The sequence below is a fragment of the Chenopodium quinoa genome, unplaced genomic scaffold (genome assembly GCF_001683475.1).
Source record: "Chenopodium quinoa cultivar QQ74 unplaced genomic scaffold, ASM168347v1, whole genome shotgun sequence".
Lineage (NCBI taxonomy): Eukaryota > Viridiplantae > Streptophyta > Magnoliopsida > Caryophyllales > Amaranthaceae > Chenopodium > Chenopodium quinoa.
In genome coordinates, this window is record NW_018743252.1 from 10,365,804 (window position 1) to 10,437,892 (window position 72,089).

At 38.2% G+C, this 72,089-nt stretch overlaps 2 protein-coding genes across 2 annotated transcripts; one reads left to right on the forward strand and one right to left on the reverse strand.

Moving 5' to 3' along the window:
• Positions 1-9,058: 9,058 nt before the first annotated feature.
• Positions 9,059-13,821, forward strand: LOC110735223 (beta-glucuronosyltransferase GlcAT14A-like). Its single transcript, XM_021915406.1, has 4 exons — positions 9,059-10,093; positions 10,442-10,517; positions 10,609-10,724; positions 12,756-13,821. The coding sequence occupies exons 1-4, from the start codon at positions 9,457-9,459 to the stop codon at positions 13,268-13,270; spliced, it is 1,344 nt and encodes a 447-aa protein (XP_021771098.1). The 5' UTR covers positions 9,059-9,456; the 3' UTR covers positions 13,271-13,821.
• An 11,861-nt stretch (positions 13,822-25,682) lies between these two features.
• On the reverse strand, positions 25,683-27,499 carry LOC110735224 (AAA-ATPase ASD, mitochondrial-like). The gene has a single exon (XM_021915407.1). The coding sequence runs from the start codon at positions 27,274-27,276 to the stop codon at positions 25,873-25,875; it is 1,404 nt and encodes a 467-aa protein (XP_021771099.1). The 5' UTR covers positions 27,277-27,499; the 3' UTR covers positions 25,683-25,872.
• Between the last annotated feature and the right edge of the window lie 44,590 nt (positions 27,500-72,089).

Here is a 72,089-nt window from a genome sequence, read left to right on the forward strand (position 1 = left end):
CATGTATTTCCTATTTAATTTTATAATAAATCGTGAAATTCTGTTGGTGTATTTGTACAATAGAATTGAGAATTCTACTGCAAACTTGTTTACACTCTTAAGCTACCCATCAAATGTCTTCTAGACCTAATAGGTGCTAATGAATAAAATTGTAGTTCTATACTTGATTATTTAGATTTTGCAGGGTTTAGTGATTAAATTCACTGCTTTGATCTGAAAAAGTGCAATTGATCTCTGCTGTTACAATGTGGTAGCTGTAGGTTTAAGACATAAAATTAGCTGTTAATTTTTTATTTGCATTTTCACAGTAGAAAAATTGAGGCCTCTTTGTTGTATGTTGTGTTGATTTTGGGTGGAAAATAAATTCCCTCTAAATATGCAATGCTCTCATTGACACTTTGAATGCCTGTAGGCCCCTGTTCTTCTATCTACAGATCCCAATAGACAATAGTTGCTCCCAGGTCCCAAGTAGAATGCATTAAAATTTTCATCAAAATAAAGAATACTCCTATTTGGCAACTATTTTTTGTTTAATTGAAATGAAATAATCTATTTTATTGGGATATATAGCTTTAAAGAATTAGGCTCTTTTACTGTAAAAAATAAGTACCCACTACGGGATTTTTGCTTTACAGAATGGAGACTTTAATAGTCTAGTTTTAATCTTTTGCTCATGCAAGCTTTGTGTTGGCTTTATTCCCAGATGATATGGTTCAGTTGCATTAACCAACAATCTATATCTCCTGTGGTCGTCCACAAATACCCTCTTCATCCGCCTGCTTCTATCCAGTCGTGCTTTTGCAGAATAAGTACCCATTGTGGGATTTTTTCATTCTAGAGTGGAGGCTTTACTAGTCTAATTTTGATCTTTTGCTCAGTCAAGCTTTGTGTTAGCTTCATACACTGAGAAAGAATTTGGGCTGTACAACCTTGTTTTTTTTAAGAAAAAATAAACTGCACATCTCTTTTGTTGAGCAACTGTGTTTCACAGTTTGTCTTCTCTATTTCAATATGAATTGTGTTATAATTTGAGGTGTTGCATGTTTTGAACAGGAAATGTCGATAGGCTTCATTAAATTTACTTTATAATTAGCTTAATGCAATTTAATTGCTCAAGTAGCTTCTGGAATGTTCAATTGCATAAACCAATATAACCTATTTCTCCTGTGGTCATCCACAAATAATTTCTTCCTCTGCCCGTTTCTATTCAATCATGCTCTTGCAAACCCGCTATCTTCAAGTCAGTACTTCAATCCAAGTGAATGAACTAGATAATTACATATAAAAATACTTCATATGTTTGAATTGTGTTTGTTGCTTAGGACTTGAGGAGTTAGGGTACGTTTCTTTTGGCTACATCATTTCTGACAACTAAAACTTGTACTGTATGTTATTTTGAATGAACGTCGGAAATAACAACTATGATCATATATTTCATATTTTAAGCAGGAAGTTGACAGTAAAATAATATCATGAAATTCGTTATCTCTAACATGTCCTCAGCATGTAGTTGCTGTGTTACCATTGGATGTTGCAGTGATTGCATTTTCATTTAAGATTGGTGAAAATAATGTTTTTAGTTTGGCATAGGAGCATTGAAGAACCATTTATGAAGAACAAAGGGTAACATCACAAAGACGAGTCTATGCTTCTGTAGCTGAAGCTGAAGTCGATATTCTGGTTGAAGCAGAAGCACTGCAGGTCTGTAGCGCATAAACTGTAATTATAGTGCTCTTCCCATTGACATGCTTTTCTGTAGGAGAGATGTGTTGGATCTGTATTGATGCATGCGAGTTGTTTATTTCTAAAAGTTACTAGGATTGTGAACGCCATACCATTTTGCACAAATATTCCGTATGTTAGCACAGATGAAATGAGCAATTAGTATATGATACTCCTGGAGTACCTAATATTGTACTCCAGGCCCAACCTAAATTAATGGGCTAAAACCCAACTAAAAGAAGCGCATGCGAAATTTTATTTTACGAAATAACAAATAAAGTAAATAAAATAACTTAAATTGTATATAAGAAAGATAGACTCAAAATGTCAAAATCAAACCATTTTATTTATCTCTCCACTCACTTTTCTTTTTTCTCTCTCAGTTTGAAATTACAGTTTCTCCAATTGAAATGGAGTGAAAAATCTTCAATTGCATGTCTGCAAAATATTGAAGACAAAATTCCTACTCAAGCAAGCCCAAAACTAACATAAGTTAATACTTGAAGTAAGTTTTTAAATAATTGTAAATTATTTTGCTAATTAGCTTTGAATTTGTGATAATTTTTGTATTTTTAAAATTTAATATGCAATTAATACATGTAGATATGATGTAGTAGATGAAAATGAAAAAGGAGATAAACAAATTTTGCTTCTACATTTTGATTTTTGGCTACTGTTATCTCAAGATAATATTACTGTTATTTAGATCTTATGTTATTTTGTGTTTAATTTGTGTTATTTTAGTCTTTGAAAGTAGTGGTGAGGAATGTTATTTTGTAATTTAAATGAAATTATTTTATTTAAAACCTAATGTTATTTTGCTTCTTAGGCTTCTGTTATTCAATTGCGTTCTTGTTATTTTGTTAAAACCATGTGTTATTTTACAGTCACCATATGTTATTTTGATAAATATAATTATGTTACTAAATTTTTCGTGCCTACAATTGTGTTACTTTGTATATAATCTTATGTTATTCTTTCAATATTTTTATGTTATTCTGTACATTTAATTTTATTCTACTGCTTTTGTTTGATTGTCTTCTTCGCACTTATCTCCTTTAATCTGCCATCATTAATGGCATTCCAATATGCTTTTTGAGTTTCTCTCTCCTTTTTTTTCCCCTTTCCCCCATCTTAATTGATTGATTTAGGGTATTATAATCCTTAATTTTTATCAAATTTTCTCTCTTCTGGGGGATATCTTTTTTTTTTTTTTTTTTAACAATTGTGAAGTTTTAATCCCGGAGTACCGTGAGCATTGTACTCCGGGAGTACAATAGAAATTGCGCAAGTTTGGACTATAGATTATTTGACTTTTGCGTTATTGTTGACCTTAAGTTTTGATGATGACTCAAGAACCTAAGCAAACCCATAGGTGTTTTAACCTTTGTCTATTAGCTTTGATTTGTTGACAGGTTTATGTATGCAACGAAGTTCTAGAGTTAGAATGGAGCATGGAACAAGGTCTAAGGATGAGCTATGGATGAGCATAGAAGACAATCAGAAGCCAAGTTCCTTGAGTGAGGAACTGAAGCTCCAGAGTCGAAGCTTCATAGTGTGTCAAGGAGTCTAATGTATTTTTGTCTTTATTTTAGACTTCTTGTATATATGTTAAGTACATTGTTAATTGATAGGGTTTAAGTGGATTTGATAAAGATTTTATTTTCCATATTTTAACTTGTTTTAATCTTATTTCGAAAAATATCTTTAGTTAAAATATCTTGATGGTTAAAAGATTTTCTGTTTTGATTCTATCCTATTGTTTTGGAAAATCTGACTTGGAAAATATTCTTTTGAAAACGGTTCTTTTACCTGGTCAAGGAAGTTGAGAGAATCAAGGAAGCAGTAAACCACTTCCTTGTAAAGTGCTTCAGCTTGGTGCTCAAGAATCCACGAACTACACTTCCTAATTTCATGGAAGTTGTGGCTTAGTGGGAGTTAAGGCAAACGGAAATATTTCAACTTCTTTCCTCTAGTATAAATAGGATTGGTTTTCTGTTTTGAAAGACACTTGAGCATTACAATCCTTAGCTTTTCGAAAAGAGTCAAAAATCCACTTAAGTCGTCCTTGAGTGTCTTTGTGCTTAGCATTTTAGAGTTTAATCTTAAGAGTGTTTTATTGCTTTGAGTGAAGCAAGGAGAAAGAGAGAGAGTTTGAGAGTTCGACTGATTGAGGGATCAGTTGAAGGGAGCTTAAGTTTGTAGAGGAACTTGAGTTTAGAGTCTTAATTTGTAATAGGTTGTTTGCCCTATTATTATTATTAAGAGTTGAGTTAAAATCCCTTGTGGTCGTGGTTTTTCTTCTTGATTAGGGCCAAGAAGTTTTCCACGTAAAATCTTTCTTTGCACTTTTAGTTTTTATTCAAGTTCCTTTATAAATTACGCAAAAATTACCCTAGTTCCTCAACAATACAATTCACCCCCCTCTTGTATTGTTCATTCAAGTCAACAGTTATTCTCAAGAGTTTTACAAGCAAAGTAGCAATTGACATCTGAGTTTGGATTACGGAGTACTACCCCCGCCTTTGTGGCTCTCTAAACACCAAAAAAAAAAATTATAAAAAATTATGGAGTACTATTTATTTACATTTGCGTATTACTCAAGCCCGGTTCAATTCACCTCCAATGCAAAATTATGACCCCAATTATCTCTAATTATCTTTAACAAAAGTCAATTTATGATATGTTTATGTAATTATGTTAAGAATATACATTAAGACAAATTTAAAAACGTCTCAGGTGGTAAGACTCCCTCCGTCCTTAAAAGAACTACCCTTTTGGTCAAATTTTAGTTTAAAATTAAAATGTTAATCCAATTTGTGTAAAATTTGTTTCCTAAAGTAAATTTTGCTTTTTTACGTACTTTTATTACTTTCTCTACTTTTTGTAAATTCAATGTAAATTTATCTTTTCAATGTAATTTTATTAGCTTCCCCAATCCCCATATACTTGTACTTTTCACTTAGTTTTCTTAATATCTGTAAAAAAAATACCAAAAAGGGGTCGTTCTTTTAGGTACTTTTCACTTAGTTTCACTTGTTTGATTATATAAAGAGACTGAGAGTAACAATTAAGTTATCTGTAAAAAAATACCAAAAATAACTTAATTGTTACTCTCAGTCTCTTTATATAATCAAACACCAATATTTTCAACTACTCATTTTGAAAAAAATTATAATAAAACCCAACTCATTGTAAATCTACAAAACTTAAATTCATCAAAAATTTGTTTGTTCAAATTATATTCCGTCAAAATAAAGATTTGAAATGAGATGAACAAAGGAAACAGAAAAATAATACAGTAGAATATATTATCTCTACAAATAATATGTTATCCTTCATTAAAAACAAGGCGATTGGATGATGCAAGATTTACGTGGCTTGAGTTTACATAGGGCCTGTTCTGATTTACTGAGCTAAAATGAACTGTTTGGAGCTAAACTGAATATTTTATGAGAGAAGGAAATTAGGAATTGAACTGAACTAAAAATAAGCTGAAGAGAACAAAGTTTAATTTCACTTACACAGAAGTGTTAAAGAATGTAATTACATAATCTTATACGGAGTAGATTATATTCAATTTATGATTGACCTATTAACTAAAATAATAAAAATTATGGTAGTCATTTTTCAAACAAATACCTTAAAATTTTTAGACAAGAATTTTTCCAATTTGCTTCTATCTAGAATTCAACTCAATAATTCGAGTAATTTAGGTCTTGTTCTCTTTACCTTACTTTCATTTATTTCAGGAAAAATAAGTTTAGATAATTTCAGTTTAGATAAGTTCAGGAAAAATAACTTCATATAAGTTGCGATGGTTAAGGGCAAACACAAGTTTATCTACCAGATAAACGAATTTCTGTTAATATGATGACATTTTTTTAAATATATTGAAAAAGCGTGGTCATTTATTCAGTACTTTTGGTGAGCTGTTCAAGTAATGTTTGCAACTTTCTTTTACTGTTTGGTGGGGAAATTACACATGTACCCCTCAACTAGTACATGAAAAGACACATGTACCCCCTCTTTGGTAATTGAAAAGACGATTATATCCCTAGATAAACAAATTATGTTTATATGGGGAATTAACTGTGTACAGCTCGATGTTAATCAAAGTTCAGATAAGTAAAAATTAGGTGAATAAATTCACCCTTATAATCATATACTTCCTCCGTTGTTTATTACTTGATCCGGTTTGACTTTTACACTATTCACCACCCCTCCTTTGACCGTTTTTTGTGAATAATATGTAAGGAAAAAATATATTCATGTATGATCTTTTTGGATTTATCTCAATAAGTACTATCATAATATATAATTTTAACTTATGGAGAATTTAAGGTATTAATCGTTAAAATTTTGCATTGGCAAGCGTGATAAAAGAAACAGGTCGAGTAAAAAAGAACAGAGGAAGTAGTAAAATATAGTGGTAGTGTGTTTGGAATTTGGATTGAATGAGAAGGATGCTTCTTCTCACATGTAAAGTACTCCATAATCCTTAGTCAAATGTTTAAAATCCAAATATAATATGGGTTTTTAATGAAGAACTTTTTTTTTAGTGTTTAATTTTTTCATAATGCACGCAAAGTTGGAAAATTAAAAGAGATAAGTTTTGAGATGTCTGTCAATATCCGTGACTTTGAATGTAAGTTAGGCATTGAACTAGACTTTTTGGATGCATAAGTAGAGGAATAACAAGTACGACTACTTTTCATGGGTTTCAATTGAAGTGATGTTTTCCTATTTTAATCTTCGTTTGCCGTTACAATTACATTAAACTTGACTTTATTTGTTCTTGATTTCGTTTTCCATTTGATTTTCTTAGTGGATTACTCCCATGATCGTATTTAGTTATGATTTATTAGTAGAGGTTAAGGTTAATAGTCATGTATTTTAGGAAGAATTGAATGAGAGTAAATAAAAGATTAGATGAATATAGTGGAGGAAAAATGGAAATAAATAAGGAAAATTTGACTTTTATTACCTATTTATTTATCTTTATTTTTTACTATCACATAAAATCACATAATTTAAATTTAACTTTAAAGAATAAATAGGTATTTTTTTTTTGAGGAAAATATATAGGTATTTTTAAAATAACAAAATTGGTAGAAAAAAAAAATTAGGTGAGTCACACTCACATAAGTTCAATGTATCTTTCCTCAAAAAAAAAAAAAGTCCAATGTATCTACACTAATAATCTAATATTTGATATTAATAATCTAATATCTGAAATTAGATTATTAGATTACTAGTATAGTACCCGTACGTTGCACGGTGGTGATAAGTAATTTTTTCATATTTCTTTTATATATTTTGTTGTTGATATTATTTTAAAATAACTTGGCTTGCTTTTTAAAAAATAAAAAAAATAAATACTAGTAAATAAAATTGGTATATAAATATTAATTAAAACATGTACATAATCCTTTTTTTTTAATGTTTATTATTTATTGTTGCATTATAATATTTACTACAATATTATATAAAATTTTCTAAAATGATGGTTAAACAAAGTAGTGATGAGTATACAACAATATTGATGCCAAAATCAAATTCCATATTTTTAGTTTTAAACCTATGTAATCCTAAAATCTAGCAAGTAAAAGGAAAGGGTAAAAAAAATTAAATAAATAAATAAATTGATGACATCATAAGTAAATTTCGAGGGAAAATTTTTAATGAGAGTTTGACACGTAGGACACTTTAAGGAATTGATTACATCAACACGTTTTGTTTTAGTAATAGTTAATAGATTAATGTCATATATTAGATTAGTAATGTGAGATACTTAGAATTCTCCTGTTAGATACTCTATCCGTGTTTTAATAAGTGTTACACTTGCCAAATCCGGCCGCGTTTTAATAAGTGTTGCATTTTTATTATTATTATTATTTTATTTTTTTATTTTATTTTATTTTTTTTTTGCAAAAATCTTTTAAATATGTATTTATCTCTTTTCTCATGGTCTCCACCCAAACCCACTACTACCTTTTTATTAATTATTTCCTCTCACATTCATTACTTTTTGATAAATTAACCCCACTATTTTTCTTTTGCAATTTTATAATACTCCAATTACCCCATTGACCTCTTGGTAAGGTAAGAAAAAAGGGAAAAATTAGGACCCCCTCCTTCCAAGGGGCGATCCTAAAGCATCTGAGGTGAGAATGGGGTATAAAGCTGAAGAGTATTAAGTGAATACAACACATTACAAATTATTTTTCGAACTTGTAAAAAATACGGAGGGATAGAACAAAAAAGGTAAAGTGTTAGGTGAGACGAACTCTCGTAAGTCCACCATCTTCATTCTCCTTCTTCCCTTTTCTCTCCGCCTCCTCTCCCGCACCTCCCAACTTGCCGGCGATGAAGAATGATCGGATGCAACTTGCGTTGACGATTAGTGCTTTGAATTCGGAGTTTCGAGATAATCTGGACAATGACCAGTTCGAGGAGGTTGAATTATATTAATAATGGTCGAGATAAGGAGGATTTTGGTGAGGCAGCTTTGTCGCAGCGGTTTTGGGTGAAATTGATTAATTTGATTTTGTGAAATTCGATTGTGGAATTGTTAATTGATGATGAAATGTAAGAGTTTGTTAGAGATAATGTGAAATCTGAGGGTTGAGGAGAGAGAAAATATTGCAGTCATGGGAGAAGAAGAGGGTCAGTGGTGAAGGAGAAAATGATGCCAGGTATTAGATGTTTATTGTTTGGTATTTGATTGTTATGGTTTGGTATTAAATGTTTATTGTCAAATACTCATGAATGTCGATGTTAATCTTTGATCAATAATATCTTTAATTATCAATAAGTATATATTTTAACAATTGAAATTTAATAATCTATTCATTGATGATTCCAACAAGTACCCACAAGACTATATTTTTTCTTATATAAATCACAAACATTAGTTAAAGTAAGATGAATGAATAATGTTAAAAATAGAAATGGAGCAAGTATTTAAAAACTGAGGGAGTATTAGATTAATATTGTTAGGTATTAGATTAGTATTGTTAGGTATTAAATTAATATTAATTGGTTTAAAATTTGTGAAATTAGAAAATTTTAGACAGGAATAAGATAATTTAAGTCTAGTAATACTATTTTAGTAAAAAATAAGATAACATTTATCAGGAATAAGCCAATATTATCAATTTTATAAAATGTTGGTGCGTGGGCTTTGATTAGATTTTTAGACCCGCGCCTTTTTGTTGCTGAGCCCGATCTCACCTGAGTCCTTTCTACGCAAAATTTCTCAACAAAATTATTTTATTTTATTTTATTATTATTATTATTATTATTTTTTAAGATAACCAAAAATGTAAAATCTATAATGTGAGGCTCGTTGAACTGTTGAAGTCACGATCTGAATGGATGACCCAAACAAAACCTGTAAAAAAAGGAAACTTCAATGACCAAAGTAGAAATTTTTACTTCCATCTTTATTTTTCCACATTCCAACAAACAAAATCAAATTACCCAATTTCAAATCAAACAAACAAACAAAAACTAAATTAAAAAAAAAAAACAACAATTTCTTCGTAAATTGTAGCATCACCAAGCCAGACTCGGTGTGACTTTCTTCCCCAATTTCTTCAATTTTCATCCTCATTTTCAACGATCCCAAAAATCACCATTTTTATCTTCTTCAAAGATCTCTGCAAATTTACCCAGATCATAATTTATCAGTTTTAGCTCAAATTTCTTGAAACCCATCATTGTTTGTTAATGGTGGGGGTCGGAGAAATGAAGAAGTTAAGAAACTACTACTTAAATCTCAGACACCCACATCACCAAACCTCCATTATTACAACAATGGAGGGTCGAAGAAGATGGATCTTTCCACTTGCAATCGGTTCAATTATTACCCTTTTTCTCCTCTTTCTAACAACCCTAACAACATCTCCTACTTCCCCTCTTTTCTCTTTGTCATTTTACAGGTATTCGTACTCACCTTCTTCATCTGTTTTTGTCGAATCCAAGCTTCACCCTGTTTCTATTTCGCCATTGTCAACCCATACACCGCGGTTCGCTTACCTCGTTTCGGGTTCTGCCGGTGATGGGAAGTCCTTACAGAGGACTCTTCTTGCACTCTATCACCCTCATAATCAGTATGTTGTTCACTTGGATTTGGAGGCTTCATCTGATGAGAGGCTTGATTTGAGGAATTTTGTTAAGGATCATCCAATTTTTAAGCAATTCAACAATGTTAGGATGATTACTAAGGCCAATTTGGTTACTTATCGCGGTCCGACTATGGTGGCGAATACCCTTCATGCTGCTGCTATTTTGTTGAGGGAAGGTGGTCATTGGGATTGGTTTATTAATCTTAGTGCCTCTGATTATCCTCTGGTTACTCAGGATGGTAAGTTCGGGTTCTTCGTTGGTAGTTTTTGAGCATAATTTATAACAAATGTTGCTGTATTTGACTATAATATTAGTTTTTTTTTAGATGTTGTTGATTGATAAATATGGTAAATTTCGTTAATTTATGGTTAAGTTAGAGTTTGGTTGAATTTGGGTATTGTTTTGATGGACTGTTGTTAATGGGATAATTATCTGTGCTTGATTGCTTAAAATGGTGGGTTTTTAATTTGGTTTTACTGGTTTTATGTATTGGTTTACTGATAAATTAGGGGCTGTTGATGGTTAGCTGAGAATTATGTTCAGCAGGCACTTATATTAATTGTTTTGTTTGGTTTGCTGTGACCAGATCTGTTGCACACATTTTCGCATTTGCCTCGTGACCTGAATTTCATTGATCATACAAGCAACATTGGCTGGAAAGAGTAAGTAACCAAAAAAAAAAGGGATCTTTTGTTGTGCATTCATGTGTTTGTACAGGAATTGGAGTATTAAGTTATTGCTTAAATTATCTAGGTTTCAAAGAGCAAAACCAATCATTATAGATCCAGGGTTCTATCAGACGAAAAAAGCTGATGTTTTTTGGGTGACTCAACGGAGAAGTGTGCCAACAGCTTTCAAACTCTTCACAGGTTTGTACTGCTTAATGTAGGCTGATTTCATCTCTATTTTGTAATGTCTATCAATATCCGACAAGTTATAAATTCCTGACCCTAACTAATTCTGCTGAAAGTCGTTGATTAGTCTTTTTGGTGAGTCTTTACTCTTGAACAATCATCCTGTGTCTTCTAGAGGTCTATGTTTTCATGTCCTGGATGCTTCTTATATGGAGTAGTTAAAAATGCATATGTTTTCTGTGGACTTCTTTTGAATCAATGCGAAACATGAAACCAATTTCATCCCATATTTGTAATTGCAACCTGTAAAGTGTAACTTCCAACCTTTTTTTTAGTCATACAGCTTTTCTGTCCTTTGTCAAGAGTAAGTAAGGCTCTTGTTGATTGACTGTCAGTTGTTACTTATATAAGTGACTTATTCTCAAAGGGAAAAGAATTGGCAATTTGTAAGAATTGTAACGGATGACACAGGACAGCAGCATTGTTAAGGTATACAAAACATAGGAAGATGCTTTTGGAGTTTTGGGTTTGGATTGGCTCATTCTTACATTGTTGACTTTGATTAGGAGAACTTTGGAAAAAGAAAATCAGAACCAACCAAAATGAAAGTAAACGTTTGGTGTGCAGAAGAGGGAGGGAGTGAGGTTCCAGGAGATGTGTTATTGAAAAAGGAAGATACTTTGGAAACTGTTGGTCTTGTCTGTTAGAATGTGTACATATGCTGAGAAAAGAACATAGGGGTTAAAATCATGTGTAAGTGACTTTATTGGCTGTTCAGCTGTTATTTGAACGTTGGGTTACAAATGTTATAAAGTAGTACTCATAAGTTATAATTTCTAATTATAACCTCTAAAGAGCTGTTATCTGCTATTAGTATTCCCTCTGATCCTTTGTCTTATTCCCATTTGAATCTTTTTGTGAGACATAAAGCCAAAGTGGGATGAACAAAAAGGACCAGAGGGAATATTAAAAAAACTCAACTTCTTATTTGTATTGTTTGTGAAGTCATACATGATACTAGCGGTTTTCTTGTGTATCAGTATGCATGGATTGTTGCAATAGGGCAGTAAAGCGTGCATTGCTGTAGGCTTATACTCTGAGTTTTATTTATCATAATTTCAGCATATTTTGCAAGTGTGTTTTGATCTACAATATCTTGATTTTACTCTTGACTGTGAATTAATGCTGGCAAATATTGTAATCAAACATAATATGGTGTAGTACTATTTTACTGATGCTGCTTCATAACACTTGTGAAACTTTGAGCATCTGGAAGTGAGTTTAGAAGTATTAGCTTATTATGACTGTGAAAATGTACTTAGTTTGGAACTGAGTATGATGCTTATCAAGTTTTCACTTTGTGAGTTGGCTGTGAGCAGTGGTGCTATCCTCTTTTAATAGATGGGTCGGCATTAAAGCAGTAATATGCTTCACATTATGCAGTGAAATGCCTTGTGTATTGTTAAAAGAACATTGTAGTATTGGCTTGACAGGTTCACATTATGCAGGGAAATGCCCTGCGTATTGTTAAAAGGACATTGTATTAATATGCTTCAGCTTCACATTATGCAGTGAAATGCCCTGCATATTGTTAAAAGGACATTTTAGTGTGATTATGTGTGTATTACTCTGAAATTTGTATTTCCTGGGAGCCACAGAACTGCCGAAGTACTTCATTGGTTTTGGTGCTTTCTTCTTTGTATAATTGGTAATTGTTCTTCTATTTTGATGGGTAATACATATCCTACATGTAATTTGCATTACCCATTTACGCCTTAATTTAGATTTTAGACTATGTGGTGTCCAGCCTGTCCACCCTTCTCCTTCATTACCTTAAAAAAAATAACTCCAAGGGGTTGGGGACAAAAAAGATATTATGGTTATGTCAGTTCTCCTGTGTTTTTAGAGTTTTATTTGATCATGTCTAAGGACAATTGTTCTTATTCAAAACTACAATATGTTACCGCAAATCTTTTTCCACCTCTCTTATTAATTTTTGTAAGGAGTGTAGATCTCCATTATGACAGTGGGTGTAATTGCATGTAGGTTCTGCTTGGATGGCTCTTTCTCGCCCTTTTGTTGACTACTGCATTTGGGGATGGGACAATCTACCTCGAACTGTTCTCATGTACTATGCAAATTTCATTTCCTCTCCAGAAGGCTATTTCCATACTGTCATCTGTAACGCACAGGAGTTTCGAAACACAACTGTTAATACTGATCTACATTTCATATCTTGGGACAATCCGCCCAAACAACATCCTCACTATCTCACTGCTGAGGACATGTCAAGAATGGTCCAAAGTAATGCTCCTTTTGCTAGAAAGTTCCATCGTAATGATCCTGTGCTTGACAAGGTTGACTCTGAGCTGCTCTCTCGAGGTCCAGGGATGATTGTCCCTGGTGGTTGGTGCATTGGGAACGCAGAAAATGGGTCTGACCCATGTTTATTGGCAGGAAATACAACGTTCCTCAGACCAACATCAGGTGCCAAAAGGGTAGAAACACTAATTAGTTCACTGATGTCAGCTGACAAATTCAGGCAAAATCAGTGCAAGTGATGAGCTCCATCTGACGGGACCAATTGTTGTATCAATTGTATCATTAATTTCAGAAGGAAGCACTGAAGCAGTCAGTAAATTTCACATACTGAGAAGATGATGGAGGATCGAAAATCATCGCTATGTTTCTACTGGAAATCAGAGGTATCATACTAGTCACGCTTCAACATGGTGTATACATAATTTCGCTTGTAATATGAGGGTGCTGCCCATTTTTTCACATTATATACTGAACTTGCAAAGTAGCTGTGTAGAATTAGAATGGCGCGGGTAGTTTGTTACGTGCTCACACTTAGAAGCTTTTGTGAAAAGGAATCCTCGCCTAAAGAGGATGAATAGGAAAAAGATCTAGAATTGCTTCAATGTTTGTATCTATGGATTTGCATTTTACCACTCCACTTGTTTATTGTGACTGGACTATGCATCCTGGGTATGAACCTTTGATGAGTCTCAGATCCAAAGTTATGCTGTAATTTTCTTTGTAATCGACTCTAATATATAATGTTTGTATCTATAGCTCTGGATTCTACTTCACTTTTTCTGAATGTCAACCATTCTGTGAATCTGAGGGATTACTTTATACTACGGTATCTAATAACAGCTCCTCTTGGTTTGCTATCTCATAGCGTATACAACGAGGAATTGAAGATAATAACAATAACAGAAGGAGGAAATATATTACCAAAAATTTTTTTTATCTGTCTTTTAAGAACATTATGAGACAAAGAGAATAACTTTCTTTCAAAATTTTAATCAATGTAAAAGCTAAAACAAAATGAAAACCCCTGTATAAAAGTTTAAGCTACAGATGTGGTTTGTTTTTTGTTTCTCGCAACGGGAGGCTCAACCGTTGAATGTGATATTGTCACTCACATTCTCACAGTACGCTGGAAATGTGATAGAAATGTGTTTGTCAGACATTAAGAATGCTGTATTTATGGTGTTTTGTCATGTGGAACCCTTCAGTTAGGAAATTGTTTATGCTATTAACTTGTCCATTTTCCACATTTTTTTTGGCTAGATTTGTCTTCTCTGTTCCATAATAAGGTAGCTTTGTTTATGAATGATTTGGGGAATATACACCATTAAATTGAACTTTGCTGTTTTATTATTTAAAAATGTACTGTATCGTTCAGCATGATCTTTACTGAATCATTTCTCTCTGGGGGCTGCACATTGGGTGGTGACTGGTGAGCGATATGGCACTCTCCCTAGTACAAGTATCTAGGAATTTGCTGTATGAAAATTGTAGGACATATATTGGCTGTGAAATGCTATGGTGTCCCTTTGTTCTCAGAGAATCATTAGCAGTCTTTAATATTATGTTGCGAGTAGCTGCATAAGGATTATTGGATTACAAAAAAAGGATGGTGGGAAGGATAACCATCAGAGTCTTTGGCTTTCGAGAGATTCTAGTTTACATTCTTACAACTACATATATAATCATAGATATACAAAAATTTCCTATGATAAGAACTCTGCTAGATTTTATGTACCGACTATTGAAGATAAACTGATGGCTTATGATAATACAAGCCATCAAATACAACATTTGCGAAACTGTTCATTATAACTCCATTCCTTGTTGTATAAGTTATGTGGGTACTCATGTGCTAAATTTGGTATTGTACAGACCTACAGGGTACAAGAAGGCCCGAACATTGATGCATACCCTTTTGCTCGAGAATTGAGTAGTTTCCAGTGACTGTCTTATTCAGGAAGTTCACACTTTGCAGAATCACAGGTACAAATCATGCATTTTGTGAACTTACAAGCTGTTAGCCACTTCAATTTATGTGATAGTTCTGTCTTGCTGTTTAGCTTGTGCCACTTACAATGATCGCTAAAGGCTAATTAGAACATGTTCTTGTGTAATTTCAAGTTATCTTAGCCTAGATAACAGTATTTCTTATGGTATAGTGTTTGAAAAAAATGCATCAGAGAATAATGTGTTGAATGCAGCTTTTATTACAAAATAATTTGTGAAGTTAATCCACTGATGCCTTGGCTTTAAACCTTGGAGTTGCAGTCAATTTATAGACTGGAAACTGTCCAATAAGAACAAAACATGAACATCAAATCACTTGTCAAATACATGGGATTTGATCTCCAACATGCTGTAAATCAGTGTAATGTAGATCTGTCATAACATAATCAGCCAAAATTCATAAGAAAACTCACAATGTTAGCAAAGACTAATCATTTAATGCAAAATTTTATTTATATTTATAATTTGAAATGATAAAAGTTATCATGAAAACAAAATCAAAATAAGACAAATAGAAAGCTAGGGTGATGTATTAATGCATGCTGAAATAATCAAACCTAGTCATAAAAGAAAGGTCTGAGAAAGAGACACAGGTCTCCGATCACATGAGAAATGGCACCAGCAGCAATGTTGCATACGTGCAAGATCAAAGAGCTAGCAGCGCGCAGCTGGTGCCATCTCTCCTGCAATAGAAGAACTCGCTCTTCTATATATGTACAACATGTACACCCTTCATAACCTCCCTAAAACTCTCGCTTCATTTTTTTATTTTAAATGCATATATAACGTATGCCTCTCTGGCTCTCCCGCCTCCACCCCAGCCCGATTCCTTGAATTTTTAGGCTTATCTGGTGGCGAACTTCTTAGCATGACCAGTTAAGTATATATAGAAATTCTTATTTGTGTATTACGAAGTATAAATTTTATGGATGGCCAACCAAGTTGGAAAAAGAAAAGTTCAACATTTAGTGTTCACACTTAGCTTGACTCTGTTTTTTTTTTATTTATTTATTTATTTATTTATTTATTTATTTATTTTTATTATTTTTTTTATCATTATGTTAATTAATGTGAAGACTTGGTACATAATTTATTTGGATTGTCTGAAAATGACATGAGTTGAGAATTATAATTCCAAATATATGCTGCTTAAGTGGTGTCCAACCACTTGTTACTAAAGCTACAGTACTAAAATCCTTAAATAGATGCAATTAATCAAATTTACCAAGTTTAACCAAATTTACTACTAATGATTTTGTTGTTGATTCATACAAGTAAAAAATTGTTAAGACAAACATGTGTTTGTCTGTTTGATCTATATTATTTTGTGAAAAGTTAGGAGGTCGATGTTTCATTTCATTTATAAAAGTGCATAATTGCCTCATATCTCTTATTGAAAATCACTCTCTACCCTAACAATTTGGCTTTCTCCTTATCAAAACTTATTCTATGTTTTCTTGCCACTCAATTGCCTCAATGTCCTATTGAATTTTCTATGACCAAAAATGACATAAGATAACGCTATTTTAATTTCACATACACTATATTGTTCTACTTCATATTAATTTTCTCTAACATCAGTTTTACCCAATTCAAACCTATAAAATTACTCACTGCTCAATTTGTGTTAGTTAACCCATCTATGGAAAATCTCAATTGATCAAAGGGAGTTTATTATAGTGACTATGCTTTTACAAGTTTTTTTAGGGCTCGTGATAGACTCACTCCTCACTAGCAAGGTGTTCCTTTACATATGCTATATACAGTAGCAATATTGACAATTTTTCTAAGGTTATTTTCATGTTTACTTCTTTTGTTTCATATTGATCGCAACAATTTGATTGACAAACTTACCAAAACACAAGTTTGACCATTTATATACTTATAACAATATTAATTGTAGAAGTTATGATTAATATGAACATTTGTATCAATATTCAACACTAATATAACACAATTTTACTTTTTATAATTATTTAATACAAGTCAAAAACTGTTCAATTTTATGTTACATAAGTTAATTTAATGAGAACAAGTTATCATGCTAATGATATCTATGTCGAAAAGTGGTGAACCTAGGATGTCTCTAGAAGAGTGACCCATCCACTTATTCCGTACGATTTTGAAACCCAAAAGTCAAAATCTTGCCTTTGACTTTGCACAATGTATTCCAACCCCTGCACCAGAGAGTAGAGACAGTCCCACCAAAACCACCATGAGCTTAGGATTTGAGGAATCTTGCCTAAAGTATGAATGCAATCTCCTTATTAGACTGAAAACAAAATTTTACAAAAAAAATAGGGGGAGGTATTAATGCATGCTAAAATAAAATCAGATATAAAAAAAAAAAAAAAAAGGGTTTGAGAAGGAATCACATGAGAGATGGCACCAGCTGCTCCGCAATGCTGCCTACGTGCAAGATCAAAGAATTAGCAGCGCGCAGCTGAAGACCTCTTTCTTCTATGCATATATAATGTATGCCTCTCTTGCGTTTAGTGACGAATCTTGACCGAAAATATAAGAGAGGCTGCGATTTGAATCTTTTGCCTCTCGGCTGGGCTGGTTTAGATCAATCCTAACCGAAAGTATTTCTTTAAACTAGTGACTATATTCCAATATTATATAAGTAAAATAAGGTTATTTAAATTTATTAACTAATTAATTACAATAATTTAAAGGGGCAAAACCCTAAATGGCCCCAGTGGAAGGTCCCCCTCTACTTGCTTTCACCCCAACCCGAATCTTGAGTGTTTTGGCTTATCTAGTGGTGAACTTTTTAACATAATTAGATGAACCCCGTGCAATTCACGATTTGTTTGTATTTTCTTAAAACAAATATGTTTTGTATGTATATGATAAAATTTGTTATTTATTTAGTGTATGATTTACTATTTTTGTTTTAAAATAGATTGTGAATTTCCTAATATCAAATATAATTTTTTTATACTCCGTATTTTGTATTTAATTAATTTAAACTTTAAAATCTCATTCGCTGATTTACTTATGTGACATTTAAATTATTTAATTCTAAAAAAATTGCAAATTTCTTATTTAATTGCTATAACTAAATTAAAATTTATAATCCTACCTGATACGTTTTGAAATTTTAATCCACTCTCTAAAAACTCGGAAAAAACTCCCTTTCGTATATAGAAACAGTAATTTTGATTTGTGTATGATAAAGTTTTTGTGGAGGGCCTTGTTCAACCAAGTTGGAAAAAGAAAAATTCAACATTCACATTTAGCTTGACTGTTCTTTTTCCCCCTTATGATTTGATTCATTATAGTATTACTGGAACTATATGAAGAATTGGTAGACATATTTTGTTTGGGTTGACCGAAAATGACTTGAGTTGAGAATAAAAATTCCAAATATATGTCGCTTAAGTGGTGTCCAACCACTTGGTACTAGAATCCTTAAATAGATGCAATTAATCAAATTATTTACAAAGTTTGACCAATTATACTCGTAATAATTTTGTTGTTGAATTAAACAAGTAAAAGTTATTTTTCACGGATATCATGTGCTTTGATCTACATTACCTTGTGTTAAATTAGGAGGAAGTTCAGTTTTGAAAAATTGGTCTTTCATCATTTACAAATGAGCTGAATTGTCCCTTGTTCCTCTAATTTACAATTGCGAAAATCATACTCTATCCGACTTTATGCTTTTCTCCCTATCAATACCTTTTTTTTTAGTGCAACTGAAATTGCTCGATATTCTGTTATTGGACGTTCTATTGATTCTTTTTCAAATCATAGATGGCTCAAGAGACCACTATTATTTTACTCTTACATACGCTACGTAGTTTAAGACTCTAAGTTGGCTCCATCATTTTTTCTACTACCTCCGTTACAGATTATGTGCAATGATTAGACATTTTTCCTCTTTGCTTTATGTCAAATCGTTGCACATAAACTGTAACGAAAGTAGTATTATGAAATATGTCGAAATTGATTTTAAAAAAGTGAGAATTTACATGTGGGCAAATCCAATTCAATGGGGGGAGTATATTACCGTGAATTTGGTTTACAAGGTGTTATAGCCTATAGGACCTTCTTCCTAAGGTTGAATACGTAACATTTTCCATACTTTTTTTTTATTTTATTATTATTTTTTTATTGATCATAAAGATAAGGAAAATTTGCAAATTGCAGCCATATAATTTTTTTTTTTGCAAATTACAGCCCAAAAGTTCGTATAAATTGTAAATTGCAGCCCAATTCAATTTTTCATTGGTTTACATGTTGAAAAATCATCGGTTAAGGTTTTAGGGGTCATATTATCCCTTCAGAACCTGAATTGAGCCCAGAATTAGCAAAAAAATAACGTAAGTGTCTCATATTTATAGTTTCCCACAAATCGATACATTTTTGTTACGCAAAACAAAATACTTGCATTATTTTTTTGCTCATTCCGAACTCAATTCGGATCCCTAAGGACTAAAATGGCCCCTAAATCCTTAATCGAAGATTTTTCAACTTGCAAACCGATGAAAAAGTTAAATCGGGCTGCAATTTATAATTTATATGAACTTTTGGGCTGCAATTTGCAATTTTTTTTTTTTAAAAATGGCTGCAATTTGCAAAATACGAATTTTAAATGGCTGCAATTTGCAAATTTTTCTAAAGATAAAAATAACAAACTTTTCTAAACATAAGTTTGATCATTCATATATGAAACTAAAATTCTAGTAAGTTAGGAATAATATGAAATTTACTTAAGTTAAGGGTCAGTTCTCTTTAATTTATTTTCAGTTCAGTTCAATTCAATTTTTAATTTCCTTCTCTCATAAAATATTCAGTTCAATTAAATTTAATTCAGTAGGAGTAATCAAAACATACCTCTGTAATACAGAAGTTAAATTATGAGACAAGAATACAAGATATCTATGTAGATAAGTGGGGAACCTAGGAGGTCTAGAAGAGTGACCCGTTTATTTATTCCGTACGATTTTGAAACCCAAAAGTCAAAATCTTGCCTTTGACTTTGCACAATGTATTTCAACCCCTGTACTAGAGACATAATCCCAACTCATAGCCACCAAGAGCTAAGAATATGAGGAATCTTGCCAAAATTATGAATGTAATCTCATTATTAAACTTAATTAGTCAATAGAATGTTGCAATAACAATGAAATTTCATTCCTAGGGAAATGAAAAGTTAATGTTAACTGTGAGAGTTTTATAAAGTGAAGCAGCTTCATGAGTTTTTTTTTGTCTATTTACATACAGTAATTCACATTTATGTCTATAAAGCTCTTTGTGGATTATTTGGTAGCTAAACATTAATAGTTTGTGGTAATATTAGTGACTATAAAAAATTGCCTTAAAAAAAAAGTTAAGTCACCGGGATTAAATGTATGTAAACTAGTTATTGGCTCGGGCGATGCCCCGGTTCATATAAATTTCTTACTTTAACCAAACTATACGTTGGCCTTGTTTGACACCGAGAGCTTAAATAGTGTGTGATTTATTTTTTATTATTATTTTATTTTATTATTATTATTTTTTTAAAAATGAGATCTTAAGTACGTAGTTGGTTATTTGTGTGAGCTAGTTAGTTTGACTATAAATTATTTTTTGTTATATAGAGAAAATGATAAATCAAATCTTAATTTTGATGTCAATGTATACTACTCAAATATTGCACCCAAAATGGAGTAATTATATTACAATGCAATTACTAAGGATTTCAATGGAAATTCAAATAGGGTGGTTACACATATGAAAAGCTTTTTATTCAAATTATATTATTGTGCAATTATTAAAAAGGAAATTTAAATAGAGTAGTGTTTATACATATGAAGAGTTTTTCAATTAAATAAACATTAATACATGGAGGTTAAACCAATGAAGAGTTTCCAAGAAGACTAAGCATTACTACACTTCGATTATGTGGCAAGCTTGGAATATGATGTGGCACAATAACACAAACAAAATGACACATGGCGATATAACACTCCTTACCTTAGAGTTTTAATAATAATATAGATTGTAAAGTAGTAAGAAAAAAATGGGTGGATGAGTATGAAATCTAACTCGAAAGAAAAAGTACATAATTGAAAAATTCTAAACAGAAGTAGAATAAAAATAAAAAGAAATGAGAGAAGTAAATTGGAATTTCAAATGGAAAATGGAGAAAAGAAAATTATTGTGTATTCGTTGTATTGTGTAGTGGAGGTAATTGTATTAGTGAGAATCAGCTCTTTATTTATTTTTAGACTAATGTAATGATATATGTAGCCTTTAGGGATATATATAAGAGCAACTCCAAGTCTCCAATAGTTGTAGCTAGGAACTTGTTTGCAATTTTAAATAAGTCCCTAGTTACTAGCATGACCATTGGAGCAAAAATATGTAATTAGTTTAGTCAAGCAAATTAGCTTGGCTAAAAAGAAAATGTTAAAAGTCAATTAGTAATTAAGATTAAAATAATAATTGATAATTTAAATATTTTTTTTTTCGTGCTCACGAGGGGCAAAGCCCCGAAAAGAAAACAAAAAATAAAACTACGGAGGAATAAAACGTGGCATAGCCACACCTACAACATCATCATGTAAAATTCTCCCTAAGGCTAGAGGGGGGACTTCAATCAACTCCGTAGGGTTGTTTTGATTGACTCCATGGTAGGTTGGGTTGGCTAGCCAATCTGCAGCTCTGTTAGTTTCTCTGTAAATGTGATGTACTTGAACCTGCCATTTATCAGCATCAAGCATCTTCTTGAACTTCGAAATTATATGCGTTGCTTCCCCAACATGCGTCTGATTACCCTGTAAGGCTAGCACCAAAGCTTGGCTGTGTAGCCGAACTTAATTAGCTTGGAAGCTTATGTGGCATGACAAGATAATTTAAATAGTAAGCTAATAGCTAGCCATTAGGGATCAAAACTAGCTACAAACATATTTAGCTTGGAAGCTTATGTGGTATGACAAGCTAATTTGACAATTAACTTGCCATTGGAGTTCATCAAATATATTTTTAAAATGGAATTAAGTTGGGAATTAATAACAATATTACACACGGTTCGATGTAATAAATGTTAAGTTATTCTTAATTACGTGTAGATCAATGTAATGAATATTATGTATTCTTAATTACTAATGATATATGTAGCATTTATTTTCTTGTATCATGTATCCACGATGGAGGCATTTATTTTTTTCTCATAGAGGAAAGTCAAAGGGGACAAAACGGACAGGTTGGAGGGTGGCTTTCAATCACGAGGTTATTGTACTACAAATTGAGGGCCGTCATATCATTAGAATATAATTAACATCTAGATGCTATATTATTGGTGCAAGGCATTAAAAACGTTGGGATATAATGGAAGATTTAGAAACTAACTTCTCAATTTCCCTACTCATTTAACAATAAAACATGGGAGAGTGAGGGATGACTCAAGTGGTTAGAGCTTCCCTCCCGGCTCCAGGAAATTATGGGATCGATTCTCACCCCGCCCTTGTGGTTCCCTAAACATCAAAAAAAAAAAAAACAATAAAACATGGGGATAGGGTTGTATATCCATCGTTATTTTAGTCTGAGCCATAACAATAATATAAATAGAAAAATAAAAGTTTGAACTCACGATCTACCGGCTCAAAACTTGATCAATAGGTTACCATTGGTACAAAATCAAGATTTGCCAGTAATGATAGTTAAAATAACTTGTTTGCTTATATGGATTATAATTCTTTAACCTACTGTGAATTCTGAACCCAACTTATTTAAATAAATTGTATAAATAAACCATGAAAAATGTATTAAGTGGAATTATCTATTAACTTTACCTCAAATAGAACCTTGAGCTAGTCAACAAAGAACACACACAACCTTGATCTAATTTGAACCTAACTTATTGTTTAAATAAACTGTATAAATTAACCATGAATTATAAATAAAATTGAAGTATCCAACAACTTTACCTCAAATAGATCCTTGAGCTAGTCAACAAAGAACACACACAAACTAAAACAAAGTACTACCTCCGTTACACATTATTTGCAACGATTTGACATAAAATAGAGAAGAAAAATGTCTAATCATTGCAAATAATATGTAACGGAGGTAGTAGTTGTTAATGTATGTGTAGAAAACCCTTAAAGAAGCCTACACAGGTCTCCGTTCGCAGCAGAATGGCACCAGCTGCAGGTAGTGAAAGGCATGCATAGCAATATGCATCTACCTGCAGCGAGTGCCATCTCTCCTGCGATTGGAGGCCTTAGCTTCCGATCTTTCTTTACTCATATATGTAGGTTTTGTGGTGCTGTATGCTTTTTCTTTCTTATTTGTTAGAGCATTCCAAGTTTTTGCATATAATGAGCTCAGTATTTATAGAACAAATCTAATATACACTGTATCATTCTATTTAATTCTTTTGTACCTTTTGAAACTCTATGAAAATGATGGTCTTCAGAAACAACTGTAAAAGTGGTCTAAAATAAATCAATCAAATGACCAGGCAGTCAGTCACTTGTTCAACCTTATGGAAATAAGACAAGTCTAGTTCACATTGGAATTTTCGTTAAATATAATATTTTTTTGGAATTTTATTGTATGAAGCAATTGGAAAATTTGGTCCATGTAATTTCATTGATTTGATCATAATAAAAATGACTTATGTTTAGACAATTCAAACATAGATTTGCCTCTTACTCTCTTGGAATAACTGTACCCCGAAACGTGCTGTATGAAAACATTTGACTATGAGAATCTAGAAGGGTGATTAGTAAAAGGACCGAGGTAAAAGGAGCAAAGAACGAGCTTCTTCTTCTTTGTTTTTATTATAATCTTGGTAATCTTTGAAAGGTAGTAGTATAGGCATATTATTCAAGGCCTATCCTTTCTTCTGGAAATAACAGTCACATTGTCTTAACGCCATACCCCTTATAATTAAGTGTATGACTTGATTTTACTCCGAAACTATCTCATAATAGAAGAATGTTATGGGATTCTGTTTATAGCACCAGTAGACTCAATGCAGGGGATTTTTAAGTTTGTGGAATGGAATCTAATGTTATGTTATTACTTTAAGCAAAAGTTGATTTCTGCTTGTCTGATTTTCTGTAATGACTTCAGTAATTAGATTACACGATTCGCAACGCAAGAGCTACATAATGTGTGCTTCTTCGATAGCCTGAAGGTACTTGGGAGTTCATCCCGACTCCACTACACTAAATCAAACAAAATTTAAGTCATTTGTAGAACCTGTTCTACCCTTGACCAGCTCACTCTTAGGCTGTAAGCCTTCAAAAACTAGACGATAAACAAAACTTTGCAACAATTTTCCAGAAACTAAGCTGTTTGTATTGTATCAAGTTCATTCCCCTTAATCTTCTAAGATGAGGTATTTTTCAAGGAAAGAACTATTGAAACGGATTACATTGGTGCAGCAGGGGTTGCTGTGTTCCTGTATAGAACTATCGACTCAACTGACATATCTGCAAGCCATGAACTTGTATGTTTTGAATCCTGAGAAATTAAATCCTCCTAAATTCCTAATCAAAGTGATGAGTCAGTTTCTTCTCAGTGAGTTATGCTTGAGTTTATACACTTCTGTATCGACATTTTTTAATGTTACGATGATTTGTGCAGGACAACAGGAGTTCTGCATTTCTATTTTCTGCTGCACCCTTTTCTTCTCTTTCTTTGAAAAGTTTTCAGCAGACCGATAAACAACAAAGACTCTAGCTAAAATGTGATGAATTTTCTTAAGACGAAAATTTCAACAATTGTGGGGAAGTTGCCTGGGTCAGCCATATAGCTTCATTCAAAGTCACAAGACTATAGAACCATAACCCAAAGCTCATTAATGCTTGACTAGTTGACACGGCCTTATTTTCGCATTAGGTCCCATGTGGCCATGTCCAATATCTTCCTGGCCTACTCATGACAATGAAGTGCCTTTGTGATTAATTATCTGATTTTCTAGGACTAAACATCATCCTTGAACAGCATTTAAGTGCCTCACAATTGATAGGCCCCTTTACCAAGTTTTTACTTAGTTCTCTTCAGTTTTAATAATGATTTATTCTAGGCACTTGGATTATAATACATTGGTGACTTCCTGTCTCCGCCTGCAGCAATACTGCCTCGGCGCCTCCTCTCCAAACCCTGTATTTGCTCTCTTTTAATGGCCAATATCAAATATATTCGGTCCCAATCTTCCTTAGCTAGCTAGTAGCTATCATCCCCCAATAACGGAAATCGTTATAACTTAGAACTAAGCTATGTATGAAATCACCTTTGTTGGAGACAGGGCTGAAGCACATAGAGCACACCCACAGTTTGTATAATCCTAAATGTCAGTCATTTTTTTGTTCTGTTTTTTTGGTCTAAATTGTAAAAGTATAAAGCATTTACAGATTAGATGGATAGGCTTGAATCTGCTGATTCACTGATTTGAAAAGCTATTTATTATATATAGGAGAAAATTAGTTTTTTATTAAGCAATGATTCATTTTTTTTTTCTTCTAAAATTAAAGTTGTAATTTTTCATAATGTCTAAGATTTCTGCTGTAATCTGATATTTTCAGAGAAAAGTCTAGCCTCAATCCAGCTGCCTAATTGTTCTTCTAATTCCAATTTTTCCTAAATCACAATTAAGAAATCAGATTTCTATGTGAATAAGGATTTTCCTATCTGATAGTATCTATTTCCTGCTTGTTCTTGTTATCTCAAGTAAGAATTACATGCTTATTAATGAAAATGATAAAACACTCAATAAAAATGAGTGAAATTTGAACCTGAATAATTGCTTCAAGCTCAGAGCTTTATTATCAATCTTTCTCCAAAATCCTCTAATTCCCATACTTTGTGAATACTGTGACAACCTTCAATGTCCCACTTCAATCTGCTCCGCTTCCTGCTTCACCGACTGTAAAGCTGCAATAAGGTCCTGTAAACTTGTAGTTGCATCTGCAGAAGCTGTCTTAGGCATCAGATTTTCAGCAACATCAGCAGGAGTCATCTGAATCTCATTCAACAGTTTCTGAATTGTTGGGAACAGATGATGAGAGTCAATTCTCAGGTAATTCTTGGCCAAAATCTTGAACGATTCGTACGCACAGTATGACAGTTCAACATGCTTGTCCATCCTTCCTCTACGGATCAATGCAGGATCGAGTTTATCAACATGGTTAGTCGTGAACACGATCAGTCTTTCGCCTCCACAAGCTGACCACAGACCATCAATGAAATTCAATAGCCCTGACAGTGTAACCTTGCTTGTACTGGCATCCTGCTCTTCTCTAGCGAGCATACTCATAGCTTTTTTCTTATCCTCATCATCACCAATATTGTCCTCCACTTTGTCTTGCTTCTTCTTCCGTTGTCCTGTAAGATCCCTCGAGCAGTCAATATCCTCAATCACAATAATCGACTTGCTCGAGGTCTCAATAAGCAGTCTCCTTAACTCTGTGTTATCCTTGACAGCAGTCAGTTCAAGATCATAAATATCATAATTTAAGAGATTCGCCATTGCTGCAATCATCGTCGATTTTCCAGTCCCTGGAGGTCCATACAGCAGATACCCTCGCTTCCACGCCCTCCCAATCCTCGAATAAAACTCTTCCCCTTTACTAAACGTAATCAAATCCTCTATAATCTCCCTCTTTTTTGCCGGCTCCATAGCCAAAGTCTCAAACGACGCAGGATGCTCAAACACAACATGACTCCATTGAGCTCCATTGTTAGTATACAGCTTCCTTTGTCGATTCCGAATCTTGATCGCATTACCCTCTTTCAACACATAACTCAGATAATCATCCATAATAAGATCCCTGTTTTTCTTATGAAAAGTCAACTTGTAATACCTCTTCTCATCAGCAACAGGATTAAATGAGAATGTTGGCTGTTTACTAACATTCTTACCAAAAGCCCACCAAACTTTAACTCTTTTATATTCATCTGCGACTTCTTCATGTTCATCCATGCTAAGTGATAAAGACTGATTGTTTTTCAGCATATCAGCCTTCAGTCTTTTAGCCTGCTTACTCGAATTTGAACTCAAATAATTTTCAATCGCAACGTATGCTTCGCTTCTCATGAATCTCTCCCCTGTTGTTTCATTGAAAGTTATCTGAATGTAAGGATATACCAAAGAAATGATTCTTTGAGAGTATTTTTCTATATGACTTCTAAGATGATGTGGGAAATATTGCTGGAAAATTGCCCAGAAAAATACTAGGCTTGCAATTACTGAAACAAAATGAGATAACAAATCTTTTGCACCAACCATATTAAAATTAAATTGGGGTTTTTTGCTAAATCCCCAGAAAAATTATTGTTGAATTTGTTTGATTTTGTTTATGGTTTTGATGAACAATTGAACATGTGTTGGGGAGGATTATGATGGTTCACATGTGTAAGATGGTTATAAGAAGTGGTGGAGTCATTGCTGACCAATCGTACAAATTAAGTAAAGGGACTCTATCTAGTACAAATATGGTAATACCTCCGGTTTTTATTAGTGGCAATTTTGGGTATGATTTGTAAGATATAAAATATTTCAAAGGTATAACTAATAAAAATTAAAGGTAGTATTATTTATTTTGCAAGAATACAAATTTGGTCATTTTGCAATGTTTGGTTAGAAATTAATATTGTGAACAACACATATATGTGTAAATATTTAATTGGAATAAATGTTTAGTGCTTAATTATTTTGATTGACAGTATAATCCTTAGGTAATATTTGAAGGACATTAATTTGTATTATTATAATTAATGGTGAAGATATGTTTCCTTCTATGTTGTATATGAATTATTAAATTTAGGAAATAAAATCTATAATTTATGCAATTGGAAAACTTTAAACTCATTATTTTTGCTTTTTTTTTTTTTTTTTTTTTTTTTTTTTACAAAATTTAATAAAATATTTCCTTAATTTTTTTTATACTTTGCCATTGACTTTTACATTTTACATATGCTCCACCTTCATTAATTTTGATGATTTATATCAAATAAAAATATATTCATGTGGTCTTGTTATTAGATTTTTGATTTATATTTTATAAGATTTTATTTTTTATATTTTTTTTTTTGAAAAATTATAACTTTACTTAGTGATAATTAAATAAGAAGTATATTATAGATCAAAGTTTTACATTAGCATAATTCCTAGTCAAAATTAATCGAGACACTTAAAAAACTAGGGTAATAAATCACTAGCCCTTAATGCATGCAATATGAGATTTTTGTAATACATATCACATATGAGTATATTGCATTTTTGGGATGTTTTTTTTTTAAAAAAAAAAAAACTTTTCATCATTCGGGACCTTTCTTTTCATTTTGTAAGTCGAGTTGGCACGAATATACATAGCACATATATTTTGAAGAAAAACAATAGGAGATGTGGAAGTTATATAAAATTTGACAAAGTGAAAGTTATTTTATTGGAGGTTATAGCAAATAATAATAATAATAAGTAATGCTATACATAGTCCTTTTATTAATACATTTCTTTTTTAGCTTCTTATACCTTACCCTTAGGGCTATTTATAACATTTTCCAAAAAATAAAAAAAATGCGTGAGATTTTATGATTGAGCTTTTGAAGGGCTACGGTTAATTAACTCTACGATTATATAAAAGACAAGTTAAGAGACGCAAAAATTCGTGCGTATGCATATAAGTAATCTATCAAGATCAATTATCTGTTTTTTTAGATGGATTTTTTTATTTTAATTTTTTTTTAAAGATGGTAGTTTTTTTTTTTTATTTTTTTAAGACGAAAATGTGGAGTAGCTATAAATTATGATATTTTCTTTGATTGCACTTATTTTTGATAAAAATATAATTTTTAAATATAGAAGCGTATTTTAGGAAAATCAAAATTTATCAACCAAAAGTACTATAGATTAGGAGATTGCTGCAGGGAATCAGCCTAAACCTGATATCCGCTTCACTTATGCTAGAAGGCCCAAGAATTAACTGGAATATTGCTGAGTTGTCAGGTGGTTAAATTTGTTTTGGGGAAAAGGGTAGAATGGTAATCTCAAGATAAGTTTGTTAGGAGTTTGTTATTGTTTGACTAGCATGCTTAAGGTGTGCTTAAGTTTGTTTTATGGCTTAATTTTGGGGTATTAATAGGTGATTGGTGGAAGGGGAATGTATGAAGAAATTAATCAAGAAAGTGTGTTTTGGGAGAGCTCCTTCCTCTCGAAAGAAGGCTTGTATATATTGTTGAATACTCTGTTCAATAATACTACTATCATACCCCTGGTTGCCATTTTTATTTCTCTTAGCATGTTGCCTTGCTGATTCTCATACTAATCTCTAGCAAATTGGTATCAGAGCAGTGACGGTCTAAGCTGGGAAGGATGATGGCCCCCCTGAATCACGGTCAGCGTCCAAATTTGTTGGAACAGGAGATCTCTGGGCTGCCATCGCGCGTTGCTCAGGAGATCACCACTGTAATGGCGGCGTTCAAAACGATCATCAATTCCTAGATTGTTCCTAGGTAGGAGATAATCTGTTATGAGTTTCGTGCTTCTCTAGCGCATGGGCTCCAGAATCAATGGGACAACCCATTCTCTTCTCAGCCGCAGTTGACTACAATGACGGTGGCTATCAAGGTGGGCAATCGTATTGGAAATTTAGGAAACTCGATTTACCTCTTTTCGATGGTACTAATCCGGATGGGTGGATCCTCCGTGCTGAGAGGTTCTTCCCTTTTACCGGCTTAGTGAGGAAGATCAGCTGGAGGCCGCTGTAGTGGGGCTCGACGGTGACGCGTTGCTATGGTACCAGTGGGAGCATCGACGCCACCCTTTGTTGTCGTGGGAAGCCTTGAAGCAGGTGTTTCATCGTCGCTTCAGATCCACCGAAATCGACACTATTCACGAGCAGTGGCTCGCCCACCAGCAAATCGATTCGATGGCAGATTATAGGCGTCGATTTATCGAACTCTTAGCTTCGATTGATGGAGTGCCAGAAGAAATTGCTAAGGGTCAGTTTATAATTGGGCTAAGTGAAGATATCTGGGTCGAGGTCCAACTCTTGGATCCGATTACTCTAGATCAGGCCATGGAGTTGGCTATGTGGGTTGAAGAGAAATTGAAGCTCATCCCACGGCCCAAACATGTTAGTGGCTTACCCTATTGGCGTATTCCCTTTCAAAACCAACGAACCAACCCAAACACATTACCAAGAAACCCAACTAACCTAAACACGACCTCAAACCACCACACCACACCACACCACCTAGCCTTTTACGAACCAAAACACTCTGACTACCTAGAAAAAATCGACGAAATAAGGCGGCTCTCAGAGAAGGAGCTTCAACAGAAGCGGGAGCAGGGCTTGTGCTTCCGTTATGATGAAAAATGGACGATGAATCACCGGTGTCAGCGTCGCGGCCTGAGTGTCCTGCTCACGGTGGATGACGAGGACGAGGTGGATGTTGGTGAGTTTTCCATGGTCGAGACAAACTCAGAAGAACCCATTACCCCTCAACCTGACTCGTATTTGACCCCTAAAGTCTCGTTAACTCGGTTATGGGACTTTTTTAGGGTAAAAATACCCTAGGCATGTGGACCAATGAGAGAAGGCCACGTGTCAAGCCCATGTTGGTCCAAGTGGACCGACAACACGTGTCCCCTTCAGATATTTCCTGAAATTGCGGCCTAAAAGGGCCCAATTTCCCAGAAGTGTCGTAAAACGGCGTAGCCCAGTAAAATCTAGGTCGAGTGACCTAGATAGGGGCACACCTTCCAACGACCCTATAAATAGGGAGATATTCCCCCATTTTGGGGACACAATCAATAATTTATTACACACATTTTCTCTCTCATCTGAGAACACATGAGCTTGGAATCCAAGCAAATACCCACCTAAATTTCCGCACTCTTTATTCCTTTTCAAGTTACTAACTTGATCGTTGGAGGCAGAGCTCCTACAACCGGAGTCTCCGTGTTTTTGCAGGTGCAGCTCGGGTCGGACCAGTCTTTGTGACGTAACTCTCCCAAGGGACAAAAACACCCAAAACATTTAGCGCCGTCTGTTGGGAGAGTACCTCAAGGATGGTTTAAGAGTATGTACCACCTCCTGAACGTCCGGTAGACCAGTTGGAGGTCTTTACTGACCAAGAGGACAATGATCCTCAGGTTGAAACCTATATAGCCAATGATGGCTCTTTGATAACCAAGCGCATCCGGCCCAAGTGCAAGCCAGGCGGGTACAAGTCGACCCCCTGGTCAGTCAAAAGGGGAAACCCATACGGCAGGTGGATCCGCCCCAGTCACCCGGGACGAACTCATGAAGTTTATGACTAGTTTCAAAGGTGAAATCAAGGATCTGATCACCAATAGGCGGACTGGACCAAGTAAGGGTCAGTCGGCAAGAAAGAACCTCTAGACCTCTAGAAAAGAGGAAGCCAGTCAGGGACAGGAAGCTAACTCTGCATTTAAAGGAGAAGGCAGCCGGGACCCTTGACTGGTCCAGGATTTTTCTGCCACAGAGGAATACCAAAAATGCCCGCCGGAGTGGTGGGAAACAAAAAAATCAACTCTTGTTGCTCGGGAGATCATCACCCGCAAGAGGAATCAACAGTTGACCGAGTCAGCTTCCACTTCAAGCTTTCCAGACAACTTTAATAATACCATCCATTCTAGCCCTCAGATGATTGGGAATGCACCGTACGTACCGCCTATGGTCTACGGCCTGTATTCTCCTTATTTCATGCAGCCGGCTCTCTTCGGAGGTCAGGCGGCATACAAAAATGTCTAGCCACTGGACTGGCAGCTTCAACTGCTCCGCATGGGTGAACAACCTTCTGCGTTCACCTGGGAAATAACCGAGGCGGCACAGCCGGTCAAGGTTAAAAATGTGTTGGTAGGTACTTATGATGGTACCTCCAATTCGGAAGATCACCTCATGGCTTACACCAACCTCACGTATTTACAGGGGTTGGATGATGCCACTTGATGTCGATGCTTCCCGGCTACATTAAAGGGCATTGCGCAACAATGGTTTGGCAACCTGCTAGCCGGTTCCATCGATAGTTTCAAGAAGCTTGGCTTCTTGTTTGCTTCCAACTTCTCAATGAACATCCCTGCAAAGAAAACAAGTCTTGACTTGAGCACCATTAAGCAGGGGGAGAGAGAAGGATTACGCTCCTACGTCAGGCGGTTCAATCTGACCAGAATTCAGATTCAGGGACTGTTTGACAAAGTAGCTTTCACAGACTTCTTTAAGGGTTTGAGAGACGGGTCGACCTTTAAGTTCGACCTTGTCACAAAAGGGGTATTTACCCTACAGGCGTCCCTGAGGGAGGCGGAAAGCTATATTCAAGAAACCGACCTCTGCTCGCCTGTTAGTCAGTCGGACTCTAAGAAGTCCGACAAACAAAAAGACAGTCGGCCTGCTCAGCCGGCAAAGAAAAAAGATGAGAGCAAGAAGAGAAAAGAAGTCTGGGCGGAGAGTGATTCTGACCAGCCGTCCTAGAAGGAAAAGGAAGAATTTAAACCGTACGTCCCCAAGTACGAGTTTAACAAGGACTCCAACTCAATCCTCATGGAGATCAAGGACCGACTGTCTTTAGAGAAGTCGAATCCAATGAAAAGTTCTATTCAATCAAGGAACAAAATTAAATTCTGCCAATACCATGAGGAAGTTGGCCATGATACCAATGACTTCTTCAGCCTTCAGCGGGCGTTGGACAGTCTGGCTGACAAAGGGATGTTAAAGTCCTACATTTCTAAGTCCAAGGGGACTTATAAGAAGAACCCAGAGCAGTCATCTAAGACACCCTAGCCTGCTAGTAGCTTAGCAACTGACAAAGAGTCGGTCTATACTATTTCAGGCGGGTTCTCATGTGGTGGCCCTACCATCCGGGGCACCAAGAGCCATCTTTGAAAGATGGATAATGATGATGATGAGCAGGCGTCAGCTAGCTCCACCTTCCCAGACGTTCTGATCACTGAGAAGGACAGGGGCAGCGTCCGCCGTCCGCATGATGACCCGGTTGTCATTGAATGTAAGGTCGCCAATAAACTGGTTGGGCGAATCCTTATTGACACCGGTAACTCATCGGACATCATCAGCCAGAGGTGCTTGCAGAAGCTGAAGTACAAGCCCAATAGCATGCACACGGCAAACCACCCCTTGGTTGGTTTTGGAGGGGGGATGGTGTACCCAATCGGTAGGATTGATCTACCCATCCAGCTGGGAGAGAAAGGAGAAGGACGACACCTGGTCGTTTAATTCTTGGTAGTTGAGGAGCTGACCGGCTATAACATTATTTTAGGCCGGCCAACTCTCAACAAGGCCAAGGCGGTAATCATTTCTTTCCTCATGATGATCAACTATGAGAAGGATGACGACTTTGTTGGTTCCTTGAATGGGGATCAGAAGACGGCCCGATAGTGTTATCTCACAGCCGTCAAGTCTACAGTGGCCTCAGACGGTCAAGGACGGGAACCAATAGACCTTGACAATGTCAAGGACGTCAGCCCACCCCCACCAGCAGTCGAAAAGAAAAGAAAGGCTCCTCAGCTGGTGAAGGTGAAGAAAGAGAAAAAATAGCAATCATTGGCCGGAGAAAAGTCAGATGAGCTCCGTCCCTAGCCGGATGGTGAACATATTGATATACCCTTTGGATGACAGCCTTCTAGAGCGTACTGTTAAGGTTGGGACTGAAGGAGTTGTGTCTTCGATAAATGCAATTACTAGATATATCAAGGATCACTATTATGGAGATAATAAGTTCATTCTCTTGGGGCGTCATCATCTGTTGCTAGACTATGAGAGATGATCTTTGGGCTAGTAAAATAGTCCAAAGCCCGCTAGAATGGATCCTGAGGTCACACACAAAGGTATTGGGTTAAGCAAGTAAGAGGCCCATTAATGGGCCTTATGAGCATTTAACTAATTATGAATAGGATTGGGCTAGTGTAGTTTGATTGGGATTAGGAATTAGGCTTGGTCATGGACTCTTATTTAGAGATGTGTTCTATAAATAAGATCAATGCCTAGGGTTGAAAATATGAGTCACAATTAACTAACAGTGAATTGTGAATCAAGGCAACCAAATCCCAAAACCCTCATCTCACACTCTCTCTCTCACGGAACCCCTCTCCTTCCCCCTTGGACTTACGGCCGGCTACCCTTGGTGGTGCTCGCGGTGGTTCGTGGTGGTTCGTGACAAGTTCGTTGTTCATACTTCTCCGTAGAAAGTCGATTGAAGAGTTCGATCGCGACTAACTAGCATTAGTGGAGGTCTTAATCCGTGCCTGTGGACCAAGTAGAGGAATCACGTTTGAGGTTCTTTGTCTCCCTTGTTCTTGCTCGATTACTAGTGGAATCACGCTTCAAAGGTATAATTCTTACTCTTTATGTGTTATGCATGAGATCCTTGGTTAGGTGCTATATGAATATGATTGATGTTTATTTCCGCTGCGTAGTACCTATAATTCCCTACAGTGGTATCAGTTAGCCTCTTGCAATTACATATATTGAGTATCAATTCTTTGATAATCCACAATTTTAATTCAATTAGGAGGGAGAATAATTTAATTATGGGTCAATTATTATATTAAATGTGATTTAACAATATAGAATCATTAAAAGTTGTTAATTTGCTCCATATTAGCCCTAATTTGATCCGAAAATTGCCCTATAAAGTTTTAAAAATTCGAAACCCCCCCCCACCTTATTTTTCGAAAATTTTGAAATCAAGAACCCTAATTTATGAAATTTTTTGTTTTGATTTTGATATAATTCGATATTAGGTGTTTAAAGAATTTAATCCTTTTGATTTCATGTTAAATTGTGAATTTTTCATGATCAAATTATTTAATTTAAAAGTTAAATTGAATTGGGATTAAATTCATGAAGAACCCTAATTTTGAAATTGAATATGATTTAATTTTAAAATTAGTTGGACCACATTTTAATTTAATTTTAATAAAAATGTTTTGTTTTAAATTAAACATAAAAAAAAGGGGATTGAGGTGTGGCAACCGCGGCTGGGTGGCGCAGCCACGACGACTGCCGCACCGGCGGTGGTCCTGGAGGGAGGGTGGGCTGGGCACGGGTCGGACAGGGGCAGCGCATGCAGTAGTTCACCACCCTGTTGCGTGTGCTGCTGCTTCTGTCCTTGCGTCGCTATAGGGCAGCGTACACCGCAAGGTGTACGGCCACCTTGGCTGGCTTCGGCTGGTCACACCACGGTGGCTGACGCTATTTTCCAAAAAAAAAAAAAAATTTATTTTATTTTGGATAAAAATCAGTTTTTCTAAATTAAAAATTAAAAGATTAGTTTTGATTTTGAAAAAGATAATTAACAAAGTTAAAGTTGTTAATTTTGTCAAGATAGGATAAATATGGAGCAAAAGATTCTATTTGGCTAATAATTGATTAAATAATGTGATTATCCCATAATTATTGTAGGATATTAATTGTTTTGAAATATGTGATTGGCCAGTAATTAGGATATAATTTCCTAAAAGTTAGGATGATCATGGAAAATAAATATGATTTATCTTCCATAATTAAAATAAGATTTGATTCTATCTCATACCTAAACTAAAATATATGATATTTTATAATTGGTTATGAATAATATATGATATTATCTAATTACAATAATTAATTAAAATATGAGATATTTAGGAGCCATGTTTCCTTTACTGTGAACATTCGATGTTGTAATTTAGGAAAGCATGATGAGTGATTTATTATATGGCATTTTATAATATATGATGTTATTTATTGCTATATAGACTAGTATGGCTCATAGATTCTAAATACGATCTGCGCATCGTTTCGTATTTTTGTAATCTAAATACGGTCTGCGTACCGTTAAGTATTTTTGTAATTTTTTTTATTTTATTTAAGTAGTAGATAGAATAGAATAGTATTACAGGTTGCAGTTAATCCAAGAATCCATGGAGTGGAGGCCCAAAGGAGCAAGATGGATGAGATCTATGAAGGTTTAAGTGGGAGGTTTTGCTTTATTAGTTTTCTTAGGATTAAGGGGCCATACTATGTCATGTTTTATTTATGCATTAGTAGATTATGCATGTTAGATTTTATTTATGTTGTTTGATGATGCGCTAGAGTTCACTAAATAATCACAACATAATAAATCTAGGTCCCAGTAATATTGAGGTTGCTTTTCCAATTAAAAACCCGATGAAACCTTTGATATTTGTGACAGGTCATGCCTCAGCAGGGTGTCATATTATATCTCAGGAGAGTGGGGGTAAATCACGTTTTACACTTTTAATTGGTTATACTCAACAAGGTTACCTAAAGCGTTTAGAACCTTGAAGCTAAGGGTAATAATTAAACATGTGATGGGTAATTATTCAACCAAGAATTACAAAGAGTTGTAATCAGTAAAGAGTTTACTCACCTTGAAAATGCAATACTTGATGGTAGGGCCTCAGTCTGGTCAATTATTGCACAAATAAAGGATCTTGGAATCATTCTATTCAATAGGAATCAATTAAATTGAATGAATGTTTTAAAGTTACCTGTTTTATAATCGCTTATGGTACTTTAAAAATTTATTAAACATAATTATTGAACTTTGCCTCATTTGTTTTGTTTGTAGATGAATAACTTATACGACAACACTATTTTACCAATGAAACTTGACTTAAGGCTGAATCTCAGAAACTTCAGGGAATGGGAAAATGAGTTGAGAAAGGTTCTCACAAGCCATGGGCTTGAATCTCGTTTATATATTCCTGTTGAGAGCAAGTATACAGAAAAATATGAAGCTGAAAGGCATGCTGAAATTGTTTTAGATGCAGAGAAAATCAGAGGGCTCATTTTAGAATCTATTCCAATTTGTTGGAAAAGGAGATTCAGGCACTATGAGCTAACCAACTTTTAAAAATGTCATCGTGCTATCTGTCGAGGTGGAATTGGGGCATTAAGAAGTGGAGGCTTCAAAGATCATAATGTAAGAGAGGTCGTTAACTCGATCCCTCAGATTTACTATTCTTGGACTGACAGCATCAGGTATGAGGCTTACTATGTTCATTGTAAGATAATGGCTAAAAGACTCATGCCTGGTCAGTCAGTTAGGGCCCATGTCAGGGAACTGATTGAAAGGTTCAATCAGATGGATGTCCTTGGGAAACCGATCGATGATGATTTGCACATGATATTATCTTGTTCTCACTCCATGATGGTTTTGAAATTGTCAAGGTCACTCATAATGATGAGGGATCGTCGGTGACATTGATAAATATTTTGCTTAACCATGCTGAGGAGTTCCTGAAAAGGAGAGGAAGCGAATGCTTCTTTTGTGGTAGTTGGCTATGCCATACACCAGGGTGTCCCCACTATACACCAGTGAAAATAAAAGGTAAAGAGTTACTTGATGTTTTTGTTGTAGAAATTAATCTTACTTCATCTTCCATTTGGGTATTTGATACCGGCTGTGGTGCTCATATCGTTAATAACGTGCATGGCTTGAAAGAAAGTAAGAAGTTAGCGAAAGGGGAAGTAACGCTTCGAGTAGGAAATGGAGCAAAAGTTGCTGCACTTGCTATTGGAAGTTACCACTTAAGACTTCCCTCTGGAATTATTTTGGTGCTTAATAACTGTTATTATGTACCTACAATTACTAAAAACATTATTTCAGTTCCTGTTTTAGATTCTGAAGGATTTTCATTTGAAATAAGAGACAAATGTTGTTTTATTTCGAAAGAAAATATGTTATATGCTAACGCAAAATTAATTAATGGTTTGTATGTCTTAGAATATACAACTCATGTCTACAACCTTGATCATAAAAGGCAGAAAACAGATGGTTCAAACCCAACTTATCTATGGCATTATAAGCTTGGTCACATCAACCAAAAGCGCATCCATAAATTACATAAGGATGGACTCCTTTCTTCTTTTGATTATGAATCATTTGAAAATTGTGAGTCATGCTTGCTTGGGAAAATGACTAAGTCACCCTTCACGGGTATAGGTGAAAGAGCTAGTGACCTTTTGGGACTCATACATATAGATGTGTGTGGACCAATGAGTTCAAAAGCAAGGGTGGGTTTAATTACTTCATTACTTTTACTGATGATTTAAGTAGATATGGCTATGTTTACTTAATGAAGAACAAATCGGAATCCTTTACAAAGTTCAAAGATTTCCAAAATGAGGTACAAAACCAACTTGGGAAAACGATTAAAGCATTACGATCTGATCGTGGTGGTGAATATTTGACCCAAGAATTTGATGAACATCTGATTAATTGTGGAATACTTTCACAGTTAACTCCTCCAGGAACGCCACAATTGAATGGTGTGTCGGAAAGGAGGAACAGGACTTTACTAGATATGGTGAGGTCCATGATGAGCTTTACTGATTTTCACATATCATTTTGGGGATATGCATTAGAAGCAGTTGCGAGAATACTAAACAGAAGCCCGTCCAAATCAGTTGAAAAGACTCTATATGAGATGTGGAATGGAAGAGCTCCAAGGTTGTCTTTTCTCAAGATTTGGGGATGTGAAGCCTATGTAAAATGTTTACAAGGTGATAAACTACACCCTAAATCAGACAAGTGTTTCTTTGTGGGCTATCCAAAAGAAACAAGAGGGTATTACTTCTACAATCGCGAAGATAACAAAGTGTTTATTGCTCGCGATGGTGTCTTTCTAGAAAAGGAATTCCTGTCTAGAAAGCCAAGTGGGAGTAAAGTGGTTCTCGAAGAAATTCGAGACGAGCAACAAATGGATGTGGATAACACCACATCAGAGGCAAGAGCGCATGAATCGATTAATCATGCGTCAGAGCAAGCTAATTCGACTAGTGAAACTCCTATCGTCCCACTTGAACCTAGTTCATGCGAAAATCTTGAAAGAGTTGGAGAGAACATTTCTATTGTTGCTCCTACCCCACGTAGGTCTGCCAGAATCAGAAACAAATAGTTTTTTGAGGTTCTAATAACCGGGGATTTTGAAATCTTCTTATTGGAGAACGAAGAACCTACAACCTACAAGCAAGCTTTGGCGAGCCCCAACTCAGATAAATGGCTTGATGCCATGAAGTCCGAAATGGAATCAATGTCTGAAAATGAAGTGTGGACCCTAGTTGACTTGCCTGATGGGGTAAAACCTATTGGTTGCAAATGGGTTTACAAGATTAAAATAGACAAGGATGGAAATGCCTACATCCATAAAGCAAGACTGGTTGCGAAAGGATACAGACAGATTCATGGTATTGACTATGATGAAACCTTTTCATCAGTAGACATGCTTAAGTCCATTCGGATTCTTCTAGCGATTGCTGCATTTTTCGATTATGAAATTTGGCAGATGGATGTCAAAACCGCCTTCTTGAATGGGTTCTTGACGGAGGAAGTGTACATGACACAACCTGAGGGTTTTGAAGATACGAAAAATCCTAGAAAGGTAAGCAAACTTCAGAAATATATTTTTGGATTGAAGCAAGCATCCAGGAGTTGGAATCTTCGTTTTGATGAAGCAATCAAACAATTTGGTTTTCTCAAAAGTGAAGAGGAACCTTGTGTATACAAGAAGTCTAGTGGGAGCAGCATAGTTTTCCTAATCCTGTATGTGGATGACATACTGCTCATGGGAAATGACATACCAATGCTCGAGTCAGTCAAGGAATGGTTGAAGAGTTGTATTTCCATGAAGGACTTGGGTAACACTGAGTACATTTTGGGAATCAAGATCCATTGAGACAGGTCACAAAGGATGATTGGACTAAGTCAAGAGACTTATATTGATAAGGTTCTTGACAGGTTTGAGATGGCGAACTCCAAGAGAGGATTTCTCCCCATGTCTCATGGCATTACGCTTAGTAAATCTCAATGTCCGGTTATGCTGGATGAGATGAGATGTATGGCTATCACTCCTTATGCTTCTGCAATAGGATCGATAACGTATGCCATAATTTGTACGAGGCCGGATGTTGCATTTGCTCTAAGAATGTGTAGCAAGTTTCAGGCAAATCCAGGTGATGCACACTGAACAGCTGCCAAGAACATCCTTAAGTACTTGAGAAGAACGAAAGGAATGTTTCTAGTTTATGGTGGCGAAGATAAGTTAGTTGTCAAAGGTTATACGGATGCGAGTTTCCAAACAGACAGAGATGACTTTAGATCACAGTCTGGGTACATTTTCTGTCTGAATGGAGGAGCAGTGAGCTGGAAGAGTTCGAAGCATAACACTGTTGCAGACTCTACAACAGAATCAGAATATTTGGTTGCAGTTGAAGCAGCCAAAGAAGCAGTTTGGATAAAGAAGTTCCTAACTAAGCTGGATATCGTGCCAAGTGCTCAAAAGGGAATCGAATTGTATTGTGACAACAATGGCACCATTGCTCAATCAAAGGAGCCTAGGTCACACTTCAAATCCAAACATGTTGAGAGGAAGTATCACCTCATTTGAGAGATCGTTAACAGAGGAGATGTGAAGATGTGCAAAGTTCATACGGATGAGAATATCGCTGATCCACTTACTAAACCCCTTCCACTACCTAATCATGAGAAACATGCTAGTTAAGCTAGATTGAAGCAAATGATGTAATTAGAAGTTGTATTTATTTTTGGAGAAAAATAAGTTACATATGTAATACACTCATTTGCAGAATTATGTTTAATCAGAAATTTTATCATTTCTCTTATTTAATCGTGGTTTCAATATTAAATAAAATGTCCAAAATAATTATGAATTGATGGGCTCATCGGGTTGATGACCTGATGAATGAAACCCCACAGGTGAACTAAATTCATATATTATTTAAGTGCCTAGTTCGGAATCATTAAACTGGACATAAATGATTTCTAATAATGGACTAGCCTGTAAGATTGATTGGATATCGCAGTTTCATGGGCTATAGGAGCATAGTGAGGCTCGGTCAATCACATGGATATGCATGAATGATGCATGATCGAACTATAGACCTACTTTGAAGTTCAAGTATAGAGCTTCCGGATATATTAGTGGATTCCTCTGACATGAGTGGAACATTGATTTCATTTAATGGATGTTATGGCTGTGGTACACTCAAACGTCTGCCCGTAACTGGAGATTATAAAGGGTGTTTCCCAGTCATTTCAGAAGTTGAGTGGGAGCTTTGGTTGCCACAAGATTGGATTGAGTCTACCTATTAAATAGGAATGTGCCTTGGCCCCTTGAAGAGGGAGAATTCAGAAAAATGCATGGCCGTGCTCAAATGCATTACATAGTAATCATTTGTTCTTTGAATCTCACTCAGTTTTTTAAGAAAAGATTTGTAGACTAATATGATCACGACATGAGATGCAATCATATTATCAAATCGACACACATTGACTTAAGGAATTTGAATATTGCGCACTTGTCTCAGACAAGTGGGAGATTGAAGGAGTTGTATCTTTGATAAGTGTAATTACTAGATATATCAAGGATCACTATTATGGAGATAATAAGTTCATTCTATTGGGGCGTCATCATCTGTTGCTAGACTATGAGAGATGATCTTTGGGCTAGTAAAATAGTCCAAAGCCCGCTAGAATGGATCCTATGAGGTCACACACAAAGGTATTGGGTTAAGCAAGTAAGAGGCCCATTAATGGGCCTTATGAGCATTTAACTAATCATGAATAGGATTGGGCTAGTGTAGTTTGATTGGGATTAGGAATTGGGCTTGGTCATTGTAGGTGTCGCTCGAAGTGCGCCTACGTTAAAAGCATGTTGTGAATATGCTTGGCACTCATAGGAAGTGGGAATTGACATAATACGATTAGGGACAAAGCAAAGTAGGGAGCCGCCAACAAGTTTTAAGGAACTTGTAAACCGTTCACGGATCATAAAAGGCAACTACGATAAAGGGACAACGATAGGTAACAACGATTGACCCGTGAAGGTTACGCCCCATTCATAATCTATGAGATTACTAACTCCATATGGTTCGGAACCACGAAAGGAGGATCGGGGATGATGGTACGAAGTGAGTTATGAAGTCACATTCGCCCGTATTGGCCTCTACTCGATTCTTATAGTGAAAAGTGATTCCTGCGATCTCAAAGGCATACAAACAAAGATTCAATTCGCTCCAAACTATTATTATGCTAAATTGGTTGAATATTAATGCAACACATAATTCTAAAATATTTGTGATCACTTGATTTAATAACAAGATTAAAAAGGATCCTAAACCGATCGTCCAAATTATCTTATTAGGCGTGATTTTCAATTACATATTCCCTTTAAACATGCAATATGGTGATCAATAAATATAATAAAATAAATATTAACATTGGAAGCAATTTAACCATAATAGCGTTAGTCAAATCAAATATAAAATAACCTAATCATGATACTAGCAATAAGAAAATAAAATAAGAGTAATTAAATTAATTAATAATTACTCACATTCCGCTCGTTCCTTTAAATTGCTACATCATGAATAAACCGTTAGTAACTTCAATAAAAATATAAAGTAAATGGAAACAATTAAATTAAATAAAAAGTAGAGTTGATTTGGTCCAAACCCTCAGTTAATTCTACCTTTCACGCCTTGGTTTAATTATAGAACTTTGGGTTAAGTATGAACTCCTTGGAGTGCTTAAGGGAAGAATGATGTAATTAGGAAATTTAAGACTTAGAATATAGGAGAGAGAATAGAATAATTTTTGGTGTAAAAGAGAGGAAGAGAATGATTTGATCATGAAGCTTGTTCATTGGAAAAGGGGTGATATGACCTCTATTTATAGAGAAAAAAAAGAAGGGTCGAAGAATAAAGATAAGATCCGAATTAAATCGGAATAAAACTCAATAGACGGCAGTTTTTGCGGTTTTTGTTTTTATCATATCTTTTGATCCAAAAGTCGGAAAAAGATGAATAAGATATCGTTGGAAATATCTTGAAGTATAAATTTAACCCAATTAGAATCAGATTAAAATATTTTGTACAATAAAAGATATGGCCGAAATAGTGAGACGGTGTCAGTTTTGGATAGAGTTTGACATTTTATTCATATCTTTTCCGTTATAGCTCGGAATTGATATTATAATATATTATTGGAAAGATAATTTCAAGGGCTATCCAACCATATAAAATTATAATAAAACTATGAAGAACTAAAATAATATCTGTCTATCTTTGAACGTCTTTCAATTCGAATAAAATTAGGATTTTCAAAGAAAGGAGTTTTATTCAATTTTAAACTCTTTAATCTTATCTTTCAAAAAGGATAATTAAGATATTTTAGAAACTTATAGAAGCTTCTAATTAATCCTAATTGGTTTAGGAATTGGATTAAATCATTTGGACCCTCCACATGATCATTGGGTCGTAGGTAAGGTGGGCTTAGGTTCGGTTTGGGCTCAGTTTAATATTTTGGCCATAACGTATTCGATATAACTCAGATTTGGGCTTATAATATATCGTTGGAAAGCTCTTTTCAAGACCCATCCAAATATTCAATCATTGGACCCAGATTATGGACCAAATTAAAATTGATTAAACGTTTTATAAAAAGGACACGAAATGAATGATTTTAAAGGACACGAAATGAATTATTTTGGGTTTAAAGGCATGAAAAGAGGAAAACAAGTTATGGTTTTGGGAAATGGGATAGGAATTGGGTTGGTTTATGAAATGAAAATATGGATTTGAATATGGATTTAAGCACTCCAAAGATTAAATACTCAACCCGACCAATAATGGCGGTGAAAGGTTGTTCATCATCGGGTTTGGTTTCGGGGAGACATTTTTAGGTGTCTACAGTCATGGACTTTTATTTAGAGATGTGATCTATAAATAAGATCCATGCCTAGGGTTGAAAACAGGAGTCACAATTAACTTACAGTGAATTGTGAATCAAGGCAACCAAATCCCAAAACCCTCATCTCCCTTTCTCCCTCCCTCTCATGGCACCCCTCTCCCCCCCCCTTGGACTTGCGGCCGGCTACCCCTGGTGGTGCTCGCAGTGGTTCGTGACTAGTTCGTTGTTCATAATTCTCCGTAGAAAGTCGATTGAAGAGTTCGATCGCGACTAACTAGCATTAGTGGAGGTCTTAATCCGTGCCTGTGGACCAAGTAGAGGAATCACGTTTGAGGTTCTTTGTCTCCCTTGTTCTTGCTCGATTACTAGTGGAATCACGCTTCAAAGGTATAATTCTTACTATTTATGTGTTATGCATGAGATCCTTGGTTAGGTGCTATATGAATATGATTCATGTTTATTTTTGCCGCGTAGTAATTATAATTCCGTACAGGGACGACTGCTTATACTAAGCTGGGTGCAAATTTGCACCTATTGCTGAAAGAATTCAAAGACATTTTTGTCTTTGAAGTGGAAGAGATGCCTCGTCAGCCCGGATCTCACAATCCGGCAAAAGAAAAGAAATCACGGCGAGGAAAGAAGTCAGGCGGCAGCTGCCGAAGTTAAAAAGTTGTTGGATGCTGGGCTCATTCGGCCATGTAATTTCCCCGACTAGGTGGCTAATGTTGTGCTTGTAAAGAAGCCGAATGGTACCTGGCGTATGTGTGTTGATTACACAGACCTCAACAAGGCATGTCCAAAGGATAGCTATCTGCTCCCAAAGATCGATAGTCTGGTTGACTCTATAGCCAGGCATGCCTTGATGAGTTTTATGGATGCCTATTCCAGCTTCCATCAGATACCCCTGTAAAAAAAGATCAAGAGAAGACGACCTTCGTCACTAATCAGGGGTTATTTAGCTATACTGTGATGCCATTTGGCTTGAAGAATGCGCCGGCTACAATCGAATGGATGATGAATACAGTCTTCATTAATCAAATTGGAAGGAATGTAGAGGCGTACATTGATGACATGATAGTTAAATCCAAGCAACAGACGGATCACCTTGCTAATCTCTGAGAAACCTTCACCACACTCAGGCGGCATAAGGTTATGTTAAACCCCAAGAAATGCGTCTTTGGTGTTGAGTCTGGGAAGTTTCTCGGATTCCTGATTGATCAAAGGGGGATAGAGGCTAACCTTGAGATGATACAGGCGGTTATTGACATGAATTCACCCCGCACTGTTAAGGAAGTACAGAGACTAACCGGTTGCTGGCGGCATTGGGGAGGTTCCTCAGCCGGTCAGGTGACAAATGCCTTTACTTCTTCCATGCAATCAGGAAGAAGACTAGATTTGAATGAGGGGATGATGCTGAGGCGGCCTTTTAGAAACTTAAAGAACACTTGCACTCTTTGCCAAGGCTTGTTAGCCCTCTGCCCAAAGAGACATTATACATGTACCTAGCCGTCTCAGACCATGCCCATAGTGCTGTTCTCCTTGCTGAGAGAGACGACATCCAGCTCTCGGTCTATTTCATTAGCCATGTGCTAAAAAATGCTGAACTCCGGTACCCATGGTTGAAAAATTTAGCCTCGCTTTATATATGGTACTCAAGAAGTTGAAGCCTTATTTTTGGCACATCCGGTTGTAATCTACACCGATCAACCCCTCAAGCGGCCAATGTCTACCTTGGAGTCATCCGGTAGAATGTTACAATGGGCTATTGAAATGTAAAGTCTTGAAATCACTTTCGAACCAAGAAAGGCAGTGAAAGGTCAGGCGTTTGTCGACTTCATTGTTGAAATGACACGACCAATTCCTCCGGATAACATTGATCAGGTTAGGAAAGTGTATGTAGACGGGAGCTCGACAAAAAACGGTTGTGGTGCAGGAATTATATATGAGTCTCCTGAGGGGGACAAATTTGAATATGCACTACGATTTAATTTTCAAGACTTGAATAACGAGGGGGAATACAAAGCCTTGCTATCCGGAATCCGCATGTGTAAGGCGGCAGGGGCAACAAAGATTGACGCCTATTCTGATTCGCAGTTGGTCGTAAGCCTGTATGTGGGAAAATATGAGGCAAATCATCCAGCTATGATCAAATACCTTCAAGCAGTCAAAGAGGAGGCCGGGAAATTGAAGAATTCCGTCTGAGTTAGGTGCCCAGGTCAGATAACAACTAAGCGGATGCATTGTCCAAACTGGCATCTTCCGCCTGTTGTGATACGCCTCGATCAGTCTTTTGGGAAGTTCTGAAAAAAAGAATTATATATGAAGAACCTATTGGAATCTTGGACCGAAGCTCTACCTGGATGGATGGCATCAGGGCATATTTATCAGACGGCACGCTCTCTGATTCACCACAGGAGGAAACCGTCATGAAGAAACGAGCAGCAAACTTCGAGATGAGAAACGGAGAGCTCTTCAAGGCGGGTTTCCTTAAACCTTTATTGAAGAGTGTTACCCCAGAAAAGGGGAAAGAAGTTCTCGAAGAATTTCATGCGGGATACCGCGCCTCCCATATAGGCGGCATTATTTTTGGCCTAGTCTTGAGGCAGATGCCAAAGAGTTGGTGAAGAAATGTGACAAATGTCAGAGGTTTGGCAAGCTTATTCACCACCCGGCTACTGATCTAACGGCAATCCACAACCCAGTTCCGTTTTCTGAGTGGGGCATGGACATCTTGGGTCCTTATATGCCTGCACCAGGCAGAAAGCGTTATATTTTGGTGGTTGTGGATTACTTCACCAAGTGGGTGGAGGTGGAGGCGGTTAAGAACATCAAGACAAAGGATGTCATCTCTTTCATTTGGAAGAACATGATCACCTAGTTTAGGGTACCTATGTCTATGGTGTTTAATAATGGCCCTCAGTTTGACACGCCTCACCTTAAGGCTTGGTTGAGGGATCAAGGGATCTCACACTGTTTTGCATCAGTCGGCCGACCCCAAGCAAACGACCAAGTTGAAGCCTTCAACAAACTCATCTCAGACGGCATCAAAAAGAAAATTGAAAGAGCTGGTGACTTATGGGCAGAAGAATTGATTCATGTCCTATGGGCCATCCGGACAACTGCCAAAGGAGCAACCGGTGAAACCCCATTTCTCATGGTATACGGTGCTGAAGCCGTCTTGCCCATCGAACATTATGAGCCGACTCTCAGAGTCATGCTTACGATGAAGAGGCAAATTGGGAGGCCATGTGTCTGGCATTGGATTTCCTCCTGGAACGCATGGGCAATGCTGCCCTACGTCATGAGATATACCGTCTGAGAATGACGAGAGCCTACAACAAGAAAGTACAAAAGCGCCCTTTGAAAGTTGGCGACTTCGTGTTACGAAAAATAAAGGCAACCGGTAGAGCCAATGAGTTGGAAAGCTTACTGCCAATTGGGAAGGCCCCTACCGGATCTATGAAGAAGTTAGGGATGGCACCTACCGCCTGGAAACCCCAGACGGCAGACGCCTGCCTAGAACTTGGAATGTAGATAACTTAAAAAAGTACTACTTCTGAGAATTGTAAATTTTTTGTAAATAAACAAGTCTATTAATGAAAAACTGCTTTTTGTTTGCAATTGTGTTATTATTTTTAACGTTCCGTCCGAGAAATGCAAAGACGGATTATTTACTAAACCAACTAAGTTCAAAAGTTAGTAGCTAATTCAACGTCCAAGGGACATGCGGCCAATGGCCAGATAAATAAACTAAGCGCAAAAATGCTTAGTATCTATACAACCGGTCTCGAACAAGACCAAAGGCCAATGGCCGGATGGTTGCTTATTTCACAAAATCGCCTGACCCAATATGGACAACGACATCCGGCAACACCCCTCCACGTGCAATCGTCGCAGAGATCAGACTATCTGTTAGCTCTACGTATCTATGCAAACGACAAAGATTGAACGACCAAATTGGTCAACTCATAATCGTCTGACCAGAATAGTCTACAGAACTATGAAGTGTTCGAAATACTGGATGTCCTAAGGCATCAGCCGATTTTCGACCAAAGTTCTTACTTAGGCTTTTCATCCCAAAATTGCACAGACTCTCCCATTGGGGAAAAAGAGTTTTGTGTAACTGTAGGGGATATTTCAAGCATTACCCCAAACTTGAACCCCACTGTGATCATACACTTAAGCATGGTGGCCTCCAAAGGTAAGGAAGATAGAGAAAAAGAGTCTCCAACAAGTTTTAGGAACTTGTAAACCGTTCACAGGGTGCAGGTTACACCCTTTAACGATCCAAGAGATCATTAACTCCAATAGATCTGGAACCATGACTGGAAGTTCGGGGATGAAGTTACAAATCCAATCTAAAAGAGAAAGAACCTACCTTAATAATAGGCCTCTACTTTATTCTTCTCGTATTCATGTGAGCTTTCTGACTAACATGCAATCAATAGATTTACCCTAAACTTGTTTAACTATGTTGGTTGAATGTTAATGCACAAATAAAACTATTATTGGTGGGCACTTGAATTATAATCATATTAACCCTACACAGGATTATTAATTATCTTATTAAGCGTGATTACAAGTACAAATTCACTTTAAACATGCATAAAGGTGTGATCAAGCAATAACAATAAATATAAACAACATAATAATAATAATAATAATAATAATAATAATAATAATAATAATAATAATAATAATAATAATGATAATGATAATCCAAATAATTATAATCATCATAATAATTAATCATGTTAAAGAATAATAATAGCAAGATCCTAGGCATGATACTAACAAGATTAATAACAAACCCTAGCATGTCACTAAACATATAAAAATCAAAGCTTTAATCCTAATATGATACTAACATGATATTAGGAAAGAAAATAGGAAGCATCATAGAAATCATAATTGATATAAGGAACTTATTGTTGTCACCCTAAACATCATACTAAGAAAAGCATCCTAACATGATACTGGGGAAAACATCCTAACATGATACTAGGAATCAAAATAACAACCTAAACATGATTTCTATATCAAAATATCAATAAAAAAATTAAAGCACTTACTTGGATGCCTCGTACCTCTTTCTAATAACAAAATACACACGTTAGTAACTTCAAGGAAAATATAAAATCAAACAATTAAATTAAATAATTGAAAGAGAGATTTGGGACCAAACCCTCAGAAATACCAAACCTTTCACGTCTAGGGCGAAGGCAACTTCGAACTTGGATAGGTGTGTCTAGATCTTGTGAATGCGGAATTTGGTTTGTGAAAAGTTGGTTTAGAAAAGAGAGAGAGAAAGTATCAAGAATTTCTTGATGAGAGTTGATGATTGAAAAATGGGAGATATGACCTCTATTTAAGGAAAAAAGAGAGTCGAAAAATAATGAAAAGAATCCGAATCCGAATCCGAATCCGAATCGAAATAAAACTCGATGGACAACAGTTTTTTACGGAATTTGTTTTTATCGTATCTTTTGATCCAGAAGTCCAAATAAGGCATATAATATGTCGTTGGAAATCTCTTGAAGTCTACTTTCCAACCAAATTGGAATTAGATTAAAATCTTTCAGTGCGTTTCTGGTGCGGCTGGCCGCACGGTGCGGCATATTATCCTATTAGTAACCCCTAAAGTAACCCCACTTAAATAACCCCTCTAGTAACCTGCCAAGTAACCCTTTACCATACCAAGTAACCCCTGACCAAACCTAGTAACCCCTAAAGTAACCCCTCACCGTACCAAGTAACCCCTGACCGGACCTAGTAACCCCCCAAGTAACCCCTGATCGTACCAAGTAACCCGTGATCGGACCTAGTAACCCCCCTAGTAACCCCTAACCAAGTAAGTAACCCCTAATCCTACACCATCTCAAAGCCTTAAATTCCACCACACCACCACCACCTCTTGTACTCACTACCCCACATCACCAGCCCCAACGCCACCAAAACAATCATACAATTGACATTGACTACTATGGAAAGATATTTGCACACTTAAGGGTTCTATTTGAACAGCAGAAGTTGTCAAAAAGACCACCAGGTAGCAATATTTTAATAAATAATCGTTAAAGTTAGGTACATACAGGTCTTAGAGCAAGGTCTGACTCGTTAAGCACACATGGAGATGATGTAGACATTTGGTCCCTTTGATGGTGGAATCTACACGTAGATCCACAAAAAATCCCAAATCCAACCAAAATACAACCAAACCGGGAAATAAAAAAAAAATTTAATCTAACAAATACCTTAATTATTAACAATGGCTTCAAATTTTCACTTTGGCTAAAAAGGCCAAATTCAACCATAAAAAAACTAGTCTAGAGTTTTCATGGCTGAATTTGGCCTTAAAAACCTCAAAATTGTTTTCCGGCGACGGAGTGCGGGGAGCTTCACGACGACCACGAGCTAGGTTGGAGCTTCAAGAAAGTCGACGTCGATCTAGGTTGGAGAAGTAAGTCGACGACGATCGCTGGAGCAGAAATCCGGTGCTTCAAGGATGAGAAAATGGAGGAGAGGAGAGAGAGAGAAGAGAGAGAAAAAATTGGGGCTGGCCATGCAGTGCAGCCAGCCGCATATAAAACTTTGCGAAAATCTTTTTTAGATAAAAAGATATGGCCGATATAGTGGAAGGGTGTCAGTTTTGGATAAAGTTTCATATTCCATTCATATCTTTTTCGTTATAGCTCAAAATTAATATTATAAAATATTATTGGAAAGGTAATTTCAAGATCTATCCAACCATATAAAATTTTGATAAAGATTATGAGGCACAAAAATAATATCTGAACATATTCCATGTCGTACAAAACAAGGATTCTCAAAAAGGAGTTGTTTTATTCAATTTCAAACTCTTTGAAACATAATTATCAATCCTAACTCCATTAGGATTTTAGAGAACCTTCTATAGTATTCTAGAATACTATAATCAATCCTATTAGCTTTAGGAATGATAATTAATAATAGGCCCTCCTCTAGATCATTGGGCCATATGTAAGAACCAAACCGGGCCCAGTTTGGTATTTTGGCCATAACTTCCTCATTATTCATTGAAATTGGGCTTATAATATATCGTTGGAAGGCTCTTTTCGAGACCTATCCAAATAAATTATTATTGGACCCTTATCATGGACCAAACTAAACTGAATGCACGTTTTTCATAAATAGGGTAAGAAAAGAAATATTTTCAAAAACAGAAAGAAGAGATATTTTAATAAAAACATCCTCAGCACTAGACTTTTTACACTTTCACCTCTTTCGATAATCAAATGACGTGAAAGGTATTCATCACTGGGTTTGGTTTTGGACAGACACATTTGGGTGTCTACAGTAACGGCCACGCAACCACCCCAGACGATAGTTTACCGCCTAGGTAAGAGGCTAGAAGCACCCGTTTAAATGGTCGGCTGTGCACTTGGTTTGGGGCAATCACCATTGTGATTGATTGGCCTAAAAACATCCCATAATTCTCAAAATCAAATGTTTTCAAGCCAATCAATCAATGTTAAATGAAACCAACCACACAGCCGCCCAGGGGCAAGAACAGCCGGATTACAATCTGCCGCATGCTATTTATAAGTTAGGAAAAATATCAAAGACTTGCAGTATATACGCAAAATTCAATTCAAAAATTAAAATTCAAACATAAATGCGAACATGTATAAAAAACCGACTGAGTCGGAATACTTCATAAAATTAAAACTGGCACAAAGGCCAGAATGATTGTTAACCGGAATCACAGCCGGTGCAGAAACAAAAGAAAATAATTGTCAACCCAACTCCGTAGTTGGTAAAATTACAGCATACTCGGCTTACAAGCCGGAAAAGAAAGTAAATGGCACATTGCCGCAGAACTTGGGGAGGCTGATTCAAGGCTGAGGGGGTAACTGCTGCTCCGGCTGGTCCTGACCTGTAGGGAGGGCTCCTTATTGATCTTTAGCCGCTTGAGGCTGGTTGTTCTGGTTTTTTTGACCCTCCTCCGACTCCTCTTCATTGTCTGAGACCTCATATCCTAGCTTAGCAGCCCAGTCTTTGAAGCGAGACAGAGCTGCCTCTCCCATAATTAGGGCATCATACGTCGCAGTGGCGTAATCATACCTAAGTTTGTAGACTTCAAAGTCTATGTCTGGATAGAGGAGCCCCCATACTATCTTCAGGCGGGTCTCATTGTCCCGCTCATTTTCCTCTACTAGCCGGGTCTGCTCTTTGGCAATTTCGTCCTACTGCTGGTTTCTTAGGTTGACTAGCTCCACCCCCAACTGGGAAACGTCTGCCCGGAGCTTTGTGTTATCCTTATAAGAGTCTTCTAATTCCTTAAGATCATATTGAGCATTCTTCAGTTTTTGCTCAAGGTTATTAGCTCGGTTGTTGGCTTCATCGTTAGCAACCGTCAGGTTCCGGATCATCTCCTCCTGTTGCAACTCTACTGCTTTAATATTTAATTCAGACATATAATTAGCATATTCAGAAGAGTTGAGGTTTTGAGTGGCCCTCCGTTTGGCGTCATTTACCTCTTCTTTTTTCCGCCTGAAGGGGCCTCAGAGCCCATCCACCCTCAGCATAACCTAGAAAGGGACAGCCGAAATATGACATACTTGGTAAAAACGGAAGAAAAGATATCAGAATTGAGTTGGAAAACAGTTTACCTTAGCTTGTTGGCCCATTATTCGGTCGAAGTCCACTACCCGTAGATCAGGTATGGAGTTCTTCTTCAGACCGGGTGAGGGTCCTCACCATCCGTTTAGCAAACCCAGGAAGATCCGGCTCGTCAGATGTAAGATCTACACCATAAGAAGTATTTGGTGAGAGGGATGCAGCATAGTTGGCATTCATTCGTTGCCGGCTGCTGACTGAACCCCCCGAAGGGTCAACCTTAGTCTTGACTCGCATAAAGTTAAGTGGCCAAGGAAGTTCAATCTTATTCTTACCTTGGGTTTGAGGATGGGGCTTTGAGGCATCCTCTTCCCTAGTCATTGCAGCACCGCCTGCAACATTGGGTGGCTGGCCACCCTTCAATGTCGTAGAGGCATCCAGCGCTTTCTTCCCTGAACGTTATGAGATTTCATTCAGAACCTTCATTACGGATGGTGACTTGCCGCCAGTCGTAGGACAATCCGAATTGGCAAAGGAAGTTGACTGGGTAGGGTTCTTCTTTGTGGCCTTGGCAGTCGGAGTTTTTTCCAGTTCCTCCCCTTGTCTTTTGAAAAGCTTGGTGATGGAGTGCGGAACGCATTTGCTAGTGTTCTGCAAATAAAGGATCAAAAGTTACTAGCTGGAAAAAGCACTTAGAAGAAATTGAAAGAAAAAAAGTCAGGTTAGACGGTCATACCCCGCCTTTCTTGGCTTTTTTGGCCTCAACGGGTGCTCTCTAGGAGAGCAGGCTCTCTTTGCGCAGCTGCGCAGCAGATTTTACCAGGTTCTTCTCCATATCTACCATCTTCAAGGCGTCGGCTGCAAGGGGAAAACAGGGAGTTAGTTAAAATAATAAAAAGTTGAAGAACAAAAACAAAAAAAAAACATAATTGCCGGATGCAAAATGGATCTACTCTTGGGAAACATGGTTTTTAACCCGCTGGCGGACAGGAATCTTTCATCCTTGAAGAAGTCCGGATGGGGGATGTAGTTCTTTGGCACAATAATATGAGTCCCATCCCCCAAGGGCTCAGTTGTGGTGTCGAAGAAACCCGGGTCCATTATTTGCTCCGGGCTCTAGAAGAGAGTGCCAAAAGAGGAGCCTGCCCAGGAGAGCCGATTCTTTATTATACCGGCGCAGTGTCCGGTTGTGTTTAAGTTTGGGGGAGGAGATCAAATAAAACTTCTCCTTCCACCCGGACCATTTGGACACCTTTCCCAAGGTCATTTGGTATTACCGTATTGGGGCAAGGTGGTAAGAGTATACCACGCCCCATGACCGCCTGGGGCCTTGCTCAGATAGTGCATATGAGCGAAGGCGGAAAAGCTGGGGGCTATATTTTGGAGCTCAGAGGCGGCAATGTACTTCAGAATATTCACCTACGAGTTTAGGGTGAGCTGCAAGACACCCAGATCATACCCCTTGAGGATTTTCCTAATCCCAGTATGGAGGGGGAACCGGAGGCCGACTAAGTAGACAAAGTAGTTGTCTGCACTCTCAATGTGTTCCTCCCAGGCAATAACCGCATCCCTAGGCGGAACTATAATATCCCACCCTTTTCCAAGGGGGTGTTTCTCTTTGAAGGCCTTGAAGCCTCTCTTCAGCAAGGCTATATCACCCGGCAGCATCCTTATTTTTTCGGGTCAGGGTTAGCTAAAGTCTTAACCGGCTGCTGATAGTCAGCCGCAAAATTGTCCTGATCGGAGCCAGATGCGTCGTCCCCCGATCTTTCGGCTGCATCGTTGTCGCCTACCTCATCTCCTGACCCGTGAGAGGAGGCGGCTTCTTCACCTCCTGCCTCCCTCACGCTTGAGCTGCCGGAGGAGGAGGGAGCCTCATCATCGGAACCACTTCTCTCCTCTGATTCCTCCTGTTCCCCATCCGGAACAACCTCATCTGCGAGCACTTCCATAGCGCGCCGGCTTCTAGGCTTAGTAGTCGTTTGTTTAACTCTAGCCATTACGTCCTGCATAGACACAGAGAGGGAGGATGTAATACCCCGTATTTTCATACGTATTTTTATAATTAATTAATTAGGAATTATTTTATAAAAAGGGTATTTTATTAAATTTATTATTTGGAGCCAAAACAATATTTGAATTTTAGCGCCAAAAGTATTTTGAAAACTAATCATTATTTTGGATAAGATTTATTATCCATTTATCCTATTTTAAAAACCGGATTATTTATATTTCAGATATTTTAATTAAGGCAAAATCTATATTTTATTATTATTTTAATAGGTCCTAAAATCCCAATTAATTAGCTAATAATTTTGGATTTTCCTACGTGAAAATCTGATTTTTATTTAGTTAAATTATTTGGTGAATATTAGGTATTTTGTTATTTAATTATTTATTACAATGAATATTATTTACACAATTATTTTTAATTTCTTAAAACTAGCAAAATATATTCCTAAATACTAAATAGGAGGGCCAAAAATATGAGCTTAGGAAAGCTCAAAAATTTCGGCCATCCCATGAAGATTTTGGAAAAATATTTTGGTAATTTGTATTTTTAATTATCTTCTTAAAATCTCCTATTTTCCATAATTCTAATTCTCCATCTTTTTGATATTCAATCATTATATTTTCTTGTCATTCATTCTTCTTAATTATTCCCCAAGCAATCCCAATTTCCTTAATATTTTTCATGACATACATACTGTTTCGGGGTTTTCTGATGTCCTGCGGGAGAGTTACAATTCCGAGACTGGAACCGGACGCCTGTACCTGCAAAATAACGGAGACTCCTGGTGGTGGGAGCTCCGCCTCCAACGGTCAAGTTAGTACTTGATTAAGGAGTAATTAATGCGGAAATTAAAGTGATTGGGTCTCTCTAGGTGAGAGTGTTTAATGTAGGTAATCTGCTTTGTTAGCGAGACCAGGCGCCAGATGTGGAAGTGAAACAAGGCGGCCTGAAAGCCGGCAATTCTGAGAGAGGAGTCATAGTGACCCCTTCCCATTTAACAGTTAACAATTCTGCTCCTTTTCAAAGAGAGGAGGCGGGCCCCTCCGGGAGAGGGGAGGAGTCGTCCTCTTCGGACTCGTCAGAGGACGATTCCGAGTCAAGCTCTTCTGGCCATGCTTCTTTGGACACAAAAGAGAAAAACAGCCGCCTGCAAGAGGCGAGACTTTCTCACGCAGTTAAGAAGGGGGACAATTGGGCGGAGCCATCCGCCTCTCACCGAGAGCTAAACACCCCCTATTACTACACGGTACCTCGGGGCCGGATCACAGCAATGCAAGAGAAAGTGGAGAGCTTTATTGCAAACCACACCATGGGCCCCGACTTTCTAGTGTTTGTGCCGGATCCAGAAGACACAGTCGTTTGGCCGGCTGGTTCCAGTTATGATAGTGCCTGCTTTGGCTGCTACGAGGCGGCCATCAAGGCAGGGCTGCGCTTCCCATTACATCCGGCTGTTCAGCGGATTTTGGATGGGTATGAGTTGGGGTTATGGCAATTAGCCCCAAACTCCTGGGTTAACGTACTTGGCTATGTGGCCGGGTGCGAACTACACGGGGTGGAGCCGAGCTTCGAGGCTTTCGCCCATATGAACTATCTCAGCCGGACCCCTAAGACAGGCGGTACCGGCTGGTATCAATTAACAAGCCACAGGGTCTACCTCATGACGAGAGGTAAAGCAAACAAGTGGAAGGACTGGCGGAGCACCTTCCTCATCATTGAGAGTTCAGACATTGAGCTGAACAAGCGCTTCAATAGGTGGAACAGGAATCCGCCCCTTCTTGCAGGCGGTCGTAGCATGCCGCCTGTTCCCCCCAAGGCCAAGAAAGAGATCCTTGATAAAAGACTCTTTAAAGTAGAGTCGAGGGTCGACTCTACTTCTGGGGTACGAGAGCAAGTACCCCTGCACTGCGTCCCGAGCTTCAAGTGGCTCTATGACGAGTACTTTTTGGCCGCCTGTGGCCTCAGCAGTCGGTGCTCAAGAGGTAGTCGGCCTGTCGAATACTCTGTTGTTCCATACATTTCTTGTTATGACTTATTAACTTTGCCGTTTGTTTTTGCAGCTGACGCCATGAGCAAAATCACCGCCTCCAAGACTGCGGCGGCCATGTTGCGGGCCTCTATCATGCAACAAGCTTCAACCGACTCCCCCAAGAAGGGGGCACCCTTGGTGAGCTCCGAACCTTTCACCCTCTTTTTGGAGTTGTGTTTATGCATATACTGACTTTTTTTCTTCTTTTTTAGACGGGTGCTCCAAGAGCTTCATCTTCCCAACAGCCGGACCCCAAGGCCCGGAAGACGACTGTTGGGAGCTCTCCTGGTTCTTCCAGGAAACATGTGGCGGCTGAGAAACAGCCGGCCACTTCTTCTAAAACTCCAACCTGGCCGCCTAGAAGTAAGAAGTTGTCCTTGTAAATTTTAGACTCGCTCCCTTTTTTACTAGGTCTAATCCGTTTGTTTATGCTTGATGCAGCCGGCCCTCAGGAGCCTGACTTGGTAGAGATGGCCAAGTCTATGATCAGGGCAGTTCCTCCAGCTGAAAGGGAGGCGGTCAGGGGTGTCGGCACCCTTGACCTAGACGGGATTGCAGGGGTCCTTGCTGAGGTATACTTAGCATATTTTTTGAGCATTTGAATTTCTGGACGCCTGTTTTCTTTTTGTTTGGAATCTGACGCATGTTCCTTTGTACTTAGGCCCTGCTCCGAGTGAACGGCCTTCGCAAGCCGCTTGATCGGAAGAACAAAGAGGTAAAGGCTGCAAAAGCTATGGCCGCCTCTGACTGTGATAAGGCAATGTTTCAAATTGCCCAAAATGAAGTTCTGACCATTGATATTCTTTATTATCAGGCGCAGGCTACCGCCGCTGTTCGGGCTCAGTTAGAGGCGGCCCAGAAGAGGAATGACGAGCTGGAGGCAACCATCACCAATCTCAAGGCCGAGCTGAAACCTCTTCGCCTAAAAATGTACTCATACGAAGCCTTGGAGAAATCCTTGGCCAACGTAAAGGAACGCCTGGTGACCCAGGAGAAGAGTCTTACTCAAGAGCTCTCGGAAAAGGCCGAGCAAGAGAAGAAAGAGCTGGTCCGGGAGATGATGGAAGACTCTGCTCAAATCCAGCGCATGACTTGGGGCCGCCTCTTCCCCAATGCCGACTTTGCCTCTTGGGAAAAAACGTACCGCCAGTGTTCTGATACATATAATCAAGAGATCCTGGCGGCTGCTGAGGAAGAGGCGTCGGAGGAAGCGTTGGAGGAGGAGGAGCCGGTAGTGGCGCTTGTGCCGCTTGGGGGTAAGGCATCAAAAAAGGATGCAGCTGAAGCCGAGTCCAGCAAGAAGAGTGCTGACCAGGCGGCAGCTGCTAATATTGAAGATCTGCCCCCTTCTTAAGCTTTATGTATTCTTTCCACGGCCTGCGTGCCGTTTGTTTTGTATTTACCCGGCCAGGGGGCCGGGGCTTTGAATATTTTGCCGGTCTTTAATGACCGGCTTCTTTTTAATGAATTTTTGTTTTCCCTCAAATTTGTCTCTCAAATTTGTCTAAGTATTCCATATTCTAATATCCAATTGTTCACTAGACCAACTGTTTTGCATGGCCGATAGTTGCAGATAGGTACGGATAGTTAGTCACGCACGCCGCCTATGCCCCTGGACGACTGGTTGTCTGTTTCCAGGATAGACGATCAGTCGGCCATTTATCCAATCGGTATTCGAACTATTTTAAAGACTGGATCCTTTTTAGGCAGGCGGTCCTGTCATTTGTAAATTTAACCAAGTAGGAAAGTGGTCTGACCAAGTAAACATGAGTATTACCTAGTCGCCAAGGAACTGAGTAGTAGAGATAACAAGCGGCGGGTACCGGTTGTTTCCCTTTATTCGCCAATGTTTGTTGGCTTTTAACTCATAATTTGTTAACCTAGCAGGAGTAGTGGTTGAGAGCCCCTGTTTGCTAAAAACAGGCGGACGACTCATACCTTTTAGGCTCCATACTAAGTTTGAGTGACTATAAGTTAACATAGGAGTTACTTAGTCTTCGTCACACTCTAGATTGAGTAGTAGAGGTACCAGGCGGCGGAGGCCGGCTAGACCCCTTGATTCGCCAATGTTTGTTGGCTATTAAGTCAAGAGGTACCCCCTGCATTTATCCCAAGTAATACAGGCGGTCATCTGACTCAGATGTCAACTGCTACCACTGGTTTGGTTAGTGATAGAGTTATCCTTGTCTCAAAAACGGCTACGTGGTTGCCCTTGGGGACAGTCGTATAGGTGTCGTGTAATTAGTTTATAGAACAATGTTCCACCCAAAAGGGAGCTGCTCTCTGCGACGAATTTCATCCGGAGGGATGCCGCCGGACGCCTGCTATGATGTTGGGACAGGTCGTATTAGTTTTGTAGATTTGATCAGTTGGCTTGGCGCCTGGTCTGATCATTCGGCCTGTGGCCTTGGTAAGTTCTTGGTGAACGTAGGTGCTAAGTAAAAGGAGGGTAGCCGCCTGTTTGGCATAGGGTCGGCCAGGCCCTAATCTTTTTAGCTAAGTATTAGGGGGGTGGCTATGTGTTTGGAACCGGTCGGCCATCTTCTTATGGAGAGTAGCCGACTATATGTCCAGACGACATGCCCCTATTGTGAGTAAAATACTCAATGGAGAGTAGCCGACTGTAAAGGTACAGACGGCATGCCCCTCTGAAGATAGAGTGAAAAACTCAATGGAGAGTAGCCGACTGTAAAGGTACAGACGGCATGCCCCTCTTAAGTAAGAATAAAAATTAAACATGGAGAGTAGCCGACTATTTGTTAGTAGGCGTGCCCCTCTTAGAACAAAATTGAATAGTAAGTGCAAACTTTAATTAAGTAGCTCTTGACTATTTACATCATTCAAAAGAAATATTTCTTAAGATTATCTACATTCCAAGTTCGAGGCAACGGTTGTCCGTCTGGTGTTTCCAGACGGTAGGTACCGTCCCTGACTTCCTCACAGATTCGGTAGGGTCCCTCCTAGTTGGGAGTTAGTTTGCCAGACTCATTAGCCCTACCAACTGTTTCCATTTTTCTAAGTACAAAGTCCCCTACTTTGAGTGGACGCCTGTGTACTTTTTTGTTGTATGATCTAGTCATTCTCAGGCGATAGATTTCATGGCGCAAGACATCATTGCCCCTCTTTTCAGGAAGTGAGTCTAATGCCAGGCGCATGGCTTCCCAGTTTGCCTCTTCGTCATATAGCATTACTCGAAGAGTCGGCTCGTAGTGTTCTATTGGAAGAACAGCTTCCGCACCGTAAGTTAGGAGGAATGGAGTTTCTCCAGTCGCCCCTTTTTCAGTCGTCCTAATGGCCCAGAGAACATGTGGCAGTTCATCCGCCCATAGGCCGCCTGCTCGTTCAATCTTTTTCTTGAGGCCGTCCGAGATGATTTTATTAAAGGCTTCTACCTGGCCGTTTGCTTGTGGACGGCCGACAGATGCAAAGTAGTTTGCAATTCCTTGGTCACCCAACTAGCTTTTGAGAACAGGCGTCTCAAATTGGGGACCATTATCAAAAACCACAGACATGGGAACCCCGAACCGAGTGATGACATTTTTCCAAATGAATGAAATTACATCCTTCGTCTTGATTCCCTTTACAGCCTCCGCCTCTACCCATTTAGTGAAGTAGTCGACGGCAACAAGTATGTACCTCCTTCCGCCTGTAGCAGGCGTATATGGACCCAGAATGTCCATGCCCCACTTAGCAAACGGTAGTGGGCTATGAATGGTAGTGAGGTCAGTAGCCGGACGGTGAATTAGTTTGCCAAACCTTTGGCACTTGTCACATTTTTTCACCATCTCCATTGCATCTGCTTCCAAAGTAGGCCAAAAGTAGCCCTGCCGCCTTGCCCTTTGAGCAAGCGTCCTACCGCCTATATGAGAAGCACAGTAACCAGAGTGAAGATCGTCTAGTATCTCTTGTCCCTTTTCTGGAGTAACACACTTTAAGAAGCGTTGAAGGTACCCTCTTTTGTTAAGTTCTCCCTTTATCATTTCAAAACAAGTGGCTCGTTTTTTCAGTGCTGCCGCCTGTTGAGGATCATCCGGCAGTGTACCGTTTGTCAGATATGCCCTGATTGAATCCATCCAGGTTGAGCTTCTGTCTAGGATTCCAATAGGGTTTTCCTCGATGCTTCTCTTCTCCATTACTTCCCAAAAAACAGTTCGAGGAGTATCAGAGGAGGCGGATGATGCTAATTTTGACAGTGCATCCGCCTGGTTGTTTTCTGATCTCGGCACTTGGATCAGATGGAAATCCTCAAGGGAGCCGACTGCTTGTCGGACCGCCTGTAAATACTTGATCATGGCCGGATGGGTTGCTTCGTATTCGCCATTGTACTGACTCACTATCAATTGTGAATCGAAACAGGCGTCTATTTTTCTTGCCCCTGCCGCCTTGCACATGCGGATCCCGGCTATTAAAGCTTCATATTCTGCCTCATTGTTTGAAGCCTGAAAACTGAAGCGTAGAGCATACTCGTACCTGTCGCCCTCTGGCGACTGACATATGACGCCTGCTCCACAACCATTTGAAGTAGAGCTTCCGTCCACATATACCTTCCATACTTGGTCTGGAACTTGAGAGTCAGGAGGACGAGTCATCTCTACAATAAAGTCAGCAAAGGCTTGCCCCTTCACTGCTTTTCTAGGCTCAAAAGTAACTTCGAGGCTCTGTATTTCTATGGCCCATTTGATCATTCGGCCTGACGACTCCATGATGGTAAGTGGCCGCTTGATAGGTTGGTCTGTATACACGACGACTGCATGTGCCAAAAAGTAGGGCTTCAATTTTTTAACAGCCATGAAGAGTGCAAGACCAAATTTCTCCACTAGGGGATACCTCAACTCGGCATTTTTCAGTACGTGACTGACAAAGTAGACCGGGAGCTGACAGCCGTCTCTTTCAGCAAGGAGAACAGCGCTTAACGCATGATCAGAGACGGCCAGGTACATGTAGAGTACTTCTTTGGGCAAAGGGCTGACCAGCCTCGGCAAGGAATGCAAGTGAAATTTCAATTTCTAGAAGGCGGCCTCAGCATCCGGCCCCCATTCAAACCTTGCCTTTTTCTTAATTGCCTGGAAAAAGTATAGGCATTTGTCGCCTGATCGGCTTAGAAATCTTCCCAAGGCCGCCAAACAACCTGTTAACTTCTGAACCTCTCGGATGGTACGAGGCGACTGCATGTCAATGACCGCCTGCACCTTCTCAGGGTTCGCCTCTATTCCTCTCTGATTGATAAGGAATCCGAGAAATTTCCCAGACTCAACTCCAAATACACATTTCTTGGGATTGAGCATGACATGGTGCCGCCTGAGTGTGGCAAAAGTTTCTTGGAGGTCCGACAGATGATCTTTCTGAAGTTTAGTCTTGACAATCATATCATCAATGTATGCCTCGACGTTTCTCCCAATCTGATCAAAGAACACAGTGTTTATCATTCGCTGGAAGGTAGCCGGGGCATTCTTAAGACCAAACGGCATGACCGTGTAACAGTATAACCCCTGATCAGTGACGAAGGCCGTCTTCTCCTGATCTTTCTTCCATAAAGGAATTTGATGGAAACCAGAGTAGGCGTCCATAAAGCTCATCAAAGCATGGCCGGCTGTTGAGTCGACCAGATTATCAATTTTAGGCAGAGGGTAACTGTCTTTGGGGCACGCCTTGTTTAAGTCTGTGTAGTCTACACACATTCGCCAGGTGCCATTCGGCTTTTTAACAAGCACCACATTTGCAACCCAGTCTGGGAAGTAACATTGCCGAATGAACCCTGTATCAAGTAATTTTTTCACTTCGGCGGCTGCCGCCTGACTTCTTTCTTCGCCATGGTTCCGTTTCTTCTGCCGTACCGGCTTCTTTTTCGGATCCACGGCCAGTTTATGTACCGCCAGATCAGGACTAATGCCTGGCATTTCATGGACTTCGAATGCAAAGATGTCCTTGTATTCTTTCAATAGTTTGTGAAAGTCGTCACCAAGGTTTCTCAGAGCAGTCGTCCCAACTTTGACTGTTCGGTCAGGACGTGAGTCGTCTAAGATCAGGTCTGCATGCTCACCAGCCGGCTGAGGGCGGAACTCATCCGACCGCTCCTCTGCCAATGATTGCTATTTTCTTTCTTTTCTTGCGGCCCCTGTCTGGGGTGCCTTTCTCTTCTTGCCGCCTGCTTCTTGAACAGGCGCACTCTCCTTGACATTGTCAAGGTCTGTTTTTTCACCGCTTGACCCAGTGGCCATAATAGTGGGCTTGACATCCGAGAGATAGCACTCTCGGGCCATCCTCTGATCTCCCCTTAGGGAGCCGACTGTTCCATTATCCCTCTCAAACTTGAGCAACATAAGAGATGGGATTATAACAGCCTAGGAATTATTCAGGGTTGGTCGACCCAGAATCATGTTGTAGGCCGAGAGTTCTTCTACTACCAGGAACCGGACTACCATGTGTCGTCCTTCCCCTTTTTCGCCCAGGCGGATGGGTAAATCCACTCGTCCCAGTGGGTGGACGACTCCTCCTCCAAACCCTACTAAAGGGTGGGAGGCCGGATGTATGCAATCAGTCTGATATTTTAGTTTCGACAGACATTTGCTACTGATGAGATCTGAGGAGCTTCCGGTATCTATGAGGATTCGGCCAACTCTCTGGTTGGCCACTTTACATTCAATAACGATAGGGTCGTCATGCGGCCCTCTTACCCCTCCTAGATCTTCTTCAGTGATGACAATCTCAGGAAATGAATATTTGGACGGCCGTTCTTGGTGAACGGAATTTACATCTAACCGCATGATATTGTCTTTGTTGCCCCTAATAGTGGGGCCGCCTCCTGAGAAGCCGCCTGCAATGGTGTAGACGACTGCATCATCTATATCAGAGCTGTCGGCCTGTTGATTCTTTTTGGCCGACTGCTTTTTTGAGAAAGTGTTCCCCGTAGATTTCTTGACATAAGTGTCAAGATCACCTTGCTCAGCCAGGCGGTCCAGATACCGCATGAGACTGATGGAGTCATTGGTGTGATGACCAACATCATCATGATAAGCACAAAATTTATCTTGGTTCCGGTTGTTTGCAGAACCCTTCATGGGGATTGGCTTCTCAATTGAGATCCGTCCCTTGATTTCTTTTAGGATAAACTGGTTATCCTTGTTAAACGCATACTTTGGGGAGTATGGTTTGAATTCTTTTTTCTTTTTCTGGGCCGGCTGTTTAGAGGAATCAGCCGCCCAGACCTCTTTTCTCTTCTCATCTTTGTTTGACGACTGTTTTTGTCGTCCTTCTCTTTTGTCGAACCTTTTTCCGTCCGACTGTTTTACCGTACAAAGATCAGTCGCTTGTATATAGGCTTCTGCTTCAATCAAGACCTCTTGAAGAGTCGCCACCCTCTTTCGAACCAAATCAAATTTGAAGGTAGACCCGTCTTTGAGACCTCTGAAAAAGTCAGTATAGGCTACCTCATTCGGTAACCCTTGAATCTGTATTCTCATCAGGTTAAACCGCCTGATGTAAGAACGAAGCCCCTCCTTCTCGCCCTGCTGAATTGTTCCGAAATCAAGGGTCGTTTTCTTCGCAGGGATGTTCATGGCGAAGTTGGAGGTGAATAAGTAAGCAAGCGTCCTGAAGCTATTTACACAACCAGTCGGCAGGTTGTCGAACCATTGTTGTGCGATTCCTTTGAGAGTCGCTGGGAAACACTTGCACCAAGTGGGATCATCCAACCCTTGAAGGTACATCAGGTTGGTGAATGCCATCAGATGGTCTTCTGGGTTAGTAGTGCCGTCATAGGCGCCTACTAGTACATTTTTCACTTTGGCCGGCTGAGCGGCTTTAGTAATTTCCTTGGAGAAGGCCGACGGCTGTTCACCAAGTCTAAGCAACCGTAGCTGCCAGTCCATAGGTTGGACGTTTTTTGCTGCAGGTCCACCAAATGGAGGTGGCTACAAAAAATACTGCTGTTGCGGCACAAATGGTAAGTTTGGTAACGCCTGGTCGCTATGAAAGCCGGACTGACGGGAGGTGCCGCCTGACTGACTCTCATGATACGACTGAGTATGCCTCATTGAGGCATTTCGCAGACTGTCTTGAAAGTTTGAAGTAGAGGCCGACTCTGACAATCGGTCACTCTTCTTCTGCTCTAGCAGTAGCCGAGCGTCTGTGAATGTTTGCTTCGACCCATCCACCTGAATATGACGAACAGGTTTCCTATTTCCTGTAGGAAAACGGAATTTTGTGAAATCAAGGGCAGGTGGCTCCCGCTTCCTAGATTTAGGATGAGGAGTCGCCTCTCGCCCTTGAACTGGCTTCCTCTTCAGTGAAGTGGAGGGTTTCTTAGCCGACTGCTCCTTGACTGGAGCAGGCGGCTTCTTGTTGATCAACTCTTGAATCTCTCCCTTGAAGTCCCTCATGAAGGTCATGAGTTCGTTCCTTGTGATGGGAGCAGACCCATCAGTTGGCTGTTGCCGAACAGGCGGTGCGCCTGCTGGCTCACTTCCAGTTTGAAGATGTTCCCGTTCCCTCCTTTCGGTATGACGGGTACGTCGGGCCCTTAGGGTCCCGTCTGAAGCTGTGTGAGCTTCAACTTCAAATTCACTTTCAGTATCATGGTCCGACTGAACTTGAGGGTCGTCTAGGGGACGCCTCTCTTCAGGAGTCGGTACAGACTTGGATGCCATCTCAGAAGTACTCTCCCCACAGACGGCGCCAAATGTTTCGGGGTTTTCTGATGTCCTGCGGGAGAGTTACAATTCCGAGAATGGAACCGGACGCCTGTACCTGCAAAATAACGGAGACTCCTGGTGGTGGGAGCTCCGCCTCCAACGGTCAAGTTAGTACTTGATTAAGGAGTAATTAATGCGGAAATTAAAGTGATTGGGTCTCTCTAGGTGAGAGTGTTTAATGTAGGTAATCTGCTTTGTTAGCGAGATCAGCCGGTTATTACTGTGTGTAATTAATGTATTTTTTCGTTATCCCCCTTTAATGAGGATTAAGGGAGGTATTTATAACCTTGGGAAACGTGCCCATCCTAGGTTTAGGTTAACCTAGGGCCGATTGGGCTTCCCTCGGAAGTTGGGCCTGGGTGGCCGGTTTCTCCATTAGGCATGGAGTATGCCACATGTCATGACATAACAGGTCCAAGGTGGACGAATAAGCGCGTGCCACGTGGCAAGCCCTGACAGTTCCAACTGGGGGACACTTGGCAGGACCTGATTGGCCCACGTGGCGCATTCCGATTGGGAGGAGAAAAATCCCCTAATCACATACCTTCCATATTCAATTACACAATCCCTTCAAATATCAAAACTTTCCTTAAATCTTTGCTCACATCTCCAAGTAATCTCTTAAACCCTAATTACCATAATTCTTCCTACATTTTCCTAACATAATTCATGCTCATACTAGCCTATAAATACTCCTTCATACCTCTCACATTCTTCACACCCATTCTCTTCTTTTCTTCTCCTCAATTTTACACAAATCATCCCTTTCATCTTTGAATCCAATTTTCGGGCACTTCTGGTCAGTTTTTGGGGTAGTGACGTCTCTCAGAAAGTTGTTCCTCTCAACAATTCCTTGAGTTTAGGCTCAAGAATCACCCAATTCGGAGCTATATCAAAGGAGTTATATCATCTGAAAGTTCTGCCTATTATTTCCTACGCAAATCCAATTCTTTTCTTCTCCTTTTCTTTTATTCAATTATTATTATTATTATTATGGGAGATTAATATGAAATTATTATGATTAGTTTTAATTATATAAATTCATATTTTAATAATGTTCATGTTGAATTAATTTAAGAGGTTCATGTACATATAGTTGGGAGGGTTTAATTTAATTATTTGTGATTATTTGTTAACCTTATATTGATTAAGGTTATATTTATTTGTAGGGTGTTTTTGATCAAGCTACTTGAGAGTCCTTTTGAAGTGTTGTTGGCTAAGTGAAGATCAAGGTACGTTAGGTGGCTAGATACCTTGAAAGTGATCGTTTTGAATAACATGTTTTTGAATGATTTTATGATGAATTGAATTAAATTGAATTGAATTATGGTTTATGAATTAAAAGTATGTTTAAAGGATTGGTTTTAATAATTAAATTGGAGTATTGATTTTTATAACATGTTTTGAGTAATTAATTTATTATTCATGTTTAAAAAGGATTGATTTTAAAAGCATGTTGAATTTGTTAAAAGAAGTTTGAATTATTATTATTAAAGGTTGAATTATTGGATTTAAAAGAGGATTTATTGAATCATGGATTTATTATTATTTATGCTTTATAAGCATGTTGGTAATCCCACTATGCGGATTTGGTTTATTGATAAGGCCTTGGACTTTGCATGACCGGGTCTTTCCTCAAGAATAGCCTTGTAACATAAGGAGACTAGCTTGGGGGGTGTGCACACTTGGGAGAGGAATTGGTTTTAATAAGAGGAATTGGTTTTTTAAATAATTGGAATTGGTTTTATTGATTATTGATATTGGAATTATTGAGAATTGGTTTTAAACGATGAGTTTGGAATTATTGGATTATTTATTGGAAATTTGTTTTAAAGCATGTTTGCGAATAAATTGAGTTTAATGATCTTGCACTTATCGTACTTAGCATGTTTTGCTAACTCGTACTTCTTATTTGTTTTGGTTCGCCCTGTTTACCGTAATGGTAAGCAGTGTTGCTTATTTAAGGTTGGAGTCAATAAATGATGCATTGGAGTCCCGGGATTGGTTTTCACTAAATTAGGAATTTGGTCTTGTATCTATTTGGAGTACTCATAACATTGGTTACTATTATGGTTATTATTAATAAAGAAGAGTATTGAAGTTTCCGCTGCAAAGTATTGTTATTTTTAGTAAGTTGAGTAGTCTTGCGTAATCACGCGACGCTAATACGCCTAAGTCTATCTCCACGGTATAATTATACGTATTATACTAGTATTTCCGTAGAGGGAGATTTGGGGGTGTTACAGATAGGGGTGAAAGTAAATTGGATAAAAACCGAAAACCGAACCAAACCAAACCGAATAAGCAATTCGGTTCGGTTTTTTTTTGGTTTTCAGTTTGGATCGGTTTGAAAAAATTAAAACCGAAATATTTCGGTTTGGATTCGGTCTTGGGATTCCAAAAACCGAAGATCGAAACCCAAACAGAAATTTATTAAGCCCACTAATACCAGCCCATTATCCTCATATATATACCCAAAACCCTAGATTTCTACCCTCTTTTCCCATTTCCCTTTCACTTTCCCTCGGCACTCCTCACCAAAACCCTAGATTTCCCCTCTTTTTTCCTTCGTCACCACCTCACTGCGTCCGTCCAGTCGTCCACCACCACCAGTCCGGTACTCCGGTATCTCAAGTCACCCTCCTCACTTGTGTTCTCAACGTATCTCTCTTGTGTAAACTCAACTGCTCCATTCCGGTGTTCGTTCTCCCTCAAATCACCACCACTTCACCGCTGCTCACCACCACGTTCCCTCCCCAACACCGAAGCAGAAGATCCAATTAGTAAAGAGGTACAAGTTGGAGATGGATCTGAAGTTTTGAGCCAAAAGTTTAAGAAGGAAGCAGCGAGGCTAAAGATCTGATTTTTTTTTTAATCTTTGTCTTTTTTTAATCTTTGTCTTTTAATGTCAGATTATTGTGGGCAAATTTATAATAGTAGATTATATAAAATTATCAATCAATTTAGTTTGTATTGTTTTGTGTTTATAATTATACAAATTTCTTAGTTTTCTTATGCTCCGTACTTCAGTTCGTATCTGGTAAAAAATTCGATGTATGGATCGATTTCGGTTTTCTAATCAGAAATTCAGTTCGGTTTGGTTTGGACCGAATTAATATTCAGTTTGGATTCGGATTGAAAAATGTAAAACCGAATTCATTCGGTTTGGTTTCGGTTTGGGCCATAATCCAAACCGAACACCGAACTTTCCCCCCTAGTTACAGAGGAATTCGGGGATGAGCACAGCAGTTCCAATAGTCCAGAAAAGGCACCCCCTGTTCTAGATTCATCCGTTCCAGGAGAACGGCTGAATGTCCTAGGCAGTGCCGATTGTGTGGATTGAGAGCTCATTTTATTTTTAAATACTATGTATACAGACGGAAAAAAGAATGTATACAACTTGAAATGAAGGAAAAGATGAAAGAGGGTACAGACGGTTACCTTACTTTAGCTCTAAAAAACTCTGAAAACTGCTATAGACGGGTGACCGGGTGCTGTCAAAGTGAGCACACGGAAATCTTGGAAATCTGACGCAGACGGGTTCAGAGTATCTCTCTCTAAGAATCTCTCTTTCTCTCTCTACAAAGTCAAAATGAAGAAAGTAGGGAGAGAAGGGAGAAGGGTAAACCCTTATTTATAGAGGGGTGAAACAGGGGCATCCTCGTCATACCCTAGATTTTACTAGTCGTTTTCACTGTTCACCTCTCACAGGTGGCCACGTGTCATAGGCAACACGTGGCTCGCCACGTGACCCCTGTGAGGGGCAAATGTTTAGGGTAAAAATACCCCAGACATGTGGACCAATGAGAGAAGGTCACGTGTCAAGCCTAGGCTGGTCAAAGTGGACCAATAGCCATCTGACACGTGTCCCCTTCAGATATTTCCTGAAATTGCGGCCTAAAAGGGCCCAATTTTCCAAAAGTGCCATGAAACGGCGCAGCCCACTAAAATCTAGGTCAAGTGACCTAGATAGGGGCACACCTTCCAACGACCCTATAAATAGGGAGATATTCCCCCATTTTGGGGACACAATCAATCATTTATTACACACATTTTTTCTCTCATCTGAGAACGCCTGAGCTTGGAATCCAAGTAGATACCCACCTAAATTTCCACACTCTTTATTCCTTTTCAAGTTACTAACTTGATCGTCGGAGGCGGAGCTCCTACAACTGGAGTCTTCGTGTTTTTGCAGGTGCAACTCGGGCCAGACCAGTCTTTGTGACGTAACTCTCCCATGGGACAAAAACACCCAAAACAAGACTGACTATCCCTAAACGATGCGCTTGGCCGGAGTAGTGAATAGGAGCTCTGTGGGGTGATGATTGATCCGAGTGCAACCCATAACTTTATATCCAATGTTGCTGCCAAGAAACTGGGTCTTAATCCCACGAAATCCCGAAGTTTTGGGGTAACACTTGGTACCAGAAAGGTGGTGCAAGGGAGGTGATAGGCCGTCGTCGAGCCTACCAAAGATAATAATTCCTATCTTGGTCTCACTAACAATAGTAAGGGTAAGAAAGGGTCGAACCCAAGAGAGGCGTTGAATCAACCACCGAGTACTACCGTTTAAATAAGCTAAACGAATTCTAAATTGGGTTGGTTTTTAGTAACTTCTTCTAACACAATTCAACTAAGCTAAGAGGAGGTTAACAATATTAAGAGGAATCTAGGGCTTGGGTTATACCACTCAACTTCATCACAAATCACAATTAGCATGCAACAATCAAGGTAAATTAATGGGATAAATTAGGGGAAGTCATCTAAAGCACCCAACTACTCTCTCAAGCTAGAGGGATTACTTGAATCATGAATACGACCTACTCTCGTGGTTACATAGCATAAAACAAGTGTTAAAGCATAATCACGATGACATAAACATTCCCTTGACCGGTAATCCCTATTCTCATGGCATTTCGGGTCAATCAAGCATAAGGGAGCTAACTCAAGTTCATCTCTCGATCCTTCGTTGAGAAAGCTTGGATAAATAGTTCTAGCAATGGCCATATACAAGAACTAAGCAATTAAACCACTTAAGCTCAACTAATTAACATCCCACAACAACCAAATTAGCACATGCAACAAGTAATTAGTGACTACATTGAGGGTTTTGCCCAAACCCTAGAATTTAGACTACTCACAATCCATGGGGGTTAAAGCAATTAAAGATTTCAAGCAATTCATGAACAAATTCAAACTAAGGATTAAGCTAATTAACAATCCAAAACATGCAAGAACTAGCAAATAATTAACAACAAAGTAAAGAGAAGTAGAAAAGATGAGTAAGAAATGGTTACTATGAAGCTTCAAGGTGAGCAACAATGGTGGATTTTGTCTTCTACAATGATTGAATTTGAATAATTCCAAGCTAATAATTGAGAACTAACTAGTGATTTGAGAATTTAATGTTCTAAGACTACAAACTAAGAGAAAAGCTCTGAAAAACTGCCTCCCCCGTACAAATGAGCTCTAAAGGGGTATTTATATGACCCCCAAATAAAAAGGACGGAGAAAACAAGGAAGGAGTTCGACTGCAGGTCTGCACGGACGTGCCAGATTTGGCACGGACGTGCAAGGCTAAGCACGGCCGTGCCAAGTTTGGCACGGACGTGCAGAGGGGGCAGAATTGAGGCAGAACGTACTGCTAAGAATCGAGCAGTTCCGCACGGACGTGCAGATATTGGCACGGACGTGCAGCTACATCTGCACGGACGTGCTTAATTTGGCACGTCCATGCAGGCCTTGGCAGAATGTTCTGAGTTTCTGGAGCACTTCTGCACGGACGTGCAAAGTCTGGCACGGTCGTGCACCCTCTTCTGCACGGACGTGCCAGATTAAGCACGGCCGTGCAGGCCTTGGCAGCTTGCTGAAGCTTTCTGGAACCTCCTGCACGGACGTGCAAGGTCTGGCACAGCCGTGCAGGGTCTTCTAAACCCCTTTTTTCATCTTTTCTTCTATAATGCTCCTTTCCTTGGCTTCTTTCATCCATCTTCTTGCTTCTAACCTCGGCTCTGTATCCATGGGCTCCATTTGGTCGTTCTTTTGAACCTAGAATCTCAACAAAAACACCAACAACCCGTGAAGCATAGGATACACAAGAATTGCATAATAATAGAGTAAAAATGAACCAAAACGCAATTTATATCAAGTAAACTAGGTTCAAAACACCCTAAAATCGTATCAAATAGCAAGTTATCAAATCCCCCCAAGCTAAGCTTTTGCTCGTCCTCGAGCAAAACAAAAATGTCAAACCAAAGGAGGAAAACAAATTGCTAATCATCAATCCAAGGAGAGGCAACAAGGGGGAAGCATACATAAACAAATCCGCATGGTGACAACCATCATCACTTTTAGCACAAGTGAGAAGCAATTTAAACCTCTAAGTCGCCTTAGAGGACGAGTTTTTATCTCGTGAGGGTTTCCAATGAGTTTGCCCCACAACTCACGCAGTCCACAGCACATCGCCAAAAATCGCACAAGTTCAATTTTTCGCCCAAGTCAACTCATCGGGATATGAGACACAAGCAAGACAAGTGAACGACTTTCAAGAATTACCGATCATACAAATGTACACATGAGTTGGGGGTAGAGAGGAAAACTAAAGAAGGTTGCACTAGGATACTTCCTTTGGCCTTTTACTAGTTCATTAGAGCACACCTAGATATTCCAAAGTTGTAATGAGCCCTCTTTCGGTTATAAAATCTCAAAATGCTAGTCCACCTCCCAAAATGCACACCCAAGGCCCCTTAATTACACTCTAACTCGGGAATTTCACAAGAAACAATAAGCAACAAATTCGACAATGTGTGGGAGGCATCCACAAGTTGACCTCTAAAGAAAAGAAAATCAAAATTTTGAGAATTTTTGGGGGAGTTTTTTTTGTTCTCCCTTCTTTTCTATTTATTTTTTTTATTTTTTTTTCTCATTTTTTTTACATTATTGCCCTCGCCTCTTTTAACTGTGAGCGGCTCTTTCTTTATTCGAAACGTGTGGCTTATTATGCCACTTATTACACATAA

Coding starts and splice junctions, on each gene's coding strand:
- LOC110735223 (XM_021915406.1), top strand. CDS start 9,457: ATGGTGGGGGTCGGAGAAATGAAGAAGTTAAGAAACTACTACTTAAAT. Junction 10,094..10,441: donor TCCTCTGGTTACTCAGGATG/GTAAGTTCGGGT, acceptor TGCTGTGACCAG/ATCTGTTGCACACATTTTCG. Junction 10,518..10,608: donor AGCAACATTGGCTGGAAAGA/GTAAGTAACCAA, acceptor TAAATTATCTAG/GTTTCAAAGAGCAAAACCAA.
- LOC110735224 (XM_021915407.1), bottom strand. CDS start 27,276: ATGGTTGGTGCAAAAGATTTGTTATCTCATTTTGTTTCAGTAATTGCA.